Source organism: Pinus tabuliformis, chromosome 1_2 (genome assembly GCF_031772625.1).
Source record: "Pinus tabuliformis cultivar Carrire ecotype Pingquan chromosome 1_2, CPIR1, whole genome shotgun sequence".
Taxonomy (NCBI): domain Eukaryota; kingdom Viridiplantae; phylum Streptophyta; class Pinopsida; order Pinales; family Pinaceae; genus Pinus; species Pinus tabuliformis.
The window spans coordinates 802,375,098-802,447,186 of record NC_142298.1 but is presented as its reverse complement, the minus strand read 5'-3'; the positions used below and the strand labels follow the sequence as shown (position 1 = coordinate 802,447,186).

The 72,089-nt window shown below is 38.6% G+C and overlaps 1 protein-coding gene and 1 pseudogene across 1 annotated transcript; one reads left to right on the top strand and one right to left on the bottom strand.

Moving 5' to 3' along the window:
- Window positions 1–21,072: 21,072 nt before the first annotated feature.
- Window positions 21,073–22,240, bottom strand: LOC149208330 (nematode resistance protein-like HSPRO2 pseudogene; annotated as a pseudogene).
- Window positions 22,241–29,682: 7,442 nt separating this feature from the next.
- LOC149208329 (uncharacterized) lies at window positions 29,683–31,167 on the top strand. The gene is made up of 2 exons (XM_089398301.1): window positions 29,683–30,073; window positions 30,578–31,167. Exons 1-2 carry the CDS (start codon window positions 29,683–29,685, stop codon window positions 31,165–31,167), a joined length of 981 nt encoding a protein of 326 aa, XP_089254427.1.
- Window positions 31,168–72,089: the final 40,922 nt, after the last annotated feature.

Genomic DNA, 72,089 nt, shown 5'->3' with positions numbered 1-72,089 from the left:
AATTGCTCTACTAATATTGATTATTAAAACAATCCGAACTATATGGAAAAAAATGCAGAGGTGAAGGCAATTCACTAAAGTTTGCCAGTCACCCACTAAAGAAAAAATGATTGTTTTTGTTCTCTGTAAACCGTGGGGTTAGGCTCTGCACAAGCAAGCAAATCGTGTGTCAATCTGCAAGAAAATGATAAGTGTTAAGCCAAATTATAGATATTAGGAGAGAGAATGATTATAAGCAATATGCGTTATCAATGTTCTAAATTTAAACTTATATGATTAAAGAACAACGTATTTTATAAATGATATTATACTATAAATAATTTGACTAAAATTTACAATCTCACTAAAACAAATTAGTATTGAAGAACAAAATTTATTTATACATTCAAAAATATAATTTACCCAATAAAAAATTGCATTATAAAAATTTTGAATATAATTTAATAAAAAACCTACAATCTTATAAAAAAAAAATCATTAAATTTTAGGCAAAAAAATAAAATAAATTAATTATTATCTTCACCCACAATTATAACTATGTACATTAACCCTTATAGGCATATCTACTACCTTCCCTCCAATACCATGGTCATTAAACTCATTTTTGAGGACCCATTTTTAGGACAGTACTCCTTGTCAACAACTGCACCTATATTATAATTTAGTTGGGTTGGGATGAAAGTTGGGGCGCTTTACCTTTGGTCTCAACTATAATCGTGTACATTAACACTTACAACCATATTTGCAACTTTCTTTGAAACACCCTGCACATTAAACTGATTTACCGAGCAAGCATTCCTTTTCAGAAAATGGAAGTAATATTATATTTTCGTTGGGATGGGCGGCTCTTGGAAAATAAAAAAGAGGGATTATATATTATAGTTAATTTATAATTTAGATTAGTTGATGATGAGATATATGGTTAAGATATTGTTTATAATTTTTTTTTACTAAATTTGTGTTTCACTTAGACTTATATCAAACAGATATAAACACGCCCCCCAACACACACACACACATATATATATTTACATATATATACCAAGTGCTAAAAACAAGTGTGGCATTTACAACTAAAACAAACAAAAGAAATATGTCTTATGTTTGTTCGAATTCCATTGCTGGGACGTTCGGTATCCTCGTTTTAAAAGGTGCCATATAAAAGCAAAGGTATTTATTTAGAAGGATGACAAAATATTTTCCAATACCACTGTTGCATTTATGAAGTGGCATCCACAAATCTAGTTGAGCTACGTCAGTATATTCGCTGAAAGAACAGAGTTAGCAAAATAGGTGAATTCAGTAATATTCAAGCCACTTTGTTACCTTCCCTATCTACAGTCCAGTAAGCTTAATCTATCTCAAACTCTGTACGACAAACAATGCAATATAACTTTTTAATATTTTGATTTAATTTTAATAATCTAATTTATTATATAACTTGAGTTTTTAAAAGTATAAATAATTTTGGCGCATCTAGAAATTTACATTCATAAACTATAGCTATTAAATTTAAATTCAGATTTGATTACTAAAAAATTAGACTATCTAAAACCCAATAACAAAAACAATTGAAAGTGTACATCTTATAGATATTCAAATATATAAAAAATAAATAAAATTAACATCGTTTTAAATTAATGAACTGTATTCACACAGTTTGAAAAACACAATTTGTCTTACTCCAAAGAAGACACGGTAGAGATGCCTAATTATAATGTTCCTATCATTGCCGGAAAACAAGGCATTTTTTATGAAGTTAAAATATAACATTCTCTCGGATTTTCATAGAAAATTGAGAATATTTCGATGTTACATAATTTGAGAACTATTATTCAAGTGGCAATTTGGTAAACATAAACAAATTGCTATTTATTTGTTGATAAACAAATAAAACAAAATATTTAAAATAAAATAAAAAATTGCAATTACTTCGTTTAAGGACAACTTGATCTACTTCGGATTCCATTTGAAGCTATAGCTACAACTAAAAAGATTGGCAATAGCTTACCAACCAAATTCAATTTGTTAAACATAAACAAATTGTTATTTATTTGTCGATAAACAAATAAAACAAAATATTTAAAATAAAATAAAAAATAGCAATTACTTCATCTAAGGACAACTGGATCTACTTCGGATTCCATTTGAAGCTATAACTATAGCTAAAAAGATTGGCAATAACTTACCAACCAAATTCAATGTGGCTTAACAAAAGGTAAGGCAAGCATATATTAGTTTAGTATTTCAAGTGGCTGTGGGTTTAGTAGGCGGAGGTATTGAGACTTGAATTTTATGAAGCATATTAAATTTAAAGTTTAGGTAGCCTTAGATAATTGTAGGAAGGCTTGATATTGAAATTAACAGGTTTTTAATTAAGGTTAAAATTTCTCTGTATTTATCTCTAGAGTAGAAATTTATTTAACGATTACCAAAACAGTGTCAATTTTTTTTGTAATAGTCTATCAGAAATAAATCTCTCTTATTGAATTCCATAACATTATCATGATTTTGCATTATTTCTCAATCCTTGTAATTCCTATTATCTAACTTGATAATAGCTATCATGAAAATGCAGGAAATGCAATTTTTTTTTTACAATCATGGCCATATAAAACTTATAGTTCTTTTTTATAATTTTATTAATATAATTTATTTTTTTCTTACAATATTTTTATATAATGAATTATATAAATATCGTTAAACTCATCATAGAATTTAGGTAAAGAATTATAAAATTATAAAAAGAAACAACTCGTAAAATTTAATAATTTTAATAATTACCTTTTTAATTTTGGACAATCTTTTACAGTATTTAACAAAGGAGGAATTTCACAAACGACGTGCATATACAGAAGATATGCACATACAGGAAAGTTAGGGATATACGGAAGACATGCACATATCTTCCGTATACGCCCAATTTCCGTATGCGCATATCTTCCGTATATGCACAGTTTCCGTATATGCGCAATTTCTGTATATCGAATTTGCGCATCTGCGATGCAGATACATGAACGATGTGTATATACGGAAGATATGCAAATACAAGAAAGTTATGGATATACGGAAGACATATGCATATCTTCCGTATATGCACAATTTTCGTATATGCGCATATCTTCCGTATATGCATAGTTTCCATATATGCACAATTTATGTATATGGAATTTGCACATATACGATGCAGATACATGAATGACATGCATATACGGAAGATATGCACATACAAGAAAGTTAGGGATATATGGAAGACATGCGCATATCTTCCGTATATGCCCAATTTCCGTATATGCGCATATCTTTCTATATGCACAGTTTCTGTATATAGAATTTGTGCATATACAATACAGATACATAAATGACGTGCATATACGGAAGATATGCACATACAGGAAATTTAGGGATATACGGAAGACATCCGCATATCTTCCGTATATGTGCATATATTCCGTATATGCGCATATATTCCATATATGCACAGTTTCCGTATATGTGCAATTTCTGTATATAGAATTTGCGCATCTACAATGTAGATACATGAACGACGTGCATATATAGAAGATATGCACATACATGAAAGTTAGGGATATATGGAAGACATGCGCATATCTTCCGTATATGCTCAGTTTCCGTATATGCGCACATCTTCCATATATGCATAGTTTCTGTATATGTGCAATTTCTGTATATAGAATTTACGCATCTACGATGCAGATACATGAACGACGTGCATATACGGAAGATATGCACATACATGAAAGTTAGGGATATACGGAAGACATGCGCATATCTTCCATATATGCCCAGTTTCCGTATATGCGCACATCTTCCGTATATGCCCAATTTCTGTATATGCGCAATTTCTGTATATGGAATTTGCGCATCTGCGATGCAGATACATGAACGACGTGCATATACGGAAGATATGCACATACAAGAAAGTTAGGGATATACAGAAGATATTCGCATATCTTCCGTATATGCGCAATTTCCGTATATGCGCATATCCTCCGTATATGCACAGTTTCCGTATATGCGCAATTTCTGTTTATTGAATTTACGCGTATACGATGCAGATACATAAATGAAGTACATATACGAAAGATATGCACATACAGGAAAGTTAGGGATATACGAAAGACATGCGCATATCTTCCGTATATGCCCAATTTTCGTATATGTGCATATCTTTTGTATATGCACAGTTTCCGTATATGCGCAATTTCTGTATATAGAATTTTTGCATCTACGATGCAGATACATGAACGACGTGCATATACGGAAGATATGCACATACAAGAAAGTTAGGAATATACGGAAGACGTGCGCATATCATCCGTATATGCCCAGTTTCCGTATATGCGCACATCTTCCGTATATGCCCAATTTCTGTATATGGAATTTGCGCATCTACAATGCAGATACATGAACGACGTGCATAGATGGAAGATATGCAAATACAAGAAAGTTAGGGATATACGGAAGACATGCGCATATCTTCTGTATATGCCCAATTTCCGTATATGCACAATTTCTGTATATGTGCAATTTCTGTATATGGAATTTGCGCATCTGCGATGTAGATACATAAATAACATGCATATACGGAAGATATGCACATACAGGAAAGTTAGAGATATACGAAAGACATGCGCATATCTTCTGTATATGCGCATATCTTCCATATATGCATAGTTTCCATATATGCGCAATTTCTGTATATTGAATTTGCGCATATACGATGCAGATACATAAACGATGTGCATATACGGAAGATATGCACATACATGAAAGTTAGGGATATACGAGAGATATGCGCATATCTTCCGTATATCCCTAACTTTCCTGTATGTGCATATCTTCCGTATATGCACAATTTCCGTATATGCGCAATTTCTGTATATGGAATTTGTGCGTATACGATGCAGATACATGAACGACGTGCATATACGAAAGATATGCACATATAGGAAAGTTAGGGATATACGAAAGATATGCGCATATCTTTTGTATATGCCCAATTTCCGTATATGCGCATATCTTCCGTATATGTACAATTTCCGTATATGTGCAATTTCTGTATATAGAATTTGCGCATCTACGATACAGATACATAAACGAAGATATGTAAAAATTTCATATACGGAAATTGTGCATATACGGAAGATATGCGCATATACAGAAGATATGCGGATATCTTCCGTATATCCCTAACTTTCCTGAATGTGCACGTCGTTTATGTATTTGCATCGTAGATGCGCAAATTCCATATACAGAATGTGTGCATATACAGAAATTGTGCATATCTTCCGTATATGCATATGTGCATATCTTCTGTATATGCGTTTCGTTTTTGTAATTTTAAATTATTTTAAAAATTGGCATTTTCAAAACCAATATCACTACTTTGAAAATCCAAATTTACACTTCAAAACAGCTAATATTAACATTTAAAATTAAAACTCATAATGTTTTAGTTTAGATTTTACTTATTATTTCAAATTTAATAATATTAAAGTTTTAAAATTAATAAATATTTTTGAAATCAAAATTCACAACTTCATAATTAAATTTTTGAAATTAATAAATATTTTAAAATCAAAATTCACAACTTCATAATTACCATGGACACTTTTGGAAATGACAAATTTATTTTTGAAAGTGAAATTCACTATTTTTTAATTTAAAATAACAACTTTGAAATCAAAATTTATATTTTTGCAACAAAACATGACACTTAACGCTTTAGAAATCAAAATTCACAGTTTGGAGGTTTGAAATTAATGGAATTCACATTTTTTTATTCCAAATACATACTTCTATCCATTGATATTTCCACTCTTAAAAGTCAACATTTCACTTTGGAATATTAACCATTTCAAAATTTAAATTTACAACTTTTAACTTTATACTTCCTTACTATTTCAATTGTAATTTTATTTTGGTAATCTTAATATTCCCTCTTCTCCAATCACATCCTTAACACCATAAAACAAAAAAAAATCAATAAAGGTTAAAGAGGTTAAATAACAAGTACATGTTTATAAGCCCCAAGGGTTAGCTCAATCGGTCAAGTCGGGGCCTCGCCAATGGGAGGTCACAGGGTCGAAACCCGAAAGCTCTTGGGGTTAGGTCTGTGGTGACAGAGGGGTGGACCCCCTTCGGGTGGGGTCCACCCTGATTTCTCAAACCTGGAGTAGTGGATCAACTGACCAAGGTCCGTGAACCAGCTGGAAAAAAAAAAAAAAAAAAAAAAAAAAAAAAAAAAAGAAAGAAAGAAAAGTACATGTTTATTAATTGGGTTGATTCTCACATGTAAAATCTATGGAATATGAACATAAACTATAAACTATAATTCATATGTAAACAAATAAATGAATATTCTAGGGTCGAGGATGTGAAAATATATTTAAGCTTTCATATTTTTTTTCGATATATATTTTGTTTATACTTAAGAGTCGTTATTGTATGGTAGCTTATGATAAAAATATCTACGGTTACATATTTGTTAAGAGTCTTGGTAAGAATATTTTTAAAGTGATATTGGATTGTAATGTGTGGTTAGTGTTTTTTTATCTAGTATCAAGTTTGAAAGGCATATGTATTTTTACACAAATTAATCTTGAGGTGCGAGGTATAAGTCTTAAGATTACATTTTAAATATCAAATAAGATATAAATATAAAAGTAACTTAACTTATAAACTTGATAATTTGTAAATAATAAAAGCAAAATCCGTTACAACTATTTATCAAAAGTAATGTCACATTGATAGAATATAACATCGCATCCACATAAGGATTTAAAATTCAATGAAGATGTTGTCATAAACAAAAGTATAAATTTATGTATTTTTATTCAAAATAGGTCCAACTATACATGTTTCTTTTTTACAAAATAGAACTTCATTTCCAACATAAATAATGGAATATCATGCCCATAAATGACATAATGGAAAAACAACATCATGATCGATCTAAAGTATGGGTCTATAAGTCACCCTCGTCCCTCTTGGCACTCCCAGGTGGATTTCCAAATTGATATCTCTGCAAAAAATTACAATAATCAATTAGTTGTAAAAATTGAAAGGCATATAATCAATTTCATTAATTCATGATGATATTTTGATCAAATACTCATTCTCACCGTGAGGATTTGAGGAAATGGAGAAGACAGCCCTTCCTGGGTAGATGGCGGAGCACTTGGTGACGGATATAGGCATGGTTTAGGGGTGCTGGATAAAGGCATGGTGGATGTGAAATAGGGAAAAGGTAGTGGGTGGGGGCGACGATACACCCCCACTAGTTGTACGATAGTGGTAATCATTGTAGGCCGGGGGATTAACCTAGGGGGGGAAATTGGAATGTTAAGGGTGGACGATTAAAAAAATGAGAATGGTGGATGACTGAAGGGTAGGGGTGAGAATTGGGAAGGTATTACAGAGGTGGTTATAGGCATGGAAGAATTTATGGAGGAAAAAGGTGGTGGGTGTGGGCGATGATACATCCTAATTGGTTCAACAATAGGGGGGAGCACCCTTGGGTAGGATATTGGGGTGTTAATGGCTGAAGCAGTGTTCCCAATGCTAGATCTTTTTTCAATAGCATGTTCATCAAATAAACGAATTCGACAATTTGGAATGTTGTGAGATGTGGGTCCCTCAGTTGTAACAATAAAAATAGTTCATATAGTCATGCAAATGTGTTGAACATGCTAATATATCACATTTAACGTAAAACAACGCATAGCATGAAATTTCCATACCAATATTGGGTATAATAGAATCTTGCATTATCTCAGGTGCGTGGTCCACATTTCTTTGTTTTTGAGAATATGACTCCAATTGTTCATCCATTCTTTTTTTCCTTGCATGAACTCGCCCAACCCTTTCAAATTGTAGTTTATCTGTCCTTGATTTTGACTTGCGACCACATCGCCTCTTGTTATTTACTGGACTCAAGAAATTATGTTTTCTCTTGGTAGTGATCTTGGATGGAGTTATAGTATTGAAAAACATTTTGTTGTATTCTTGGCATGATTTGTCTACCAAGTTGTTCAATGCATATGCATGTTCCAAATTTGTAGGTATTATGGATCTCAATTTCTCAAGAGTTGATGAGTTAACACGTTTCATCTCATCAAGTTCAGAGAATGCACTATATTGTCGTACATTGGTCGATTCAACATTGTATGAGAAATTCTCTAAATTATCAATGCTTGTTTCATTATGATAATTCAGATTGGGAGGAGAATCAAAGCATGGCGAAAGCTCTGTTTGGATTTCTGGGCCCAATATAGGTGTTTCATTCAAATCAAATAAAATTCTAGGCCTTTCTGTCCTGGGATCAGTGACACCAGGTGCTACATTTTCACCCAAAATAGTGTTACTCACTAACATCTCATCTTTCAATACATGTTTACAGATATGTCCATTTAGGGCCCAATAGCAATTGCAGAAGTGTAGATTAGAACCCTTATATATGACATTGTACCAAATGTCACGAGTATCCTTATTTTGGCTATGAACCCAATAGTCATTACTCTTTTCATCAGGCACACAATCTTCATCTGGGATTTTCTTAGCTCTACACTTGGATGAATTCAATTGTTCTTGTATTTTTCTGGGTCGTACAAAACCAACTTCTTTTAAACGGTGCATATGATTGTAATATAATACAACCTTTGTCAACAAAACATAGATTAACCAATCAACCCTTTTATGGCATGCATTGTTCTTCTCACATAGGTACCTTTCCTTGATATACCGATGGTAAGATTCAATGGCATTGTTCGTATCTTGATTTGAATGTGGAAAATTTCTGTATGCTTTTGCCCACATATCTGTAGAAAGAAATTTATTAGTTATATATTAATAAGTATACATATTGACATGAAAAATATAGTCATTAAAACCACCAATAAGAAGCTTACATATTTTGTTGTTGGCTAACCAAGTATTTCTAAAATATTCCAAAAATATTTTTTGTTCATTGAATTCTTCAAATAATCTTGCAAATTTCTTTCTCACAGATTCATCATCTTTACACATGTGCATGATTTCTCCTAAACCACGAAAAATGCGTATTTGGTTTTCCCTCCCTTTGACCTTGTTTCCAACATTTTTCAACCATGCACGACGAACATGCCACACACATAATAATACTTTGCACTTGATTGAAGACCTGCAATAACATAATTTTTAGAGAGATTATACATTAACAATATTTTTTATGCCTCTTATAAAAATAATAAACACATCGCCTCAATGCTTCAATATCGGCAGTAGCATCATCTGTGATGAAGGCAAGAACATGCCAATCTGGTCGCTCTTTGTTTCCAATTGCAAGTAAGGCCAACATCCATTTAGAAAGATCAGCTATAGTATTGCGTGATGATATCACCCAAGCTATTGGAACCCCATTGTGATGTTCGTCGAAAACCATTAAGGTGTAAAGTTGATACTGCATTACAAAAAATGTGCATAATTATATTTATATAAGATACATGCATTAATATGAGGTTAAATAAATGAATCGGATTTAGGATAAATATGTACTCACCTCGTACTTATTTGTACTAAATGTTGAATCCATTGAGATAATATTATTTTGAGAGTATTTCAGCATCATTAAACACATCCACTTTGTTTGTATGCCTATGATAAAAGGGATATTTTCAACAAGATCTTGTTGTTGGTAGAAGAAAAAACTCTCTGGGTTTTCCTTATACCAGCACTCTACACTCTTTGGATCACTTTTATCTTTAGCATACTCTAGCCTTATGATATCATTGTAAATGTTACTTATATATTTTTTTGTCATGTATGTATCTCGATGTATCCCTGTGTATAACTCACCAGATTCATCCTTCACATCAGAGATGAACTTGTCCCATATCATTGTAACATTAAAACCTGTTTTAACGAAATGTTGGACACTAGATCGCATATCCCAACTTAAATGTGGTGCATAATTGAATCTCATGGACCTACCGATTGCATCTGTCCCATGACAAATAACATTGGATTTATCAATATGTCTACATGCAGTATATATTATTACAACATCATCTGGTCTCATTTGAAGTCGTCGCGCAAAGAAGTGACATTGGCAACCAACTTTAATACTTTCATGTCGATTGTGGTTTGTCTTTGGATCTGATGATGCACTCCTAATTCTCCTTGTTGACTGTGGACCATATGAACACCAATAACTGTACGTAAAAAAATTACTACAAATTAGATATAATATTTATGCATATTGAAAAAATTATACGTATCTTGAAAAAGCATATAGAGACTCACACACTGTACTCCAGGTATGTTGAGTAATTGGTGTGTGTGATATCCTCTATTCCTCTACTTCGATGTTTCTTAAGAAGAAATTGAGTGGGTGCACTTTCATTTGATTCCTCTCCACTTATGAAATCATCAAGTCGACAATATGGAATCACCGCAACTTGGTCCCCCTCAATCTCTGTCCATGTTAAGTCTTCTGCTGAAAATTGTATCATATCTTCTGGGTCTTCAACTTCCAACTCGTTAATCTTCCCCCACTTATTCATTCTTAAAATACCTATACAAATTGCATTGAAAATAATTTAGTTTGAGTAAATATTATGGTCTTGATCAATGCATAGCGTACTAAGCATGGAAGTCTCATTTTTAAGTAAATATTTTATACTTTTCACATAAACCACTTTGGGATTAAGTAATATTCAGGGGATCTTAGATGACATTGTACGATAAGTAAGTTCATAATAAATTGGGTCATTAATAAGCTTAAATATCTCTGACAAGTTTAGACTAACCATGTATGACATATGAATTCTTTTTGGAGGTGGGGCTACCATGTTATTATCGAGCGGCGACTTGTGATGAATTGCTGAGTTGGAATGGGTCAAAGGGAACTACCTAACACTGACACATAAGATGGTGTGCTAATGGGTCCCTTCAAATAGGGATGAAAGGGAGAGACATAAAACCTCTCCCCAACAAACCCCCCAATATCAAGAGTAAAACCACTAAAAAAATTTGTGAATTAAGACAAGAGGAAATCCCCTCTATTAAATATTCTTTGAGAAAAAAATACACGGTGGTGGTGACTTAGTAATGTTATAGAATAGGATAGGGACTCAACTAGGAAAGAATAGGATCAACTAGCTCAAAAAGACAAGACTCACCAAACCACACCTCATTTTGCAATCTAGTTCCTCTAGCTAAAAAGCCAAAGCCTATAACCATCATCCTTGAAGAATAAAGGGTGGCATTGATTTGCATATATATTGATCAAAGAGTTTTTGAAGGAGGACCTTACTTCTATGCAGCAACTAGACTCTACATGCAGCCATGGATGATGAATTTTGTTCTAGAACGTGAAACATTTACTTCAGTACCGCTCTGGGTAAGGCTCTATTCTCTACCTCTTGATTACTGGCAAAATGAATCGTTAGCTGCTATCGACAATAAATTAGGTCGTTTTGTTAAAGCTTCTGAAGCCACAAGAAAAGAAAAATATACTTCCTTTGCCAGAATATGTGGGGAAATGGATTTATCAAGAGCTCTACCGGATGAGGTGATCTTGGAAGTTTTTGATGAAGAATGGGTGCAAACAATAGATTATGAGCACATTCCGTTCAGATGTGGCAGATGTCATGAACATGGACACCTTTTCAGAGATTGTCCGCTCAGTAAAGTAGTAAGCAAGAGCAAAAATAACACAATGAAGGAAACATACAACTTTTAGAAAGTGGTGAATCTTGGAAAGGGCGGCAAAAGATGACCAAAACAACATCAAGATGAAGGTCAACAAATCAGTCAGAACAAATTCTAAGTGCTTGAGGAAGATGAAGAAATCTCAAAAGAAGATCAAGCAATGGAAGGAAGTCCTGCGGACAAGGAATCTGAAGAAAACTGGGAAAACACACAGGACATCAATTATTAGAAGGAAGCCATAATGAGTGATGCAGAACTGGAGATGGATCAGGAAATGACCCAAAATGAGATGGACCTCGAGGATCATGAACTACAAGAAGAACTCAATAAAATACAATAGTTGTTTCTATGGAAATCACAGGCTGGCCGCTAAAATACCTGAAGTTAGTGAGATGAACATCACTGTTCATTGGCGTGAGCACAGTGGATACCATAGTTCCTTAATTAATGGAGAGCCTCTCTTCTTTTCTGGGATCCAGGTTCAGGCAAGAAAGTTGAGCAGGCATGGAAGGAATCCTTGTTTTACCGGCAACCAGAATATTTACATTTTTGGGCCTCGTATAGTAAAACTGCTTCCTTGGCGGTTTTTGGATGTTCGCACCGCTCTTAAGTGGGAAACGATTTTAGCGATTTTGCAGCGATCCCATCCAACATCCTACACGTGGCAGAGAGAGTGTTTGGAAAACCACCCTCCATCGCACACTAACGTCTGGTTAGCTTGTTCGGTGCAATATTATGCTCTACCGTTGGATCTCTCTGTGTGGATCAACGGTCAAGACTGTTCGTATCAAATGGACTCTGTCGGGGACTAAATTGCGGGAGATCTCGCAGGCTACCGGGACGGGTGGCAATTTTGGGTTATTTTGAATTCGGGTCCGGATTCACTGTTATCTTCCGTGCATGTTGAGCCTTGAGGTTGGAATTGGTGGATTTCGGGAGATTCACATGCGCGAAGTTTATTCCACCATTCAGACTCGAAATCCGTTTAGTATGGTTTCTATTATTTCATCGGGTCTGTTTTTGGAATCCAAGAATATGCCTTTTTTGGCTCTGATTTGCATCTCATCCGTCAGATCTTTGCAAACAGATTGGCCGGTTTAGGCTTTTGTTTGTATTTTGAAGGTCTTGCAGTTAAATTTGTGGGCCCGTGGCCCGGATGTTAAGCTTTTGGCTTGGTACCCAAGCCCTAAGTGGATAGTTGACTCTATGTCCCTCAGGTCTCTTTGGGTAGTTGTATTATATGTAATTTGTTTCTAATGAATAGAAGGTACGAATCTTGCTTCAGCAAAAAAAAGAATTTAAGTTAGTCGTCCCCATAACATCATTACTCACCCTAGATTACATACTTAATATTAAACAATGAACCAACTTAACATAAGCTGATGCACCCCGCATCTTTGCTTTATTAGAAGCATAAGTTAGAGGCTTATTTAGCCTAATAACACCCCTCTTTTTTAATTAAGTAGATTATGGAGAGTCCTTTACCAGATCTCAAGGTATGTGGTTAAAGATGATAATGAGTCATTGAGAAAGGTAACTTTTAAGTGTAAAAGCATAAGTTGAGGCTTCTCGAGTCTAATAATACCCCTCGTTTTTTAAGTCCTTCAGAGAAGTCCTTCAGGAGGGATTTAAATATGGAGGCTTCCTGGACAGAAGGGTACCCGAAAAGCATGTTGTCATCAACGAATTGTTGGTCAGTAGTGGCTGGAGAATTGTGAACGGAACTTCCTTTGAGATGTTGGGATAGCAGGGCTTGCTTGATATGACGACCTAGCCCTTCCGCCATTAGCACGAAAAGGAACATTTTTGATCCTTCTGGCGCAGGGAAGTTGTTCCAATTGGATCTGATGAAGTCGTTAAAGGTGGGATGCGAGAGCCAAAAAGCTTCAAATCTGAATGGACATCTGGTCGAGTCTCCTGGCCGTTGCCATTGTAGAGAGATAGGCCAATGGTCGGATCCAGAGTATGGAAGTATAGATGCTGGGAGGTCGCCGCCTAGATGCACTGCATTGTCTGAGATGAGGAATCTATCAAGTTTTGAAGCAATTTGTTGCCGCCCCACCCGGTGATTGCTCCATGTGTGCATTCCATTGGAGGTTTGCATATCTATTAGCATATTGTTGTGGATAAAATCTTTGAAGTGGTCATTTTCCTGTTCCATCCTGGCTCGACCTCCCTTCTTTTCCTCTAACTTGGTGATCATATTGAAGTCTCCTCCAGTGATCCATAGAGGATGATCTCTATTGAAGTTAAGTGCTTCTATGGTGTCTAGAAGAGTGATTTTGTTGGCTGCTTCCTGTGGAAAATAAACATTTGTGATATGACCATGAATGTTGGTGCCAATTATATGGAACGTTGCTTGTATAATGTGATGGGAGGCATGGAAGTTTGAAAGCGTTATTGCTTGCGTATTCTAGGCAATTACCAAGCCTCCAGATGCACCTGACGCATCCACTGCAACCGAGTGACAACCTGGCCAAGCTTTTGAAAGGATGTTTCCCAGAGTGTTGTTGTTGCATTTTGTTTCCTGCAGAAAGAATATCTGGGGCTATTCCTGCTTTATCATATTTTTAATCATTCTGAGTTTCCCGGGGCTATTGAGCCCTCTTATGTTCCATGAAGTGAGCTTCATGATTCACTGTTAGTGGTGGGCTTGTAATACTTTGTCAATTTAGCGTATATGCCTGAGTCAACCAGGATTTTCCCTATGGCAATAGTTCGTTGGAGATCTGTCTTTCTTCCGCGTTTTTTGGAGTCTTTCGGAAGGAGGCAGTCATCCCATTGACTTCCCAGCTGTATTCCCAGTTGCTGTTGCTAATAGGCTCTGGATATTATAACTTCCAGAGTACTGAGCTGATGCGCCTGGATCTTATCATATTCCTTCTGTCTGCATACTTGTTCTAGCTCAAAAATGTCTAGACTGCCCAAATCTATGCTTTCCGGTTCTTCATCCATGTGTTGCGCTTGACTGCTTTCCTCTGTGATGAGAGCTAAGTGCATGGTTTGGCTATGGGGACCATCAACATCCATTTCATTGGACTTCCAATTAGGGTTTTTTGGAGAAACTTTGGGAGTCCCACTGAGGAATGTTGGAGACATGGGATTGGGAGAGGAGGCTGAAGGAGGGATCAGGGGGGAATGGAATGATCAACAGAGGGAATGACGCAGAGTTCAAGGGTGGGTCTTCTGAAGTTTTTGCAAGGACCTCGAAGCTGTTGCTCGTGGAAGGGATGGAGGCAGCATCCTGCTGGGGTTTTTTCCCAGAGGAAGGTTTTTTGTGCAATATTTTACGGCTTGCAACCTTAGTGAAGCCTTCATGGTCCATCTTGCCTGAGGGATCAGAGTCTTGGGGTTTCGCATTGAGAGGGAAGTCCCTAAATAGATGCCCAAGGGCATGGCACTTGCGACAGCGAAAGGGAACATGTTCAAAATCTAAGGGTTGAATCCATTCATAGTCATCATGGAAGAGACTTACCGATTCCAGAAGGGTTTGGTCCAAGCGCATGAAGACACAGATACGTGCGTAGGAGGTGTATCTACTCATGTTCATTTCTTTAGCAATTTTGACGAACTCTCCTATCCCCTTCCCTATGTCTCTGAGAGATTCTTCATCCCAGTATTCCGTTGGGAGTGAATACAGCCTGATCCATACTTGCCCCCAGCTGAGATCCTCCTTGTCGGGGTTGAATCTCTCTCTCCATGCTCTTAAATACAGACCAACAGAGTTGAAGAAGTAGGGACCTTCATCCATTACCCTATTTCGATCTTCGATGCAGATAAAAATCGCCGTGAAAAACCCTTTTGGGCCTAGCTGCAAGGTAACCTGTCCTTTGGGTTTCCATTTGGTTGAGATCCATCCTTGCAAGGCTTTTTCCATTGGCCAGAATCCAATGAATTTTCCAATGAGCACATGGTCCTTCATGTATTGGATCTGACCATTGATTCTGTGGCTGGGAAGTTCTATTTTGGGTCTTTCAGCAACTACGGGTCTACATGTCGATGAGGTAAATGTTGGCTTTTCTTGTTGCTTGGACTTTCCTTCTTGCTCTTCATTGTTTTTTTTCAGGCTACTCAGAGGAATCTTTTGTCGTTTCCTGCATCTGAGGGTCCCTGTTGTCCATTTTATCCAGTTCAGGCCCCGGAGGCTCGTTCGTATTCATCTCTTGAGTATCGCTTTCAGAAAAGGGGGCAGGCATTGAAACCCCCCTGGGGGAAGCCGTTGTGGTGCAGAGAATAGCAGCAGGCTGCTGTCACGGAGTGGTGTAAAGACGTTGAGAAGAGGCAGCGATAAGACCAGGTTGCGCTGTTGCAGAGGCGTTCCAGAACCCTAGTTGCAGAGCGCCGATTTTCGTCATCTATTCAGTTTAAGTTATTGTGAAACAATATATAAATTATTGTAGATATTCACCCGAAGTAATTTATTATAGCCTACATTGTCATTTTTGAATTTTTATTATTTAATTTATTTGTTGAATTTTAATTTTGTTTATTATTTTATTATTCAAATATTTGAAAATAATTAAAAAAAAAATAAGTAAATGGAAATATTAGTTATATGATTTAATAAAAGATGTAATTTAGAAAATATGATATCAGAGAAATATAATTAAAAATCAGACTTATATTCTATTATCTTTTATTTAATTATGAAACTTTACATACAAAAAAACGAGTATTTATTACAGAGTTTTTTTTGACATTGTATTCTAAATGGTTCTTATGTTATGCTCTTAAATCTAACTCTTAAATGCTCTACTCTACCACGAGACAATACAATGCTAAAAAGATGGAACCCCCTCTTTCTAGTGACCTGGTGTTTAACATAGCTTGATAATGATTTCAGATCAGGGTTTTAACATGTCTCAACACTTCGTTAGTGTTAAATACATATAAATATTGAAACCCATAAAAGAAAAAAATGTAAATGAATATAAAAATCATATAATTTAATACAAGATATAACTCAGGGGGTATCATAAAAGAGAAAACCTAATTAGAAGGTGAGGCTTATACTCTACTCTTTTTTATTTAATTATGGAAATACAAATACAAAGAAAGGGGTATTGACTATCGAGTTGCCTATGACATTGTTGTCTATATGGTTGTTGCAAATTATCTTTCTCCTTTGTTTTGATCTCAAATCCCACTCCTAGATGTTGTGCTCAACTATGTTTTAATACAATCCTAAAAAGATGGAACCCCTTCTCTTCCTAGTGACGTAGTGTTTAACATAGCTTGGAAACTATTTAAGGTTTAGGGTTTTCACATTTTTCAAGCCACTATTAGTGTTAAGGTTTTGGACCTTTTAGGATCTTCTTGAATGTCCACACGTGACTAACTCCACATATCTAAGTAATGGCGTTGATGCAGCATCCACTTGGTACCACCGTGTGAACAAGTTAGCTGAACTTGTGGGAGGCATAGCTTCTGCATATGAAATTTGATTAAGGTGATTTTCACATTGTTTGAAAGCTAGAATTGGTGTGTAAAATGACATCAAGAGGCAGAGAGCTATGCTCACAAAGTTTTCACTCATTTCATATCCCAAAATAACTTTAGAGGGCTTTAAATTCTAAATCTCAAAATTAAGACATATCATAAAATATGTCACAAAAGATAATTCCTCCAATTTTTCTACCCAAAAAATATCAAAATAAATAACAAATTATCCAATAATTCATTTTAAATCAGTTAAAAAAATGTTTCATTTCAATTTTTATTTGTAGAATTTATTTTAATGTATATTCAGGTGAAACAAGAATTGGAATGTTTTGTGTAGCATTGTCTTGTTATTCTTAATATGAAAAAGTAAAGTATTTATGTATTCTTAAAATGGAATGTGTGTCACTTTTGTGGTGAGGAGAGGAATGTGTATAAAAAGAAATTACATACATAAAGAAAAATGAAAAATAAAGTGTTACTTTCCCTTTAAGTTAAGCTATGTGATCAATCAAACAAGGAAAATATTTTAGTTTGTTTTGCGTATGATAAAATGTCCTATGAAGACCTATTCGTCCTTTCCACTCTATAAGTAACTGGGCCTTGTGGAGATATCTTTTGTGACGGGTACTGGGGCTACATCCCGAAAGAACTGGTGACGCTTCCAGTAGCCAAAAAATGACGGGTACTGGGGCTACGTCCCGAAAGAACTGGTGACGCTTCCAGTAGCCAAAAAATGACGAGTACTGGGGCTACGTCCCGAAAGAACTGGTGACGCTTCCAGCAATGAAAAGAATCAACCAAGGTATTGAATGAGGCTTCAGTGCTTCCCACACCTCCACCTATAGGGAAAGATGCCCTAAAATTTGGCCAATAGGATACCTTCGTCTCACGGAGGCAACCGAGTCTTTAGCTTCTTGGTAATCGGTTATCAGTACCGAGCACTATACAGGTTGGGTAGCCCCATATAGGACTGCACGCACTGAGCCTAAGCCGAACCCCCTCTGAATCGGGTCTCTGTGCTGCCTGGGTTGTCTTTTCCGTGGACTGATTGAAGGATTTCAAGCACCCTAAAAGACAACTTCTATGTTTCAAAATGTAGCATGACCACGGCGGCTTATTGGATGCCTACCCCCAACAGTCCTAACCTAAACTATAAATTATTTTGTGGCCCATGTGGGGAAATTTAGTTTGTTCAAGTTATGATTGCTTTTACGTGTCTTCCTTCACTTATGGTGTGAAAAATTAAGCTTAAATAAACTAAGTAAAAAAGGTTTTTACACTTGATTCCCTTTGGTCAAAGTTTAGAGTAGCTTAGTGTGTGTAGTGAAATGTGTGTGTAAGTGACAGAGTGAACATACAAAGTTTGTAGTCATGTGGATATTCGATGATCCTTTTCAAATTCGTCTACTTACACTAAATTATGTTTGTTCCTTACCTGCAAACAAAATAATGTGTGGTTGATGGGCCACTTACTTCCTTCCTATTACACTATGTGAGCCTAAAAAGGGAGATGAAAAACTGGGTGCTTTGAGAAAGATTTCAGATGCAAGCCCAGGATCGTCTAAAAGACGCAAGGGAAGCAGGGGCTACTCCCTTTCTTTAATAACACCAGTTCCTAGTCCCAATGCTAATGAAGTAAAAATGCTTTGGTTAGTAAAAAATATGAGTGAATTATGGGCCACTTACTCCTTTGCTAATTAAGCTATGTGACTTGGGTAAAATAGCAAAACAAATTGAAAAAATGTGTGGATTATGGCCACTTACTTTTCCTCTTAATTAAGCTATGTGTGAAATGTAAAAATTTTAAAGTAAAGGCTAAGTAATTGCCCTACTAATACTGATTATTAAAACAATCTAAACTATATGGAAAAAAATGCAAAGGTGAAGGCAATTCACTAAAGGTTTCCAGTCACCCACGAAAGAAAAATTACAATGATTGTTTTTGTTCTCTATAAACCATGGGGTTAGGCTCTGTACAAGCGAGCGAACCGTGTGTCAATCTGCAAGAAAATGATAAGTGTTAAGCCAAATTATAGATATTAAGAGTGAGAATGATTATAAGCAATATGCATTATCAATGTTCTAAATTTAAACTTATATGATTAAATAACAACGTATTTTATAAATGATACTATACTATAAATAATTTGACTAAAATTTACAATCTCACTAAAACAAATTAGAATTGAAGAACTAAAGGCAAAATTTATACCTTTATCATAAATTCAGTTAAATTAAATGACATCCTAAGCAATAACACAAGGCCATGTGCAAGAAAATTAAAGTAGAGTATAAAGAAGTATCAGAGTACTTTGTAAAATAAATGTAGAGATAAAAAAATTATACTAATTATATGTTATTAGTCAATCCAAAATGCATTATGTAATATTTTTTCTCAAAACTTTGGAAATGAGTGGATATTTATGGTAGGAATGTAGCTTGAATACAAAAGAGGAATAATCAAGAGACCAAGTCTACTAGAACCATTGTCCATACCAAGTGAGTGTTGGGAAGAGGCCATAATGGATTTTATTACAATTATACCAAAGTATGAAGGAACAAATTTCATTATGGTTTTGGTGTTTTGACTTACAAAGTATGTCCACTTTTATAGAAAAGAATCATCAAAATGGTTTCTGAAGAACAGTCTGCAAAGGAAGAAAATCATTGTCAAAGTAGAAACCCACCATCAAAAGCACTGCAGACATGATGAGCAAGAGACAACCTTTAGAATAGTCTCATTCACCCCTTACTGCTCACTCAAATTTATTATGACACAAACACGTAGCAGAGAAATGTCAAATGTAGGGAAAAAAGGAAAAAAACGTAACGGTATGATGTCAATATATCCAAAAAAATTGATATATATATATATATATATATATATATATATATATAAGATAACTATCTTCGTCAATAAGAGAAAATTGGATAAAGCCATAGTATAAGATGACTCATCAATAGTATAATGATATATCTTATATATCGTTAAATCAATAAATCAGAACAAGATCCAATAAGACCCTTGGATAGTTGGTTCACTCATATTAATTTTGAAGGAGAAAATATTCAAATAAAAGAATTATATTTTCTCAGGCCAAGTTTAAAGAGATAATTATTTAGTATGACCCCTAATGAAATTGTAATGTTCCATCATTTAAATTATATATTTAAATATGATATAGGTTTAATGCATTAAAAATTTTATGATATATTCCATTAAATAAATTCAATAATTTAAAATTATAATTATCTCAATTTCACATGCTGAATTAAAAAATCTTAAAAAACAAAAAATCTGATTAAATATACAAAAAAAATTAATGCATCAAAAAAATTATGATGCATTCCATTAAATAAACATGACAACTTAAAATTATAATTATCTTAGTTTCACACATTGAATTAAAATATCGTAAAAAAAAAAAAAAAAAAAAAAAAATAACAGCATTAAACTACATTTCATGTTAAAATTTAAAATGAATTATATAAATATCATTAAACTCATCATAGAATTTAGGTAAAGAATTAAAAAAAGAAACAACTCTTAAAATTTAATAATTTTGATAATTAGCATTTTAATTTTGGACAATATTTTACAGTATTTAACGAAGGAGGAATTGCACACTATGAATCCTTAGTATGTGTCCATGTTGGAGAGGGAAAAAAAGAAATTGTTCAAATTTCTAGCACTGTTCTATTGATTGCTCCTACTTATGGGGATGAACAAAAATGAGTCTAATCCTACATCCAATATAATTCTATGTATAGTATTCAAAACTGTTAATGTAAGAAGTGTATGTATGAATTTGGGGTAATACTTTCAAAAACTGAAGGCACTGTTCTTTGTCTTGTAAACTTCACTTGATTTGTGTGTAGATCTTCCAGTGTACCATCCACCATAGTTGTAGACTTTTAGTGCCAATAGTAACCCAAAAATGTCTTTGCACCATCCACACTAGGGAAATAAGGTGGTTCAAAATATATCTGACGTAGGGCATCACAAGCACCTAGATATGATGGACCCTTCATTTCAATGCTACCCATGGCTGTTACTACCAGCTGGTGATATGAGAAGAAAAACCTTTTCACCGCGGCTTCTATTGCCTGGAAGGCCAACAGAACATGTATTGTTGCAACATGATAAGCACCTGAAATGTTATGTGAGCGAAGTCCATGTGAATGAAACAAATGCATAAGTGCCTCCTGGAGCCTTGGTCCACCCTTTGGATCAGCCTCAACACCCATGACTTTGGGCACTAGATGCCTTAGTTCCTTGCATGCATTTGTAAGGTCTCTAAGGGGGGAAGACCGAAGGCAATATGAGCTTGCAAGCGTATCAGTGCTGCTAATTGCCAACTGGTGTTTAAGGCAAAGGAAATCATCTGGGTCCATCACTAGAAGCAAATTCACAATTTCTGTGAGCATGTTCCACATCCTTTCAACCATCCAACAGTCTATGGATGCTCCTACGAAATCCCCAGAGTCTATTCTTTGATATATTCTGTGCAACAATTCTTGGCCTACAAATACCCAGAAGTTTGGCATCTTTTGGATTATGGAATTATTTATGTTGTTTTAAAGAGTGCAAATATCTTGGCTTGCAGATTCTATCATATTCAAGAATAGGCTTACCTGACATATTTGGTTCCCCCAGACCTAAAGTGAAGGGAGTCCTCTGGATATGGCCTTCAATGGCAAGCGATATTCTAGAAACCATAGCTTCAGCGCTTTTCCATGTACCCAAACGAGGAAGTAAGCTCTCTTCACTTGTTCTGCTAACCACAGGTAAAGCACCAAGTCTCTGCCATACCTCATGGGAAACTTTCCTAGCAAGAACACCACTACTTACTGACAACTGAAGAGTGGGAACCTGCTTGTCATTTTCACAAATCATTGAAATCAACTCAATCTGGGAACTAGTTAAGGATTCAAGCCTTCTCTTCGATTCCTCTTTGTCAATGTAAGTCCTTGTGTCACAGAGTACAGACAAAACAAACCGAAAAGTAATCTCCAATGACTGTAAGGTAGCCTTTACCAACCTCTCTCTAGACCAACCAGGCCATTCCTTGAATTTCCACATGGCACTGAGCTCGGGGAGATGCACATACTACTCGTAACCCGCACACTCCATGGGGGAGGGCTCTATAGACTCTTCAACAAAGGCAAAATAGGATGCCATTTATTTATAGGACATATTTTTTCCCGAGAGTAAAGACACTAATGCTCTCCATATACCATAATCTAAAAAAGACAACATAATAATAGAATAAACACTAAAATCCATTTTAAACACTAAAATTTTAAAAACTGGAATAGAATAAAATGTTCTTAAATCCCTGATATATTTAAAAAGTTACATATAATATGTTACTCGACAGAAAACATATCTATTTGTTACAACTCAACTTTTTCTGTAGATGATAAAAACTCAACACACATAAACCTTCTTTACAGTCCAATAAATATTTTTTTAGAAGAAAATGTTGCCCTCCCTAATTGACTGCTATCCTTGTATTAAATGGAATTCTCCGCATCCAATATACCTGATGGATATTGGAAATTCTACTATCAGTAAGATTTGAAGTCAGGGCATAGCAGAAATCTTACAATAGTGAGGAGATATGGTAAAATTATATAGTCTTTCTTTTTATAAAGCTATTTTAAATATCGACTAACGCCTGGCCAGACATAAGTCATGGACTTCAATATCATAAATCACTACCATATTTCCCATTTACATTTACTTATTTGCTCTTGTACTTGATAATTTAGGGCAAAAACTACCCACTATGATCCTTTGTGCCGCTGGCCAAATCTCCTCTACTTCCTCGCGAAGCTCCATGGAATTAGATTTCTCATACTCCCATTTATAAACATTTTATAAAGGCTAATCGGTGCCATATGCTTAAGCACTTTAATATCAATCATACACTAAAATTTAAAAAACGAACCATTCCATGTTTCAAAGGAATGATATTTGTTGCTTTGCATAAAATATTTGCAGAACAATAGTTCATGTGCGTCTTTTTTGACTTATGCGGTCACCGCTTGCGCTTTCTCCATATGAACGTAGAAACAAACATTCCACTTATATAATATTCATCTGGAAAACGATAGTTATTCGGACACGAATAACTATATTCTCCGTTCCCTGAGAACGAGTATTTCATAATTAAGGTTGAGACTGAATATCCGGAATAAATGGCAGATCAATCACACCTTGGTGATTGGCATTTCAACATTTTTTTCCTTTTCTTCTTGTTTAAAATGTACTGCGTTTCTAATCATTTTTTGTTCTCTACATTTTGATAAAGGTTTTCTAATATTTTCTTCCCATTGTTGTGATTTTTATATTGATTGGCGAATGTTTTCTAAAAATGATATTGCAATTACAGAAAAAAGGCAAGCAGATTATAATTTATTTAAAAATATTTCACTTCATAGTTGAGTTTTTTTTAAATCCGAGAAGCGGTCAAGTTTCGACTGGTAAATTCGTTACTAAGGTACCCAGTTAGATCTACTCTTGAAAGCCTTTAGCTGTGAAAATATTGAGAAATTTTAGAAAATAGAAGAACTGTATCCTCAGTAAATATATTATTACATATACAAAGCACTGGTTGAAACTTTATACTGGTAGACGGTGGAAGTTATTTCCACCAAACTCAACAAACGCTATAGTTTGGCCTTGGGAGACCTCAAACTTTTCAAAGCACAATTTGGCCTTACGCGCAAGACAGAGGTCGATTGAAATACCTGTTTCGAAGCGGTGCAGGGGATCACCTTCTGTAACCTCTGTTCGCCGGAGCTCCACAGTGAATTTGTTCAATGGTTGGATTTTGAATTGCCGGGATTTGAGCAGATAATGTATCGAGGATGGTTGGTAAGGCGTTTATGAGCCTCCACCCAGGGTTGTTAAATATCATTAATACACCAAAGTGGAGGCGGGCAGCTTGGCGGGCAGGAACACGGCAGAGTCGCCGGAGCTGGGTAACCCGTATTCGCAGGAGGTTGGAGATCCATGGTCAGGCCAGAAATGCGAGATGCGATGACGTCAACCGGGGCTGTCAGGAAGGTATAAGGACATAGCATTTATAATGCTATAGGGTAGGAAATAAGAACGGCCGTATTTCACAGCAACCATCACCACAAATTTCTCTGGATTTGACTAGCGAAAAAGACGAAAATAATATAAGGATGAAATTCACCAATCTAAGAATTTTTGCTTTCCTCTTTCACGCCCATCGTATCACTCATGTAAATCCCTTTGAAAACGAGTAGCAACTTTTTTTCATTTCTTAATGCTCATATTTCACACGGCAAAAATTAAACCAGTAAAGTCAACAACTTTTAAGAATTTTTTCGTCGAAAACAAGTAGCGGTTTTTTCGTTTTCGTAATGCTCGTATTTCACACGGTAAAAATTAAAATAGTAAAGTCAACAATTTTAAGAATTTTTGGTTTGACAACGAGTTGTAATTTTTCGCTTTAGTGATGTAAAAATTTGATATTTTAATCCATGGGGTGTGGAAATATTTGATATTTTAATTGATGAGCTGTAATCTAGTGAGTTTGCTGGGGTTTAGTTGCATGTTTGCTGGGGTTTAGTTGCATGTTTGGGTTTAGAGGTTATGATTTTATTTTAATAAGAAGGTTGATGATGAAATTTATTTTGAGAGAATTAGGGGTAAAAAAAACTTGATTAAGTCTACTTAATTTTGATAAATAACATTTCATCATGAATAAATTAGTTTTTTTATTCAATAAAAAAAATTAACATTAATATATATTGAATTTAGTCAAAATATATATAATTAATATTAAAAAAAAAATATTATTATAAGAGATTCATTATAAAAAAGAATCATATAAAGAAAAACCCTATAAAATATTTTCTAATCCGTATTTCACACTCCCACGAAATCTCTTTGGAAAATGCGGAGCAAGTTTTCCCTTTAGTACTGATCTCAACAAAAAATTTGATGTAGTCAACAATTTCAAGATTTTTTCTTCCTTATCTCACACTCAGCATATCACGGTAAATGTATTTGGGCAATTTTTTCGTTTCGCATTCCACATGCCAAAAACAGAAATAGTGATAATGTCAACAATTCTAAATATTTTTTTCTTCAGTATCTGACATTCAACATATTACGGTAAATCTACAAAAGTAGTGATAATGTCAACCATTCTAAGAATTTTTTTCTTCAGGATCTGACATTCAACGAGTGGCATTTTTTAATTAAAGTAATGTTAATATTTGTCATGTCAAGAATAAAAATAGTAATAAATTTGTAATGTAAAAGTTTTTGATGTTGAATCTTCTGTAAGTAAATTATGTAAAATAGTTTCATGATTCAATGTTGGATAATAAAACATCTCTTTATAAAAATATTTTACATATAAAACATACGGATAAAGTGAACAACTACTGGAATTTTTTCTTACTTATTTCACGAAATATCTCTGAAAGTGAGTGACTATTTTTATCTTTCGTAATGTGCATATTTCAAACGGCAAGAGAAAAAAATAGCGATAAAATCAACAATTCCAAGAATTTTTTTTCGTTGTGATATCCTAAATTTTGTTAATATTTTATTTTTACTGCATAATAAACAGAGTATTTAATTTTATCTAGAAAAGTTACTATTTTGAGTATTTTTATTATACTGTAATAAAAATATACAGTGGTTGGTAAATATTTTTTTTACTTGAGAAACAATGATTTGTAGAAACTGATTTATAAAAATATTTATTCCAAGGATCAAGAGGGTTAGAGGAATCTCTATCTGGAGGAAGGAGGATCTCTCTTGAAGGGTCACCCAGTGTGGAAATGGTTAAGTTAGGCAGTGTGGAAATGGCTAAGTCTGGTTAGGACCATATAGTAGCACTAAGGATTGGAAGTTCTCATAGCAGAAGTTCTAGTAGCACTAAGGATTGGAAGTTCTCATAGCAGAAGTTCCTGAGTTTTACAAGAAATAGCTCAGGGGGAGACTATTGGATTCTCAAGGTTGGGAGGAAGAGTAAAAACTAGAAGTTAATTTTGGTATGGAATAATATCGAGAAAGATGGTCCAGATAAGTTAATGAAAACTGTTTCTATGCTAGATAGATTTTTTTTGAAATGGATAGATAATTCGATATATGATTGATGTAGGTACCAATCTCTGGCAAATAAGTTTATCAGAATGAGTACATAGATGTATTAATATGCTTATTTAATAGTCTTTCCACAAAATAGACTGTCTAGATCTATCTTAAAGAGTCAGGTATCAAACAGAGTGTTATAAATATTATAAGAACAGAGATAAGCAAATCTTTGCGTAACAAAATTATATAATAGTGCATTATTCTCTTCCTTCTGTAAGTACCAAAGGCCCAAAAGGAAAAGCTTAACCATCACAACATTATCTACCCTTTTTTTTGGTAGTCGATCTTGATTGCCTTCATAGCTCTGCAACCTAGGGTTCTGAAGCGCCTCTGCAACGGCGCATCCTGTTATCCTTTTCCTGGCTCCTCTCTCCGTTACGCACTCCATACCGTGACTACAGCTTGTTGTTACTCGTTGCGCTACAATGGCATTGCCCCAGGGGGGATTCCAATGGCCCCCCCCCACTTCTGATAATGGTCCTCAAGCGATGAATATGACTGAACCTCTGGGCACTGCTCAGCATGACAGAGAAGAACGGTACCCTCCGATGCAGGAAATGACAAAAGACTTCACTGTGCAGCCTGACAGAAACAATGAAGAACAAGAAGGAAAGTCCAAGCAACAGGAAACGCCAAAGTGTACCTCATCGACATGCAGACCTGTAGCTACTGAAAGACCCAAAATAGAACTTCCCAGCCACCGAATCAATGGTCGGATCCAATACATGAAGGACCATGCGCTCATTGGAAAATTTATTGGATTCTGGCCGACGGAAAAAGCCTTGCATGGATGGATCTCAGCCAAATGGAAACCCAAGGGACAGGTCACCTTGCAGCTAGGACCAAAAGGGTTTTTCACGGTGATTTTCTTCTGCATCGAAGACCGAAATAGGGTTATGGATGAAGGTCCTTATTTCTTCAACTCTGTTGGCCTGTATTTAAGAGCTTGGAGAGAGAGATTCAACCCTGACAAGGAGGATCTCAGTTGGGCGCCAGTATGGATTAGGCTATACTCGCTTCTCGTGGAATATTGGGACGAAGAATCAATCAGAGAGATAGGAAAGGGGCTGGGAGAGTTTGTCAAAATTGCTGAAGAAACGAAGCTGTGTAGATATACCTCATACGTCTGCATCTGGGTCTTCATGCGCTTGGACAAAGCCCTTCCGGAATCGGTAAGCCTCTTCCACGATGACTATGAATGGATTCAACCCTTAGATTTTGAACATGTTCCCTTTCGCTGCCGTAAATTCCATGCCCTTGGACATTTGTTCAGGGACTGCCCTCTAAATGCTCATCCACAAGCCTCTGAACTCTCAAGCAAGGCGGACCATGAGGGTTTCACCAAAGTTGCAAGTCGCAAGAGATCGCACAAAAAACCCTCCTCTGGGAAAAAACCCCATCAGGATGCTGCTTCCATCCCCTCCATGAGCAACAGCTTCGAGGTTCTGGCAAAAACTCCGGAAGACCCAACCCAGATCTCTGTGTCAATCCCTCAGCCGATTATCTCATCTCCCCTGATCCCCCCTTTGGCTTCCTCTCCCAAACCCCTGCCTCCAAAAATCTTAAGTGGGACTCTCAAAGTTGGCCCAAAAAACCCTGAAGGGAAATCCAAGGAGATGGATATGGACGATCCCCAAAACCAATCCTTGCACTTAGCGCTCATTTCAGAGGAAAGCAGTCAAGCGCAACACATGGATGAAGAATCGGAAAGCATAGATCTGAGCAGTCTAGACATTTTTGAACTGGAACAAGCTTGCAAAAAGAAGGAGTATGACAAAATCCAAGAGCATCAGCTGAGCACTCTGGAAGTCATCATATCCAGAGCATATCAACAACAGCAGCTGGGAATACAACTGGGAAGTCAATGGGATGGCTACCTCCTTCCAAAAGACTCCAAAAAATGTGGAAGAAAGACAGACCTCCAGCAAACTATAGCCATAGGGAAAATCCTGGTGGACTCAGCCAGATATGCTAAATTGAAAAAGTACTACAAGCCCACTACTAATAGTGAATCATAAAGCTCACTTCAGGGAATCTGAGAGGGCTCAATAGCCCTGGGAAACTTAGAATGATTGGAAGTATGATAAAGCAGGAACAACCACAGATATTCTTTCTACAGGAAACAAAATGCAACAGTAACACCCTGGGAAACATCCTTTCAAAAGCTTGGCCAGGCTGTCACTCGGTTGCTGTGGATGCGTCAGGGGCCTCTGGAGGTTTGGCAATTGCCTGGAATACGCAAGCAATAATGCTTTCAAATTTCCATGCATCCCATAACATTATTCAGGCTACGTTTCACATTATTGGCACTAACACTCATGGTCATCTTACCAATGTCTACTTTCCGCAGGAAGCAGCCAACAAAATTGCTCTTTTAGATACCATAGAAGCTCTCAACCACAATAGAGACCATCCTCTTTGGATCATTGGAGGAGACTTCAATATGATCACCAAGCTAGAGGAAAAGACGGGGGGTCGAGCCAGGCTGGAACAGGAAACAGACCACTTCAAAGATTTTATCCACAACAATCTGCTAATAGACATGCAAACCTCCAATGGAATGCACACCTGGAGCAATCGCAGGGCTGGGCGGCATCAAATTGCTTCAAAACTTGATAGATTCCTCATCTCGGATAATGCAGTGCATCTCGGAGGCGACCTAACAGCATCCATCCTTCCATACTCTGGATCTGACCACTGGCCTATCTCTCTCCAATGGCAATGGCCAGGCGACTCAACCAGACGTCCATTTAGATTTGAAGCATTTTGGTTATCCCATTCCGCTTTCAACGAATTCATCAGATTCACCTAGAACAACTTCTCTGCGCCAGAGGGATAAAAAATGTTCCAGTTTCAACAAAAGCTCAAATTCCTAAAAGCCCAAATCAAACGCTGGAACAAAGAGACTTTTGGCAACATCTTTCAGGCCCAACAAGACCTCAACAAGGAAATGAAAGATCTCTAGCAACAGATAATCACGGAGGGATACAAGGACGGGACTCTGGAACAGGAAAGGCACATACACAATCAATTGGAGGAGAGAAGAAAGCAGGAAGAAACTCTCTGGAAACAAAAATCCAGGATTAGATGGCTGAAAGAAGGTGAAAGAAACACTAAATTCTTCCACAGAACTACTATTCAAAGAAGAATGCACAACACTATCTCTTATATACGAAACAAAGGGGGGGGAAAGAGTGGAAAACCATGCAGAGATTGAATAGGAATTCATCAATCACTTCCAAGAGGTCCTACAAGAACCCTAGATTAATAGACGACATGCTATAGAAAAGATCACTCAAAATGTGCCAAAAGTTATCACAGAAGAACACAACCAACTCCTTCTACGACCTGTAGCACCCGAGGAGGTGGATTTGGCCATGAAGCAGCTTAAGGAGGGCAAAGCTCCGGGACCAGATGGCTTTTCCACAACTTTCTTCCACTCTTTCTGGGAACTTATAAAAGAGGAAGTGTGGCAAGTGGTGGAGGAATCACGCTCTCTTCACTGGCTATTTCCATCGCTCAATTCTACTTTTATCGCCCTCATTCCCAAAGAAGAAAGTACTATCACTCCGGACAAATTTTGCCCAATCGCTCTTTGCAATGTCATCTACAAGGTTATATCCAAAGTCATTGCCAACAGGTTGAAGCCGCTGCTGCCCTTGCTCATATCACTTGAACAATCTAGTTACATTGAAGGACGTCAAATTTTGGATGGCATAATCCTCACTGATGAAATCATCCATTCCCTCAAGATTTCCAAAGAGGCAGGTATGATTCTCAAGATTGAACTTTCCAAAGCTTTTGACAAATTAAGTTGGACTTACATTCAAAAAATGTTATTTGCCTTTGGTTTTTCACCAATGTGGGTTCGCTGGATTCAGAGCTTAATCTCCTTTACCTTCTTTTCAATCCTCATTAGTGGCATTCCCTCTCGACCATTCAGCTCCTCTAGAGCCATTAGGCAAGGGGACCCTCTATCCCTTTTCCTTTTTGTCTTAATGGCTGAAGGGCTAGGTAGACATATCAAGCACGCCCTTCTCTCCCAACATCTCAAAGGAATTTCAATTCACAATTCCCCTGCCACTACCCACCAAAAATTCGTTGATGACAACATGCTCTTCGGGTACCCATCGGTCCAGGAAGCCACCATTTTCAAATCCCTTCTGAAGGATTTCTCAGACGCCTCTAGCACAAGCATAAACAGAGCCAAATTGTAAATCTTCTTTTTTCACACGCCTCCTATCACTCAACAGGCTATTGCACGCATTCTAGGTTTTTCCATAGCATCCCTGCCTTCCAATTACTTGGGCGCTCCTCTCATAGACTCTGCTATCAAGCATGCCTCCTGGCGTAGGCTCCTAGAGAAGCTTGAATCTCGACTCTCTTTATGGACTCATAGAACTCTGAACACAGCTAGTAGATTAGTACTTATCAAAGTTGTGCTTCAGGCAATGCCCCTCTATCTCTTCTCAATCCTGGCAGCACCTAAATGGGTTCTTAAAAAAATCAGAAATCTTCAACGCAACTTCCTGTGGGGGGCACATGGAACAAATCGCAAATGGGCCCTCGTCAAATGGACTACAGCTTGCAAGCCAAAGGAAAAAGGGGGCATAGGTCTGCGAGATCCTAATCACAGTAATGAAATCATGGGTGCAAGAATATGGTGGCAATGGCTTTCTAAGCCCAATAAGCCTTGGACTGCCATCTGGACAGCCAAATACGCCAACCACAGACCAGCGGAGGAGCTTATCAGATTCACTCCTTCTGAGAAAGGCTCGCTAATTTGGAATGCGGCCAGTCAAAATTTCTTGCTGATCCAACAACATAGCTTTTGGGAGATTAGAAGCGGCAGCATAGATTGATTTCTGGACAGACGCATGGAATCAGCTTCCGAGGCTTGATCACATTCTCAACCTATAACCCAGCCATGATTGGGAGGAGAAACAAAAGGAAACAGTCAAGCAACAGTGGACTCAGGAGATAGACCAAGGATACAGACAATGGAAGCAATCTGACAGGCTCATCAGAAATGTTGACAACCGGACTAAATAAAGCTTGGAAAGAGAGCTCCAAAAACGTCGAATCAGATACTTCGAAGGCAAAGACATCTTGAGATGGGGATACACCCCAAGAGGATCCTTTACCACGAAAGAGGCCTACAAAATCAAATGCCAAGATTTTGTGCCTCAGGATCCTATCTGGGGAAGAATCTGGACTCCAGGCATTTGGCCCAAAGTTTCCTTATTTTTGTGGCTCACTGGGCATCGCAAAATCCTAACTTGGGACAATTTAAGGAAGAGGAATATTCACGGGCCCTCCATTTGCCCCAACTGTCAGTCTCAAGAGGAAACGTTACAACATCTCCTGGACTCCTGCTCTCTGGCCAACCTTCTGTGGGAGAAGACCAGTTTTCGCTGCCAAAGAAAATGCCGAGAGTCCGAGGACATCATCAACTCCATACGCCTCTGGCACCAAAGCCCTTATAAAAGCGCACTTCTCAACCATCTATGGAGAATCATTCCTGGCCTCCTCCTCTGGACTATATGGAAAGAAAGGAACAAGCGTATTTTCAAAGACCAAAGAACTCCTTTAGAAATCATCTGGGGCAACTTCTGTCATAACCTGAAAGAGACATTGGCACTCAAATCTTGGCTCCTGGATGACTTTCCCATGCAGGCAAATGAGATAGCCATATGGGAAAATTGGAACATTCAACTCCCTCAAGGAATTCCTGCTTGCAAATCTTTAGAAGGCTTGAACATCAGGAATCACTCCTGGTTCCCCCCCTCCAAGACATAGATTCAAACTCAATTTTGATGGAGCTTCTAAGGGTAACCCTAGCAAAGCAGGATTTGACGGCTTTTTCAGAGATCATAAAGACGCCCCTCTCTTGATCTACCTCGACAACATTGGATGGGACATGAATAACTCAGCTGAGCTGGAGGGGCTCTGGCAAGGATTACTCCTATACTAACACCATGGTTTCCAGCCTTTCGAGATTGAAGGAGACTCCCTCATCCTTATCAATCTGGCCAAACAGCTGCTCAATGGAGCTCATGCGAATAAAATCTCCAGTAGCTGGAGACTTGAAGCCCGGCTAGGCGCCATAGAAAAAAATCTCAACACCAATAGAGCAATCATATTCAACCATGTTAAACGGGAAAGCAACAAGGTCGTGGATCTATTGGCTAACCTGGGAGTGGAAAATAGGCATTCTCTTCTCACTGGAGCTCTAGACATAATTCAGAATCATGAACAAGAACAAGAATGCAACATTCTGGTCCAAAAGGACGCAGCTCCCCCAGATGCGGGTGCTTATACTACTGGTTAATGCGATGGGACAGGGGTGCGGTGAGGTTGGACGACACCTGCCGGCCCTGTACCACTTGGTTCATCGCCGGACGAAGTTTAAACAGAGGCATTGGATTTTATTTGGTCTCACGTCATGTGGCTCTGATATGCATAGCCTGTACACCGATTTCTCCATCGCTTCCGCATGCTCTGACCTGAGTTGGGCCTCGGCTCTCTTCAATGCTGGAGTTATGGCGGGTGCAATCCAAGGAAGGAAGGATGAGGCTAAATACAAGCTCAGCTCTGCGATTGCTTAGAAGCCTTCGATGCTCTGTAGGTCTGGTAAAGTGCCATTTTGGTATGCTGTTTGTTTATGCTTTGCCCAACTCTGTGATGTTGCCTCTGTCTACTCCAAATTTCCCTATCAATTCCCCCTCCGCTTACCCCAGCGCTTTCCTTGCTCTTCATTCCACCATGGTACGCCAACAATTGCTCAGCAGACGGGGCAGCTCTCAGGGTAGTAGCTCTCGGCCTCAGGCCAGGCGGCATAGCACCTCAGACTCTCTGTCTTCTTCAGTGGAAAACCCCCACTATCCTAACACAAGAAGTGGTCGTGGTCATGCAAGCCTTCGCTCTGCTCCCTTCCCTCTGCCCTCGCATCACACCCCCCATACCATGCAATTCCAGTTCATAAGCTCCCTCAATAAACCGATCATCATCGCCACTCTTTCCATCTCTTTTTCTGAGGAAGCAGAGCAGAGTATCCCGATGACCTTATCCATGGATGAGATGCACAGGGCTGGACCGAGTTGAAACAAAGACAAGGAAGAAGCGCACAGAGGTCATGGTGGTCAGACCAAGCAGAAAGGGAAGGCCGTTGTTGGCAACCTGCATGAGGAATTGGAACTGCAGAATGACACGCAAGTTATGGAACGGCGCAGGAGGGATGTGTCGAACCAGCAGCTGAATGTGTCGGACCTGCATCTGGACGCAAGCAGCAAAGAAGGCGAGCAGCAGGCTGTGGACCAAACTAAGCCGACAACCCAGATGATTGGGGTTGCCCGATAGTGGAGGAACCTGCCACGGAGGATTTCATTAATCGCATTACGAATGCCAGGTGGCACTTCATTTAACTCCTAGTTTTTTCTTCCTCTTTTTGTCCACGTAGGCGACTCAATGAAGATGTATTACTGGGTTTATGGGTGGTCGGATATTCTTGGGTAGATTAGCTAGGGTTACAATGCGGGTTTACTGACTCTCTTCAGAAAACTGTGGTTAATTTCCAGTGTTGTCTTCTTTTTTGCATCTCCTTCTCTATCAGACCGATTTCCCCTCTGTTGGGGCAGTCTCAGATCTAGTTACATGGCAACAAGCTGAGACAGGCTCTATTCCTTCACGGCCAGAACACCTTTGTAAATACCTTTTTATTTTCTTTTAATAGATTACTCTTACTTAGAAAAAAACATTATCTACCCTAGTATAATTAAGTAAATATATGAGAAGCAATAGAAGAAGGGCCAGTCAAGTCGAAAGCTGCCACATCAGATAAAATTCACAAGTATCATGTAATATGAAATATACAGGAATAAAATTGTAAAGAACTAAACAGAGTATTATTCTGCATTCTGAAAAGAAAGATTACAGTCGTAAACTACCAATATGGCTGAACGATTTTCTTTAAACAACGTTATAGAAAAAACTTTATAGTATTTAAACAACCACGAAGGGAAAGTTTTTACTAATCCATAGAATTTGGAAAAAAATGTCAAAACAATAGAACAAGACTCCCTTGCTTCCACTTTAACAATGTATGTATTATTATAACTCAGGCAGGGCTTGGAAGTTATGCACGATGGAATCCAAACATAGATGTACATACAAGAAAACCATGTAGAGGAGGTCATGTTTCCTCCTAGCCTTAAAAATAGATCTAAGAACCAGAATAACATAACAACAAGATAACTGCATTAATACTGAATGTTTTATAACAACTACCAAATAGAGTCTAGGGTTTGTGGGGCTCAAACCCTCCTTAAAACCCTTCCAAGAAAAACCCTCTTAACAAAGATAGTTACTTGATGGCCAGAGGCCATTAAAGTCCTTATAAATATAGACCAAGGGCCAAGGAGGCCAGAAAAATAAATTATAGACAGAAGCCGAGAGGGTTAAGAAAGAAAACTGGATCTATAAGCAAGTCTTTCGACTCCTCCAAAAATTTAAAAGCAAATACTGAATGAAACTCCCATACAATGAGCATGACCCTTAGGGCAGTATTACCTGGAGACCACCACATGATAGAACCAGAAGAGAGCCCCATTCAGACACCACCACCTATGACTCTTGAACTTGTCATATTAACTGCAGCTCGGAATGAGCATCCCTCAGCCGTACAACCAAAATAATGACACTTATATAAGAGGAACATGAGCAAATGATCGGTCCTTACTTGGTTAGGTCGACCTAAGGAAGCCTACTACTGGAATTGATGTCAAACCTAGAGGATAGACCTGTTAAAAAAATCAGTAAAACATTAGAGCATAGCTCCCTGTATACGAGGTAACAGTTTAAGTTCAAAATCGTAACCAAAGACTTGTAAGAGTTAGGTGAAAACCTGTACCAGTGTTCAACTTCACAACAAGACACCAGAGATCCCATTTGAACGGAGGAATAGAGGAGGAGACGAGCTCCCTCAACCAATTCAGTTACCCTGGCCATCAACAGAGAAATGAGTAACAGAAACCCTCTACCCAAAAGAAAATGGTTTGGTGGACTCATCTCCACTGTTTGACTTTGAATCTGCATAGAAATCGTTGATCTAGGAGAAAATCTCGATAAGGGAGTATTGCAGTACCAACATAAAAATAAATTGGGAGCGAGCACAGTCGCCCAGTTCAATGCAACCATAGTCATTAAGGCGACAAGGACACACAGGGGTAGCTCAACGTGACAATCGTGTAAGTAGTGAAAATATCAATGCATGAATCTCTTGTGGCAGGACAAGCGTCACTTATTTAATTCAACATGCAATGTATTATCCAAAGTAAGGATCTGTACAGTGAACCTCTTGAGTTAAAAAGAAATTAATGTTATAAAATATATATATATATTCGAACTTGTATCTAAATCTCTGTATGAATCATTAACAAATCAAGAACCATTTATATATAGTTAAGCGTATTAAATTGGTTAACCATGCTATAGTAAAGTTCGATAAAGTATTTTTTTTAATTATGGTATTTATCATTTAGAAGATGTGAGACATATGGTATCAGAGCGACTCAGGTTGCTAAACTGAGACCTTTGGAATTAAGTAATAACAATACTCTGTAATATGCACGTAGGAAGAAGGCAACTGAAAGTATGAGGAGAACTAGAAGTCTACCTCATAGGTCCGTAATAGGAACCAGACCCACAACATTTCAAAAGGGAAACCTTGAAGTGTTGGTGTAGCTGGGCGACCAACCCAGAAATACCAATCCAGATATTATAGTAACAGTACAAGAATTAAAGGATGAAATGGCTCGATTGCGTGGAGATAATGAGAGTTTGATGCCGCAACAGGAGAAAATCACGAAGAGCCTATCAAATAGACAGAACCATCAGCCATTAGTTCCCAGCCTTGAACGTGAGAATATGACAAGGGAGCAAGAATTTCAGACTGAAAATTTGGAAACAGAGGGGGGAGAAGGAAATCACGAAGAAGAATCAGATAATGTGTCCAATCACAATATACCAAAAAGATAGAAAGTGGAACTTCAAGGGGAGTTCCAGAAAGTTAAGCCTCCTCTCTTCGATGGGGAATAGGAAGAAGCGGCAGAAGCATGACTCATCAACATGAATAAATACTTCCAGTTGTATGAATACGACCATAATCTGAAGGCCTGCTTGGCCATCTTCCAGTTACAGGGGAAGGCTACATTGTGGTGGGAGGAAGTAAAGACAGTACGTGGAGTTAGCGAACAAAGTACCACCTGGGAAAAGTTTCAGAGATATTTTAAGGAAAAATATCTAACAGAGAGGTTTTACGACGAGAAGGAAAAGGAGTTCCACGATCTCCAATTAGGCCAAATGACCATGGATGAATTTATAACTAAATTCACATCATTACTTCGGTATGTTCCTTACATACGCAAGGAAAGAAGAAAAGGTGCAGCAGTTTATCGGTAGCCTTCCATCGTTCATGAAAGAACGGCTGGAGTTTGAAAATCTGAAAACCATGGATGAGGTCATTTGTAAAGCTTGCATTTGTTACCAGCAGAACAAACCAAAGGGGGACCCAAGAAAAAGGTGGACTGATAAAAAGGGGAGTAAATTTGTTTCCAATTACAAGGGAAATAAGGGTCTAGGCAACAAAGGAGTATTTAAAGGACAGGCCAACAGAAATGCAAATAAGAGTCAGCCTCAATTTAAAGTACCTGGTGAAACAAGAATGAATGAACAAGCTGGCAGAATTGAAGTAGAGACAACCAATAGACCATCGATACAATGTTGGGGATGTGGAGGCCCTCATTACGTCAAAAACTGCCCACAATGTAGGGGAGCCGATCAAATTTCACAGATACAAGAAGCATATATAGTGGGGGAGGTAGCAGGAAGCATTCCTAAGATTAATGCTGCCCTTGAAGACCATCAAGTAGAATTTCAGCCAACCATGGTTGAATTTGAAGGTAAAATTTTTGACCGCCCTGTTTCCATTTTAATTGATCCTAGGGCTACTTTAAGTTATATCAACCCCAAGATTGTGGAACAATGTAAATTACAAACTGTTAAATTTAAACATCCCTGGTTAGTACAACTAGCCACAGGGTCCAAAAGAAGAGTTTTGGCTAAAATAGATATTTTCCCTTTAATGATAGCTAGTCAGTTTATTATAGCAGATTTGAACATATTACCATTAGGGTCCTATGATATTCTTATAGGCATGGATTGGTTGGAAAAGCACTGGTCGCTTAATAACTGTAAAACTAAAACCATCAATTATCAGGATGAGAAAGGTGAAAGACAAGAAATGCAAGGTATTCAAAAACCTCTGCAGATAAGACCTATAACAACGTCCCAGTTAGAAAAATGCATCAGGAATGGGAGCCAGATTTATGCAATACAAGTAGGAATCATTGATTCCAAGGATAAGTCTGACTCCTTTGAAAACATACCAGTGGTACAAAATTTCCTAGATATATTTCCTGAGGAAATCTCGGGTCTACCCCTAAAAAGAGACATTGACTTTACCATTGAGTTGATCCCAGGAGCTGCTTCAGTCTCTCGAGCACCGTACCACATGAGAATTCTAGAGTTAATTGAATTAAAAATGCAGTTACAAGAGCTACTAGACAAAAAATATATTCGACCCAATGTATCCCCGTTGGGAGCCCTAGTTCTCTTTGTGAAGAAAAAGGATGGAATCCTGCGTATGTGCATGGATTAATATCAGTTAAACACACTAACCATTAAGAATAGGTACCCTCTGCCCCTTATTGATGAGTTGTTGGACCAAGTCAAGGGAGCAACTATTTTCTCAAAAATCGACCTTCGCTCCGGGTATCATCAAATCTGAATAAAAGAGAAGGATATAGCAAAGACATCTTTCATGACTCGTTATGGACATTATGAGTTCGTAGTTCTAACTTTTGGATTGACTAATGCCCCAGTGACATTCATGTGTCTCATGTACAATATTTTTCATCAATACTTATACAAGTTCGTATTAATCTTTATAGATGACATAATGATATACTCTAGGAGCATAGAAGAACATAAGGAGCACCTTCGTGTTGTTCTTCAAACCCTAAGAGAACACCAACTGTATGCCAAATACAGCAAGTGTGACTTCTTTAAGGAGCAAATCCAATACCTCGGACACGTCATCACCAAGGATGGAATCGCAGTAGACCCATAGAAAATAAGAACCATCATGGAATGGCCAGTACCAAAGGATGTAGCTAACATAAGATCCTTTATGGGTCTAGCCGGATATTATAGACGTTTTGTGGAAGGTTTTTCTAGAGTGGCGTATCCTATTACCTCTCTTCAGAAAAATGGGAAAACTTTTAGATGGACCCCCGACTGTCAGTAGAGCTTTGATCAGCTCAAACATTTACTGACCACTGCACCCATTTTGAGCATTGTTGATCCCAATAAAGAATACGTAGTTTGTACGGATGCTAGCAAGGAGGGTGTTGGCGGTGTACTAATGCAAGAAGGTTGGGTGGTGGCTTATGAATCAAGAAAGCTTAAAGAATATGAACAAAAATATTTGGCATATGATTTGGAACTGACAGTAGTAATTCACGCCTTAAAAATGTGGCGACATTATCTAATGGGTAAGAAATTCCTACTAATGACTAACCATCATAGTCTAACAAACTAGTTTAGGCAGCCCACCTTAAATGCAAGACAAGCTCAATGGGCAGAATTCCTAAGTGAATTCGATTTTGAAATAAAACATTTAAAGGGTAAGGAAAACCAGGTTGTGGACGCTTTGAGTCACAAAGTGCATTGTTTATATGAAATTTCTTTCAGTGAATCTCGAACAACCTTTCATGAGCAGATCCGTGAATGTGCTGTGCAAGATTTAGCATACAAGCAAATATGCCAGCAAGCAAGGACCCTGAACAACCGTGAACAACAAGTAGGATATGAGGTAAATTTTGAAGAATAGTTGGTATATAAGAAAAGGCTATATGTACCTAATCAAAAATAGCTTAAGGATTTAATCTTGGATGAATTTCATAAGAGTCCTTATGTAGGCCACCTAGGATACTAGAAAATGATTTCTGCTTTAAGAAAAGAATTTTTCTGGCCTGGTATGAAGAAGGAAGTAGCAGAATACTTATCCAGATGCTTGGAATGTCAGCAAATAAAAGTTGAGCACCAACACCCAGCAGGATTACTTCACCCTCTTTCGATTCTAGAATGGAAATGGGAAACCATATCCATCAGTTTCATTACTAGAATACCAAGGTCCAAGAAGAAAAATGACTCCATTATGGTGGTGGTAGACAAACTGAGCAAATCTGCCCATTTCATACCAGTTTAATCGACTTATAAAGCAGTGCAGATTGCTAATATTTTTATGCAAAATATTTTTAAATTGCATGGGATCCCAAAGATGATTATCTCTGATTGTGATGTCAAATTCACATCTTCCTTTTGGAAGGCTCCTTTTGAAGGATTGGGTACTCAGCTACACTTTAGCACCACCTACCACCCTCAAACAGATAGACAAATAGAGCGAGTGAATCAGGTAGTTGAAGATATGTTACGAACTTATGTAATGAACTATGTAAACTTTGAAACGAGAACTATAAACTCAAAACGGGAACTCTAGTCAAAAAACCCCGAAAAAACATCAAAAACAGTGCTAAAAATGAAAAGTGTGTATACTCGAACGATGATTTTATTTTTTAGGGGTCAATTTTGAACATGTTTTAAAAATGGCAGTGACTACGAAATTTTTGTAAAAAATATAGCTTCAAAACGAAAGTGATGATACTGGAACAATGATTTTTTTTTAGGGTCAGTTTTCAAACTTTTTAAAAAATACTAGTAAAACCAAATTTTTATGTGCCAAGCAAAGTTGTTTATGAGGAAAAAAACACATTAATGTTTTTGGTAGAATATCATTTTTCTTTCCTAAGTATAAATTCAACATGTTTTCAACCATAACATTCTAGATACAAAAGAAATTGAAATTTTTTCAACTATAAAATTAAAAAACCATGACATTATGAAAAAATTACATCACTAAAAATTACCATAATTAAGACATATAATCCAACAACATAAAAATTCCTCGCAACTTCTCATTTAACACCATATGGAAATCATCAATTTTATTTCAAGATACGATGCATACATCAGTTATATAAACTGTCTTAAACATTTATTCAAAATCACTCATATTTTCTTGCACACCATCAGAATTCACATCTTCAGATGAATCACTAGATGCTGACGAAGATGTTCCATATTCTTCTCTTTCATCAACTAGTGCCCCATCTGAGTCCACATGCATGCCCAAATTTTCAGGTTTCAAAATTCTTATAGATCTACGACTGGTTTCAGCAGACTCCCATCTCAACACTATTCCTTCTGGTAACAACTTTTTCAGAATCTCTATCGTCTTGAAGTCAAGAGTTCCTATCTTTGTTAAATTGAAGTCATAAACAAGTATGTCAACATCCTCCAATTTTAATATGTCTGTGCAACGGCGATTTATATTTTTACCCTTTTTTTCTCTTTCCACCATTTTTTTTGTCAACTACCATCTCTGGCTTATACACACCATTGAATGGGTGTGTATTTGTGGCATACCAATGTACTTCAACACTTGTAACATCCTCATTTTCTATAAAGACCTTTATAACCTTAGCAACCCAGAATGGATAGCCATTGGGATCTCCATCTGCTAGCACTGCAATCATGCAACCCTCCTTAATATCCTGTACTGAACCCCTGTAAAGGCCTTCTGTGGCTTCACGTTGTGCACAAGATCTTCTGGAACCAATATACATCTCTCTTTCCTCTGCCTGTGAAGAATTAATAATACCTTGAGATTGTTGTTGTTCAACAATGTTTATTTCCTCATGTTCATTCAACACCTTTTGTGGCCAAATAAATGGATTTTTCAAAGGTATATCTTCATTTTTTGTTGTTGAAATGATATCACTTTGATTATTGAAAAATGACTCCCACCAAACTGAATCAGCAATTTCAAAGTACTCATATGTATATCATACATTTTTTAATTTCTTCTAGGCAATCAGAATAATTTATATCTCTATTTTGTCTGTGTGCATTCTGAACTTCGCCAACTGATTGTAATAACAATATTTTTGATGCAAATATTGGATGATCTGGAATGAACTTAAAAAATTGCAAACCTAATGATGGTGCCCATTCTGCAGTAGTTGAATACTTCTTGCCCCATATTAGTGTTTTCCCATCAATTTTTTTGATACGAAATTGATGTTGGAAGCTAATGTCATTAAGTTGTTCAATGCATTTCCCCTCACCATATGATCCCAGAATAAACCTTCGCATATCAACAGTTTCTTCCAACACATCAAAAGTAGGCTCTGGCATGTATGATTTCTGAAGACATTCAATTAGTGATGGCAAGCTCCCAACTTGCTTCCTCCTCAATATGACTGAAAAACGACTGAACATCTAATCAATATGGTCATGAGTGTGCCCAACAAGAAGGAAACCAACCTTTACCTTTTGAAAAATTCTCAATTCAATAAGCATGTTTAGATATCCAAAAACAACCTAATTTTTGTTTTCACGGCAAGTGTTGTCCAATTGTAGATACAGAACTTCAGGAAGATTACCAGACCAATGAGAAATCACATCATGAATTATGGTTATGGTCAGATTTGCATCATTATGAATATTTGGAGCTGTGAAGTACACCCGTGGCAACATTTTACCATTGAAGACCATACAACTGACCAAGTGAAACTGAATGAAATTTTCCTTCTGTAAATTTTTGGGTGTGCGAACAAAGTGTGGTAAAAGTGTTTTCTTCTGGTCCATACCATCAATTATCAAACCCAAATATTTATTTGGATTATCATAACACTTCTTTCGATGCTTGTAAAACTTCTTCCTTTCGTTTGTTTGTTGTTCGCAATGCTCCTGAAGTTCTTTGACAATTAAATCTACACAACATAAAAAAAAAACATTAAGAAGTATGTTTTTATAGTTGATGACTTACAATTTTAAAAGTTAAAGTTATGAATTCTTACCTCTTTTTGACCCTTCAAATTTGTCCCTTTTTTATTTAAGAGAAGCACATGTACTACAAATCCCCATCCTTGTCTTCTTAGGAATACGGACATTGTTGAATTCTTTCTTCCATACTTTCACAAAATATTGATATGTAATAAACCTGCCATGTCCCTCAGCAGCTTCTGCATATTCTTTGTATAAATTGTAGATTTCTCATCTTGAAAAATTATCTGGAATATGTATTGTCTCTCTATTTGGCATACACTCTCCATGCTTTGAAAAGAAATCTTTCATCCATGACATTGCAGTATTTGATAATGGCTTAAACTGTCTTTTATGACATACTTCTAAATAAAACGTGGGATCCTTTTCCAAATTTGCTTGAATTATCGAGAGACGAAAATTCCCAATTGAATGAAACATTTTGAAATCTTTTCTACAGATAAATAAAGTCCTAATATGATAATCATAACCTGACAATGTAGATTGCATGCACCCAACTAAATATGAATTTTTCATTCTTTTATTCAATGACAAATATCTCTTCCTGCTTTCTAATGCAAATTTGAAATCCATATGTTTCAAGAAATCTTTTTGGCAACATTCACTTGAAATGAGAGCGCTGATAGAACTTCTTCTTGTCAGATATTTTGCTCTACCCCTTGTATAACTAGAACAACTTGCATTGATACGAAAAGGTCTGCTCCTTCTCCTCGATACAATATTTCTTGGCAACATCTCCATCATTGGATCATCATTTGTATAAGGATTTTCATCATCATTGAGAGGAATGTTATCCACACTATGATCAGCTCTTATTTTCAAATATTGACTTGGAGGATATTCTTCATCTTCCCCTTCTTCAGTGCCACTATCATAGTCCTTAGAATTCAGACTGAATGGAAAATTTGACTCGATGTTTAATGGATATTCTTCCTTATGTGCATTGTCATTGCTACTCTCATAGTCCATAGAATTAGGACTACGTCGAAAATGTGACTGTTTACTTATTGAAGATGCTACATCCTGTCCTTTGTCACTGCTACCTTTATACTCATTAGAATTAGGACTAAGTGCATCATCCTGTCCTTCATCACTGCTGCTGTCATAGTCCTTAGAATTAGGACTAAGAGGACACTATGACACTCCATTCTTTTGAAATTCATCATCATGCTCTTCATGACTGTTGCTCTCATAGTCCTTATAATTAGGACTAAATGGACACCATGACACTCCAATCTTTTGAAATCCATCCCGCTCTTCATCACTGCTGCTCTCATAGTCCTTAGAATTAGGACTAATTGGACATCGTGACACTCCATACTTTTTAAATTCATCATCATGCTCTTCATCACTACTGCTCTCATAGTCCTTAGAATTAGGACTAAGTGGACACTTTGACACTCCATTCTTTTAAAATTCACCATCATGCTCTTCAAAACTACTGCTCTCATAGTCCTCAGAATTAGGACTAAGTGGACACTGTGACACTCTGTTCTTTTGAACTTCACCATCATGCTCTTCAAAACCGCTGCTCTCATAGTCCTCAGAATTGGGACTAAGTGGACATCGTGACACTCCATTCTTTTGAACTTCACCATCATGCTCTTCATCATTGCTACTTTCATAGTCCTTGGAATTAGACTAAGTGGAATATGTGACTCTTTATTTATTTGAAATTCTCCATCCCTTCTTTCATCAGTGTTGCTCTCATAGTCCTTAGAATTAGGACTAAGTGGAAGAATTGACTTTCTATCCATAGTGGAAGAATTCCTGCTATATTCATCAATATGAATAGAGTTGTTACGCGATGAAGATGTTGATGGTGTATAAATTGAAACTTCACTATTAGAACAATCCATCCCTTTCAAATAGAAGATGTTGAATGATATAAATGGAGAGTCTCCTAAAGATATTATATAGCTTAAAGAATGAAATTTTCCCTCCAAAAAGTTTTGCGAAAATATTTCCCTCCAAAAAGTTTGTTAGGTTTATTTACTTTCATTATTTTATTCTACAATTTATTGAAAAATGTAAACTAATTTTTTTATGAATTAAATCATTAAAATTAAAATTGTAAACTACAACTTCTACATTAATTATTTTAATAGTTAAAGTTTATCATATTTACTAAACAATTGATTTTTTTTTTAATTTTTATAATATATTCTAAAATAAATTAATCCCACATTCAACCCGTTGTAAAACAGTTCTACAATATTCACTTTATATAATTTAAAAACAAATTATCCCACATTAACCGTACGATAAAACATCTCCGTAATTTCACTTATATATTAAATTTCATTATCACTATTACTCACATCACATCCACGTTTTCTAAAGTTCATTGAAAGACTCGTGAATTTGTGGAGCAGCTACATTGCTATCAACAACATATTCAACGAAAAATTCTCGCAATTGAAAGGTAAGTAAAATTTTTTCCTTGAAAACTTTCATATTAAATTACTTTAATGAAGAAGATTTTTTTTTTTTTTTAAATTAATAATTTTTCTGAGCCAAAGTAACAATTACATCCATCGTAAGAATGGTGGGCACTATCAAACTCAATCGCCCAATAACCGGGAGTGGGCCGTTGTGGTGTCGCAAGGTAGGAGGGGAGGTCGAGCGAGCGAGTGGGGTGTCAGGGCGGTAGGGGGTGTGGGGGCGACCCGATGGCTTGCCCGTCTGTCACGGGGGTTGGGCGATTCTGAGAATCGCCCAACCCCTACGCTGGGCTGGCAAGCTGCCAGGATGGGCACCGCAGCCCAACTCACCCCCTATCACCTTCCCCCCTTCCCGAAAACGTCACCCTCTTCACCCACATCCTGCCCCTCTAACCCACTCCCTTCCTCGTCACGCCTCACCACCCTCCCCTACCTTTCCTACCCCCCCCCACCTCACCTCTCCCCCTACCGACCCACCCCCCCTTCACTCCCCCAGCACCCTACCCGCTCCCTCTCGCCTCACCATCCCCCTCACTCCCCCTACCTGTCCTCTCACCACCCTACTCTCCCCTACGGCCTCACCCCCCCGGCCCCCCACTCACCTCACCCCCCCGCCTCCCCCCTACATCGCCCCCCCCCCCGACTTGACCGCACCCTACCGCACCCCCCTGCACCCCACCTCCCCCCACCCCTCACCTCACCTCACCCTCCCCTCACCACCTTACCCGCGCTCCCCCCACCACTCCCCTCCCTCACCCTCCTCACCTCACCTCACCTCACCTCAACCCCCCCCCCACCTCACCTCACCTCACTCTCCCCTCACCACCTTACCCGTGCTCCCCCCACCACTCCCCTCCTCTCCCCTCCCTCGCCCCCTCACCTCACCTCACCTCACCTCACCCTCCCCTCACCACCTTACCCGCGCTCCCCCACCACCCTCCTCTCCCCGCCACCCCTCACCCTTCCCCCTACCCGCCCCCTCACCCACTCCCCGTCCCCGCTGCCCCCTCGAACCGCCGCCACCCACGCCCACGGGCCTCACCTCCACATGGTGCGCCCGCCCACGGGCCTCCCCCACTCGGTGCCCGTGCCCGTGCCCCACACGGCTCCCAGTGCCCTCGCCTGCGCCCGACCTTGATTGGGTGCCCTCGCCGATGCCCGGCCTCGACCCGGCGCCCTCGCTCGCGCCCGCCCGAAGCCCTCGCTTGTGCCCGCCCCCCACTCGGTGCCCTCCCCCGCGCCCGCCCCCCCAAGAGCGAGCTCCCGTGCCCGGCCCCCATCCGGTGCCCTCGCCCGTGCCCACCCAGCGCCCTTGCCCTTGCCCATGCCCGCTCCCCACCCGGCACCCTCGCCCGCACCCGCTTGGCACCCGACGCCCACCCGGCGCCCGCCCCCCCCGGCACCCTCGCCCGCACCCGCCCGGCGCTCGGCACCCTCGCCCTCGCCTGCCCCCCTCCAGGCGCCCTCGCCTGGTGCCCTCGCCCGCGCCCGCCCCCCACCTGGCGCCCTTGCTCACGCCCCACCCTGTGCCTGGTGCCCTCGCCTGCGCCTACGCTCGCTCGGCGCCCAGTGCCCTCGCCCGCTCCCGCACCCGGTGCCCTCCCCTCCACTCCCCCCCGGCCCCCGCCCACAGGCCTCCCCCATTGCCCCTGCACACGGCTCTGCCCCACCGCCCGACGGGTGCATGAGCAAGGGCGCCGGGGAATCGCCCAGCACTAGTCGGGTGGGGAGGCAGAGCTGTGTGCGCCGGGTGGGTGGTGGGTGTGGGCGAGGGCACCAGGTGTTGGGTGGGGCGCGGGCGAGGGCGCCGGGTGGGGGGCAGGCGCGGGCGAGGGTGCCGGGTGGGGGGCAGGCGCGGGCGAGGGCACCAGGCACCGGGCGGGTGCGGGCGAGGGCGCCGTGTGGGTGCGAGCGAGGGCGCCGGGTGGGGGCAGTTGTGAGCGAGGGCGCCAGGTGGGGGGCGGGCGCGGGCGCGGGCGCTGGGCGCTAGGTGGGGGCACGGGCGAGGACGCCGGGCACTGGGTGGGGCATGGGCAAGGGCGTCGGGCACCGGGCGGGTTGGTCGAGGACGCCGGGCACCGGGTGGGGCATGGGCAAGGGTGCCGGGCACCGGGTGGGGCATGGGCGAGGGTGCCAGGCACCGGGCAGGTGTAGGTGAGGGCGCCGAGTGGGCGAGGGTGAGGGCATCGGGCGGGTGTGGGCGAGGGCACCGGGTAGGCACGGGCGAGGGCGCCAGGTGGGGGGCGGGCACGGGCGAGGGCGCCAGGTGGGGGGCGGGCACGGACGAGGGCGCCGGGCGCCGGGCGCTGGGCGGGCAAGGGTGTCGGGTGGGGCACGGGTGCGGGAAAGGGTTCCGGGCGGGTGCGGGCGAGGGTGTTGGGCGGGCGTGGGCGAGGGCGCCGGGTGGGGGCCGGACAAGGGCGCCGGGAGCCGAGCGGGCGCGGGCTAGGGCGCTCGGCGCAGGTGAGGGCGCCGAGTGGGGAGCGGGCGCGGGCGAGGGTGCCGTGCACCAGGTGGGGTGCGGGCGAGGGCGCCGAGCACCGGGCGGGTGCGGGCGAGGGCACCAGGTGGGGGGTGGGCACGGGTGAGGGTGCTGAGCGCCTTGCGGGCGAGGGCGTTGGGTGCTGGGTGGGCGAGGGTGCCAGGTGGGGGGCGGGCGAGGGTTATTGGGGTCAGGGGAGGGGAGGGTTAGGGGGAGGGGGGGATAGAGGGTTGGGGGGGGGAGGAGAGGGTTAAGTGGGGGCGGGATAGAGGGTTAGGAGGGGGGTGGGGAGGGTTAGTGGGGCTAGGGGAAGGCGAGGTGGGGAGGGGTGTTAGCGTAGGGCGAGGGTAGAGGGTTAGGGGGGTTAAGGGGAGGGGAGGGTTAGGGCAGGGAGAGGGTAGAGGGTTAGGGGGGTTAAGGGGGTTAAGGGGAGGGGAGGGTTAAGGGGGTTAGGGGAGGGCGAGGGTAGAGGGTTAGGGGGGTTAAGGGGAGGAGACGGTTAGGGGGGTTAGGGGAGGGCAGTTAGGGGGGTTAAGGGGAGGGGAGGGTTAAGGGCGTTAGGGGAGGGCGAGGGTAGAGAGTTAGGGGGGTTAAGGGAGGGTGAAGAGGGGGGGTTGTTAAGGGCAAGGTTAGGGGGGTTAAGGGGAGGGGAGAGTTATGGGAGGGTGAGGGTAGAGGGTTAGAGGGGTTAAGGGGAGGTGAGGGTTAAGGGGGTTAGGGGAGGGCGAGGGCGGTTAGGGTGAGGGGAGGCTAGAGGGTTAGGGGGGTTAGGGGGAGGGGAGGGAGGTTAAGCGGGGGGGGGGGGGGGGGTGCGGTAAGGGGAGGGCAGGGTTAGGGGGTTAGGGTGAGGGTGGGGGAGGTGTTAAGGGCAGGGTGAGGGGGGTAAGGGGAGGGGAGGGTTAGGGGGGTTAAGGGGAGGGGAGGGTTAGGGGGGTTAAGGGAAGGGGAGGGTTAGGGGGGTTAGGGGAGGGCAAGTGTAGAGGGTTAGAGGGGTTAAGGGGAGGGGAGGGTTAACGGGGTTAGGGGAGGGCGAGGGGGTTTAGGGTGAGGTGGGGTTAGAGGGTTAGGGGGGTTAGGGGGGGGGTGTTAGGGGGAGGGTGAGGGTAGAGGGTTAGGGGGAAGGGGGATTAGGGGAGGGCAAGGGTAGAGGGTTAGGGGAGTTAAGGGGAGGGGAGGGTTAGGGGGAGGGGGTGGTTAGGGTAGGGCGAGGGTAGAGGGGAGGGGGGAGTTGGGGTAGGGCGAGGGGAGAGTTATGGTAGGGGGGATTAGGGAGAGGGGTGGGCTAGAGTAGACGGTAGGGTTAGGGGCAAGGGTAAAGGGGAGAGGGGGGTTAGGGGGGCAGGAAGGGAGGTGGAGGGGGGTAGGAAGGGGGCGTGGGTGAGGGGAAGGTAGGGCGAGTAGGGAGAGGAAGGGGGTGGGAAGGGGAGAGGGGTTAGGGGGCATAGGTGAGGGGGGAGGGGAAGGGGATGGGGTTAGGGGGCGTAGGGGAGGGGGAGGGGGGTAGGAAGGGGGCGTGGGTGAGGGGAAGGTAGGGCGAGTAGGGAGAGGAAGGGGGCATGGGTGGGATAGGGACAGAAGAAGAGGGTGGGGAAGACGGTGTAGGAGAGGGGCAGGTGAGGGAGGGGAGTGTGGGTTAGGGGAAGCGGGAGGCTGAGGGGTTGAGGAAGGTGGAGAAGGGAATGGGGAAGGTGAGTGAGGGGGAGGGCTGGTTAGGAGGGAGTGAGGGTGTGAGTGAAGACGATCGGCGTGGGGGTGGAAGGAAGCCGATTGCCGGTGAGGATGGGGAGGTTGGGGGCCGACCGCCCCCCGCACGCTCGGCTCTACCCACCGCCTGCCCGCCCACACACGTGCACCCCTCGCCCACACCCACTCGGCCCGCCCGCCGACCCTGCTCACCTTCACCCAGCCGGCTGGCCACCCCACCCCACCGTCCCTCACCCGACCTCCCGTCCACCCACCGACCTGCCCACCCACCTGTTAGGGGTGGCTGGGCGATTCTGATTATACAAATAAGAAATTTATGATAGATTTTTGTTGTTAATTTATGTTAATATGTTTTTGTTATTTACTAATTTATGTGTTTCTATTTTTCAGGAAAATGGCATCAAAGAAAATTTTTGTGAATCTTTCTAGACCAAAGACTCTTAAAGGTGCATCCTCAAGAAACATTGGTGAACGAACTCCACCTGAGCTCATGAGTACAAATCTTTCAAGTGCCTCAAGTGATATGAAGATGATTTCAGACTGGAAGAATTCAAAAGAGGTGAAATTTCCATCAAGAATCTGGTATGTGAAAGAAAAAGAAAGCACAAATGCGAATATATATCTATATATTGATATACCGAATGATAAGGGAATTTTTGAGGTGATGGGAAGAGTCATAGATATGTGTTCGGTACTGGACACTAAAGTTGTTTACATACTTACAAAAGCTCCCAAGTCATATGAAAGGATTAAATACTGACTATCATATTCATTGTATGACACGAGAGAGGTATCTACAAAGTTGTGTAAACAGATCGTAAATGAGATGACACAAAACATTGTAAGTATTGTTATTTATATTTGTATTTTGCGTTCTTGAAAGTGTCTCACTATATTTTTTTAACTTTGTTTTTATTGACATATGATATTTTGTTTGGCAGAATTTTGTTGAAAGTTGTTCAATTAGGTTGGGAGGCATTCATTTCATAGAGAATGATATCATGAAAGTTGTCAGCAGTTTTTACTCAGTATCAGAAAAAGATATGAAAAACAAGCAAAATGTCGTAATTAATGATGCTACAAAACTACATCCAAAGAATAAGAAAAAAAGGCCTCTGGTGGATAAATCTAGCAAGGGTAAACAAGTTACTTTTGGGTACGATGAAGTTGAAATTGACAGTGAAGCATATGTTTCCATTACTGAAGATTACATTGGAACTGAGAAGAGTCGTAAAGGACCAAAAGTAAAAATGCCCAAGAATAAATATGTTGAGATTGTTATGACGAAGAAAAGTAAAGTTGAAGATTTTGATGTAGTCATTACCAGCAGTCAGGACCCTAGTGAAACTTCAAAAGAAAGTAGAGAAATCATTACACTAGGAGCTGATTTAGATGATGGAATTATAAAAACATAACAAAATGCCATTCGACAAAATTTGACAAAGATAAATCTAATTGATGGTGGTCGTACATTTCAGCTTAATGTCAGACAAACCTATAAGGCAAGTGACAGACAATGTCAATATCAAGTCAGAAAGCCACATCATCTGCATGTTCACAACTTGAAGACATTGATGAGGTACAATCCATATGCTCATGTGGTTAGTTATGTGCTTCTTGTTGATCCACTTCAAGTTCCCAAAAAAGAAGAATTTGATAAGTCAAAATGTTTTGAATACAATTATTATGTGCTTGGGGGGAACCATTCTGTAGAAGCTCAAAGACAATTGATGGAGGAATATCCTAATAACCCACGTTTTGAAACAATGAAATGTATCATTTATGCTGGTTTATCAGATACAGAAGCAAAGTTAGTGGGGATCATAATTCAGATAATTAATATAGGATGTCTATGACTTTCATCCAAAGGGTTAGATTTATTCATAGTGAATTTCAAGAAAAATGTGGTGGGGATAGGATAAATGTTACTGCAGATTTCCGAAAGGAATGTTGTATGGAAATAGGCTATCAAATTGAAGAGAAAACCAATTCAAAAGGTGGAAAAGGCAACAAAAATAGTGATTTATTCAGAGGTGTTGATAACATTTTCCAATTGGCATTTAGAACTGGAGATGTTTGGAAGTTGATTGATGAGATTTTTAGCATGTGGGAAGACATTGCCATTAAAAACCAGAGGGTCAAAAAGTCTAAGCCATTGATATGTAGCAACAATAAATCAGCTCCTAAAATGAAGCAACTTCCAGACGATATGACTATCACACCTTGGAGGGCAATGCAAGGAGTGAAAGATGAAAAATTTGTCAAAACAATATTATTTCGTGTGAAGTCAGGGGGATTATCATTGGAGGAAATGTCTGAAGAATTTCAAAATTAAGTTTGTTGAATTATTTTTATTTATTTCTAGATTATATTTATCTTTTAAATAAAACATGTTGTTCTTAGTAGTATTTGTTATACAAATCATTATATTAACTTTTTGTTACTTTATCTATGCAGTCATAAAGTTTATATGAAAATTCAAGAACAAATGGTTAGATTGTTGAATGAAGATATTTGGGATGATGTTGTACGCAACTATCCAGATTCAAGTTCTACACCAACATTAAAAGCTTTTTATCTTGCATTTAAAAAGGTATCTTGATTTATACATTCATTTTTATTCATATGTGTACTATTTTTAATTTATAACTTACACATATATTTGTTTATTTTATAAAAGATGAGGAAGGATGATAATGGAGTGCCAGATAGTTTCAAAACCTTTATTGAAAAAATAAATATCGAACGACTGAGGAAGCAACATATTAAGAATGTTGAACTTGATCCAACTCTTAATCATTTCATTTGGAATGGGCTAGACACCATTCAATATCAAGTAATACAAGGCGACTGTGAAGACATTGCTAAACTCATACCTAAAAGGGATTATGCCCTAGTCATTGCAGATATTCCCCATGGTTTCAATATTCCAAACATTGACTATGATAGTGACCCTTATACTTATCAAGCTCTTAGTAAAGTGGTTGTGGGATTTGTAGAAGTCACGTCATCACCATTATGGAGATTTGTGACATTTCATTCAGACACACAATTGGCAATGATATTGTCAAGCTTCAAGGGGAAAATAAATTCAAGGATGCAACTTACATGGTAAGATGTTTAAAATGTATATTTGATTAATGTTGAAAAATTCATTTATGTACAAGTTAATTGAACTTTTACTGTTTCATGTTACAGGCAAAAGTCAAATCTTCTTAACAACGAAGATCAACAATTCATAAATGATTGTGAGTTCATTCATATTGATAGTTGGGCAAAAGATGATAACCATATGTCTATGATTTTTAATCAGGTAGACGGAAAGAGTCATAGCCAAATACTGACTTATGATGCTGTTGTGAGAAAACTAACATATGAAGACAAAGAAGCAAAAGGAGAGATAGTTAACATTTATAAAAAACCACAATTATTGATTAACTATCTTATAGACATATGTTCAAATGAAGGAGATTGGGTTCTGGATTTATTTTCTGGCTCAGGTAAGTTTTATTATATGGAATTGAATTTCAATATGTTATTTTTCAATTAATATGTCATTGTACTAATTTAGTTCATTATTTCTTTTGTGCTTGATAATTAGGTACAACACTAGCATGTTGCCTTCAAAAAGGAAGAAATTGCATTGCAATTGAAAAAGATCCAATACAGTGAAATTTCATTCAACAAAGAATTAATGCTCTTCAATTTCTTCCAGATGCAATGCAAGAAATTGGCTTGAAGAAAGGGGACTTTAGTGAATCACGTGTGGCAAAAAAAGCAAAGGAACCCCAACCACCATTACATGGAATGTTTGGAAAGACATACATTGGGAGATTCATAGACATCAAAGATCCATTAGAAGAGGAAGATGAGCAAAAGGAAGCAGAAAATATTGTGGAAGAAGACAATGATGAAACTCTAGAGGACGAAGAGTTTGGATTACGTGACATTGTTGATTAAATTTAAGCTATGCTTGGAAATCAAGCTTTGCAATGTTTTGACTTTGACATTTTATGGGAAGAATAAACACTCAATTAGGGTTGTTATGTGTTCAATATTTGTAATATGTGATTTTCGCATTGATTTTTAAGTTAATCATTATTTTTTGAAAAAAAAAGTGATTATTATTATTTTTTTGACATGAAATTCATAAAAAAAACTATTATTTAACCATTTTTAGTTAAAATTTTCCTATAAAAATTGTGATTTTGACATGTCAATTCTAGCAAAAAGTTATCAAAATGTGTAGTCCTTTTGTTATATTTATGTTAAAAATGGTTATTTTTATATCCATTGTTAAAAAATATTGTTTTTTAGAAACAATTATTTCATGTGGATTGAAAAATTAATTAAGGATGTATAAATATGTAGAATATTGAAAATTCAAAATATCGACCTTCTAATTTAAAAATACAAAACAATAAAAACCTCACTACAAAAAAAATAAAATAAAATAAAAAACAAGAAAATATGAAAAAAATGACCACTTCAAAAATTATCAAATTTACAAAATAATTATTTACATTTTATACATTATAAAATCTAAAGCCAAAAAACAGGCCTTTTAAAACAAGGGTCTGATGCAGAATACCCACTTTTTCAAATCAGCATGAAAATAACTACCATTCTAAAATGTAATGTACATAAAAAAAGTTAAAGTGTAAAAAACTATGCTCTAAAAAAAACATGTGTGTTCTGCATCACCCCTTTCCAAAATCAGGTCACTTTTTTGCTATCTCTACGAAACGGGTAACAGTATCAGTTCTCGTTTCAAAGTTTACATTGATAATGCAACAACCATCAAAATGGGAGGAATACCTACACTTGGTAGAATTTTCCTATACCAAAGGGTACCATACATTTTTAAAGATGAGTCCTTTTGAAGTGTTGTATGGCTGAAAATGGAGGACACCCCTAAGTTGGAGCGGATCGAAAGACAAGTTGATGCTAGGACCTGATATGTTGGAGGAAATGGAGGGAATGGTGAAAGAGGTCAGAGCTAATCTGAAAGCCACTCAAGAATGGAAAAAAAACTTTGTAGATCAGAATTGAAGCTTTCAAGAATTCCAAGTGGGAGACCCTATTTATATTAGAGTTCCAGCAAAGAAGAGCACTTTGCAATGGACCAGATGTGCTAAATTAGCACCCTGTTTTTGTAGGCCCTTCCAAATTTTAGCTCGAATCAGACCAGTAGCTTATCAGCTGGCCTTACCTAGCTATATTCATGTGCACAATGACTTTCATGTTTCTTTACGTAAGAAATACATTTATGACCCTAAACACGTTATCAATTGGAAAGACATTCAGGTAAGATTTTTGTGGAAGTTTCTCTTATTATGAGTTTATTAAAAACAAAATTAAATAATAACTGGTATTGTTGTTATTATGTGTAGGTTGAACCAAAAGGCAAGTTCCTAGTTGAACCTCAAGGTATACTCGATCGGAGAGAAGTAATGCTGTGGAAATGAGCCATTGCCCAGGTTAAAGTGAAATGGTAGCACTTTGGCTCCGACGAGGCCACCTGGGAGGATGAGTAGGTTATGAAGGAAACCTTTTCGGGATTGTTTTATAAGGATAACATCAGGACGATGTTACATCTTAAGGGGGGGAGATTTGATATCCCCAAATCTTGTTCATTTTTACTGCAGAACAAACAAACTATTTAATTTTATCTAGAAAAGTTACTATTTTGAGTATTTTTATTATGATGTCATAAAAACATACAGTTGTTGGTAAATATCTTTTTTTTACTTGAGAATCAGTTGAGAAACAGTTACCTGTAGAAACTGATTTCCAAAAATATTTATTCCAAGGATCAAGAGGGTTAGAGGAATCTGAGATCCGGAGGAACGAGGAACTGTGTTGAAGGGTCAGGCAGTGTGGAAATGGCTAAGTCTGGTTAGGACCAGATAACACAGAGGATTAGAGGTTCTCGTAGCCGAAGTTCCTGAGTTTTACAGGAAACAGCTCAGGGGGAGACTGTTGGATTAATAGTCTCAATGTTGGGAGGAAGAGTAAAAACCAAAAGTTAATTCTAGTATGTAATAATCTAGAGAAAGACGGTCCAGATAAGTAAATGAAAAATATTTATGTGCTAGATTGTTTTTTTTTTAAATCGATAGATAATTCAATATATGATTGATGTAGGTACCAATATCTAGCAAATAAGTTTCTTTATTTTATCAGAATCAGTACATAGATGTATTAATATGCTTATTTAATAGTCTTTCCGCAAAATAGACTGTCTAGATCTATCTTAAAGAGTCAGGTATCAAAGAGAGTGTTATAAATATTAGAAGAACAGAGATAAGCAAATATTTGCGTAACAGAATTATATAATAGTGCATTATTCTCTTCCTTCTGTAAGTACTAAGGGCTTGAAATGAAAATCTTGACCATTACAACATTATCTACCCTAGTATAATTAAGTAAATAGATGAGAAGCAATAGAAGAAGGGCCAGTCAAGTCGAAAACTGCCACATTAGGTAAAATTCACAAGTGTCATGTAATATGAAATATACATGAGTAAAACTGTAAAGAACTAAACAGATAATTATTTTGCATTCTAAAATGAAAGATTACAGTGGTAAACTACCAATACAATCGAATGATTTTCTTTAAACAATGTTATAGAAACAACTTTAAACTATTTAAACAAGCACGAAGGGAAAGCTTTTAGTAATCCATAGAATTTAGAAAAAAATGTTGAAACAGTAGAACAAGACTCCCTTGCTTCCACTTTAACAACGTATGTATTATTATAACTCAAGCAGGGCTTGGAAGTTACTCACGACGGAATCCAAACATAGATATACATACAAGAAAACAGTGTAGAGGAGGTCATGTTTCTTCCTAGCCTTAAAAATAGATCTAAGAACCAGAATAATAGAACAACAAGATAACTGCATTAATACTGAATGTTTTATAACAACTGTCAAACAGAGTCTAGGGTTTGTAGGGCTCAAACCCTCCTTTAAACCCTTTTGAGAAAAACCCTCTTAACAAATATTGTTACCCAATGGCCAGAGGCCATTAAAGTACTTATAAATATAGACCAATGGCTAAGGAGGCCAGCAAAATAAATTACAAACAAAAACCGAGAGGGCTAAGAAAGAAAACTGGATCTATAGGCAAGTCTTTCGACTACTCCAAAAATTAAAAAGAAAAGATAGAATGAAACTCCCATACAATGAGCATGACCCTTAGGGTAGTATTACCTAGAGACCACCACAAGATAGAACCAGGAAAGAGCCCCATCCGGCCACCACCACCTATGCCTCTTGAACCTCTCATATTAACTGTGGCCCGGAATGAGCATGCCCTCAGCCATACAACCAAAATAACGACGCTTATATGAGAGGAACACGAGAAAACGATAGGTCCTTACCTAGTTAGGCCAACCTAAGGAAGCCTACTATTGGAATTGATGGCAGACTTGGAGGACAGATCTTTTAAAAAAAACAGTAAAGCGTTAGAGCATAGCTCCTTGTATATGAGGTAACATATTAAGTTCAAAATCGTAACCAAAGACTTGTAAGAGTGTTAGAACCCTATAACACTAGTGATTACCCCATTACTATTGTATTTGTATCCCTTATTAATATTTTTGTGCCCCTATTGTCCCAATATTGTTATTATTTTGCCCCATAGAATCCCTCTATTGTTATTTTTGTGCCTTTATATTATTATTGTTAGGTTGGCTGGGTTATATTGTGACTCCTTAGACTCCTATATATAGAAAGGAGGTTTTGACATTTGAAACATCAAAGAATCATTCATTTGTGTAATGTAAAGGAGGTTGCCCCCTCGAAGAGGCTGAATTCTAAGGCGTTGATCTATCTTTTCTATCTTTTTGTGAGCTAGTTCATAACATTTGGTATCAGAGCTTTGGATTCTAGGGTTTCGCTGCTCCAAATACATCATCATGGAATTTTCGCTATAACTTTTTTTTTGCGATGTTTCAGAACCGAAAAAGAAAACCCATTTAAGATGAAATCACACTAAACCTTGGATCCAAATTTCAGAGCTTTTCGCGCTATATTTGCGGAGATATGATATGAGGAAGTTGGTCTTTTTGTAGACTCCTGAATTACATTCCAAATAGGTAACCTGGGGAAAATCGTCATAACTTTCTCTCTAAGCATCGGATTGAAGTTTCGTAAGAAGGTACAAAAAGAGGATGGATTTTAGCTTTATGTATATATTTTGTAGAGCCAAAGGTTGAAACAACGACATGTGGCATGTCATACAAGTTCGCTCTACTGAACCGGTCTATAATCAGGTCACTGTGGGAGATTTGGCATAACTCTTCCTTGGAGAATCCAATTTGGATAAGACTGGTGGCATTGGAAAGAGGACATAAAGGGATACTGTAGGTCACAATTTCAAAATTGGATGATCCGAAATTACAGAGATACATCAGAGGCAATATCGAGCTCATACAAAGTGAAAAAAGGTGTGTAGATTTTTTAAATTTTTGCTTAAGCTTGGTTTGAAAAATTATTTTGAAGGAATTCAACGGGCATAGTAGAGCATTATTATCGGTAACTGATGCCCCGAGGAAAGAAAATTCAAACACCTAGTAAGAAACCTGAAAGCTCTAGCATGACTCATGAAGAAGAGGAAGAAATGATACATGATATATCAAAATTATAAGACCAAGTGCAACAAATGTCACTCTCACAAAAGCTAATAGAAGCTAAGATAAATGGTGTGGAATCTAAGATAAGGGGCGTGGAAGCTAAGATGAATGGCATGGAAGCTAATATTGATGATTTGAATATAGATTTGAAGACATATTTGAAGAGAGACATGGCAGATTTGAAGACAGACATTGCAGATTTGAAGACAGATTTGACAAATTTTCTACAAGAAATACTTACTGATGGTGAAAGGGTAGTAAAGTAAATTCATGATGCGAACAAAAGAAATGTTAATCATGATTTCATAGACTCTAATGTGGGATCAAAGACCCACCATATTCCAAAAATCAATATGAGGAAGTTTGATGGCAAGGATGCCGCAACATGGATATTATAGATGGAGCAATTTTTCGATCTCAATAATGTGCAAAACACATAAAAGGTACGTATTGCAACTTTATATTTGGAACCAAATCAGTTTGTATGGTAACAAATTATCACTTGGGAAATTTTTACGGAAGAATTGACAACACATTATGTGGATACAAAAAGCAACACTTTTTTTAGCCAATTTATAAGTCTCAAACAAAATGGTTCAATAATGGAGCACATTGAGGAGTTCCAAAAATTGAACATAAGGGTAAAAAATATTCCAGAGGAGCATAGGATTGATGTGTTCATATGGACTTTAAAGGATAATATCCAACATGATGTTTGCCTTTGGGAACCTGATTCATTAGAGAAGGCATTCAGGTTAGCAAGAAAAATGGAAAGCAAAATTATGGCAACCAGGAAGCATACCACTCGCAACTATAAAGATGGAAGTGTTGTTGCCCCTAGTCTTCCACGACCTATAAGATTGACACCACAAAAATTGGAAGAAAAAAGAGAAAAAGGGCCTTGTTACAGTTGTGATAGCAAATACACTAAAGGTCATAAGTGTGCTGAGAAGAAATCATTCTACATAGATTATGAAGAGGAAGAAGAAAAGGAGCAAGAAAGGTCAAAAGAAGAGGATATATTCCAGGAACAAAGCCTAGATGAAGAACAAATAAATCCGACCATATCTTGTAATGCATTGGCAGGAATTACCACTCCTCAAACCATCAATATAGAAGGACAAATCAAGAAGAAAAAGGTAATAGTGTTGATTGATTCAGGAAGTACTCACAATTTTATTCATTGTAAGGTAGCAAAATAATTGAATTGCTTCCTATATCCAGCACCAGAGTGTCAAGTGATGGTTGCAAATGGAGGAACAATAAATTGCTCTAGAAAGTGCCATAATATCAAGCTATCCATGGGAGAATATGTATTGACTAGCCCAATGCTTTCCATTCCAATGGGAGGTGCTGATGTTGTACTAGGAGTCCAATGGCTATAATCCTTGGGTACAATAGCTTTTAATTTTCAAGAACTTTTCATGAAATTTTTTGCGGAAGGAAAGGAAGTTGAATCAAGGGGTAGGAAATCGGGAAAGATAATCAGCTCTAACTGTATGACAAAGCTTCTAAAAAAGGAACAAAGAGGTGTAGTTGCACAATTATGTTTGCTAGATGTTTCCACATTGAAATCATCTATTTCTCTAGATCTCCAAAAAGTCTTGGACAATCATTCCAAGGTATTTGAGACTCCCGAAGGTCTCCCACCTATTCGTGATCATGATCATGCTATTCATCTTATTCCAAGAAGTGTTCCTCCAAACATCAAGCCATACAGATATCCCTATTCCCAAAAGAGTGAAATTGAACGTATGGTTGTAGAAATGCTAGAGGCTGGTATAATTCAACCTAGTCAAAGTTCTTTCTCTGCTTTAGTAGTATTGGTGCACAAGAAGGATGGATCATGGCGCATGTGTCCAGATTATAGGGAGCTCAACAAGCTCACTATTAAAGATAAGTTTCCCATTTCTGTCATTTATGAATTACTGGATGAATTGCATGGATCAATTTACTTCACCAAGTTGGATCTTCGTTCAAGATATCATCAAATTAGAATGAAGACTGAAGACATTCAGAAAACAACATTTAGAACTCATGAGGGTCATTATGAATTTTTTATCATGCCTTTTGGCCTTACCAATGCACCTTCTACATTTCAAGGTTTGATGAATTCCATTTCCAAACCCTTCCTTAGAAAATTTGTGTTAGTATTTTTTGATGATATACTAATCTACAGCAAGTCTTGGAAGGATCATGTTGAACATGTTGACAGGGTGCTACAACTATTGGAGGAGAAACAATTATATGCAAAAAGATCCAAATATTTCTTTGGAGTACAAGAGGTGGAATATCTAGGTCATATTGTATCTCATGGAGGAGTTAAGGTAGACCCTAGCAAAATTAAAGCCATTAAGGAATGGAAAATCCCCACATCCATAAAGCATCTGCGAGGATTTCTTGGGTTGACAGGGTATTATCGCAAGTTTGTTAAAAATTATGGGAGAATAGCAGCACCTCTAACAACATTATTGAAGAAAGATGCATTTTCATGGACTCCAGAAGCAACAAAGGCCTTCGAACATCTTAAAGAGGCAATGTGCCAAGCACCGGTCTTAGCTACACCGGACTTCACAAAAACCTTTATTGTGGAATGTGATGCTTCAGGAAATGGAATTGGTGATGTGTTAATGCAAGATGAAAGACCCATTGCTTTTGAAAGTCATCCAATCAGGGGAAGGTTTTTACAGAAAGCTATTTATGAGAAGGAAATGTTGGCAATACTACATGCACTTAAGAAATGGTGACCCTACCTAATGGGAAGACACTTCAAGGTAAAAGCGGATCATGATAGCCTTAAATACTTTTTAGAACAAAGATTATCCTCTGAAGAGCAACAAAAGTGGGTCACAAAGATGTTGGGTTATGACTTTGAAATCATCTACAAAAAAGGGAAGCAAAATGTGGTGGAAGATGCACTCTCAATAAGGGATGAGGATGTGGAAGCATTGTTGTGCGCCATTTTTGTTATCCAACCAGATTGGATAAATGAAGAAAGGGAGGAATGGAAGAATGATGAAGAAGTGTGGGAACTTATTCAAAAGTTACAACAAGATTCTAGTACATCTGATACATTTAGCTAGCAAAATGATTCGTTATGGTACAAAGATTGCTTATACCTCTGTAAGAATTCCAAACTCAAACAAAAGATTCTTATGGAATTGCACACTTCTCCCTTAGGAGGGCACTCATGATTTTTTAAAACTTACCACAGGGTTAAGAAGGAATTTTTTTGGGATGGCCTTAAATCGGATATTCAAAAGTTTGTGGTAGAATGTTTGGTTCGCTAACAAAATAAAGTTGAAACAATTAAGACCCCGAGTCTATTACAACCTTTATCCATTCCAAGCCAACATTGGGAGGAGGTTTCAATGGATTTTATCACAGGTTTACCCAAGTCTGAGGGAAAGAGTGTCATCATGGTGGTAGTTGACAGACTTACCAAGTATGCACACTTTTGTGCATTATCACATCTATTTAAAGCTAGTACAATTTCTATTGCATTTATGGAAACAATTCAAAAGCTACATGGAAACCCAAAGATTATTGTAAGTGACAGAGATCCCATTTTCACTGGAAATTTTTGGATAGAATTATTTTCTTGTTTTGGTACTCAGTTAGCTCATAGCTCATCTTATCATCCTCAATCTGATCGGAAAACTGAGATAGTAAACAAATGTTTGGAAGGATATCTTCATTGCTTTGTATCTAATAAAAAAACACAATGGGTCAAATGGTTGCCTCTGGCTGAATGGTGGTATAACACTTCCTTCCATACAACAATAAAAATGACCCCATTTATGGAACTTTATGGATATCAGCCACCATCCATCACATCATATTTAAGAGAAAATTCTAAGGTTCACGCATTGGAACATCACATCGAGCATCAACAACAAGTCCTCCAACTCTTAAAGGATAACCTCGTGTTGGCACAGAATAGAATGAAACAACAGGTAGATCAACATCGTAGCAAAAGAAGTTTTGATGTAGGTGATTGGGTATTCCTACGGCTACAACCATATAAACAAATGTCCCTCAAGCGAGCTAAGAAGGATAATAAATTATCACCAAAGTATTATGGTCCGTACAAGGTGTTGCAAAAGATTGTTACTATGGCATACAAATTGGAGCTTCCTGCAGCTTCTCGAGTGCACCCAATTTTCCATGTTTCATGTTTAAAGAAGGTTATAGGCGACAAGCTCCCAGTTCAAACAATATTGCCAAAACTTGACGAGGAACGAAAAATTATATTGGAACTGAAAGCAGCCACAGAAACAAGAACTTGACAACTACAAAATCGATCAATTTCGGAGTATCTCATCAAGTGGAAGAACTTATCCGCTGAAGATTCCACATGGGAGGATGAGAATTTCATACAGAAGCATCAAAAACTACTCAAGCATTGAGGACATTACTTTTTTGAAGGAGAGGGGCATGTTAGGTCCCTATAATACTAGTGATTACCCCATTACTATTGTATTTGTATCCCTTATTAATATTTTTGTGCCCCTATTTTCCCCATATTGTTATTACTGTGCCCCATGGAATCTCTCTATTGTTATTTTTGTGCCTTTATATTATTATTGTTAGGTCGGCTGGGTTATACTGTGACTCCTTAGACTCCTATATATAGAAAGGAGGTTTTTTCATTTGAATCATCAAAGGATCATTCATTTGTGTAATGTAAAGGAGGTTTTCCCCTCGAAGAGGCTTAATTCTAAGGTGTTGATCTATCTTTTCTATCTTTTTTTGCGTTGGTTACATAACAAAGAGTTGGGTGAAAACCTGTACTAGCATTCAACTTCGCAACAAGACACTAGAGATCCCATTTGAATGGAGGAACAGAGGAGGAGATGAGCTCCCTCAACCAACGCATTACCCCAGCCATCAACGGAGAAATGAGTAACAAAAACCCTCTACCCAAAAGGAAATGGATTGGTGGACTCATCTTCATTGTTTGATTTCGAATCTGCATAGAAACCATTGATTTAGGAGAAAATCCCGATAAGGGAGTATTGCAGTACCGCCATAAAAACAAATCATGAGTGAGCACAGTCGTCCAGTTCAATGCAACCATAGTCATTAAGGCAATAAGGACTCACAGGGGTAGCTCGACGTGACAATCGTGTAAGTAGTGAAAAGATCAATGCATGAATCTCTTGTGGCAGGACAAGTGTCACTTATTTAATTCAACATGCAATGTATTATCCAAAGTAAGGATCTGTACAGTGACCCTCTCGGGTTAAAAAGAAATTAATGTTATGAAATATATATATTTGAACTTGTACGTAAATCTTTGTATGAATCATTAACGAATCAAGAACCATATATATATAGTTAAACGTATTAAATTGGTTAACCATGTTATAGTAAAGTTCGATAAAGTAAGTTTTTTTATTATGGTCTTTAACATTTAGAAGATGTGTTTCATTCATATTTCGCACGAAATATCTCTGAAAACCAATGACAATTTTTTTGTTGTTGTTGTAATGCTCCTATTTCACATGGGAAAACAAAAATTGCAATAAAGTCAACAATTCTGAGAATTTTTTCTTCTGTATCTCACACTCACCCTATCACGACAAATCTGTTTGGAAATTAATAGCAAATTTTTTCTTTCGTAATGCTCATATTTCACACACGGAAAATCAGTTTCTTCTTTATTCGATAAAAACAAATAATTTCTTGTTTTTGAATATAGGTTTGCTGATTTTTTTTTTTTTAATACAACTTGAATGGGCCTAATAGTTAAGAACTTGTATTTCCTCCTAAGACGTCACAGGTTCAAAATCAAAGGGGGTAGAGTATGTATGCCTTCGTAGACTTAACAGTCAAATGGCGCAAATACAAACAAGCACAAACAAACAAGGGGATCTCATACACCAATTTGGTGTCTAGCTTGGCCATGACCTTAAAATTGGATAATAATGATAATAATAAATTCATAACAAATAAAATAGTAAATATAATTCATTTATTATTTGAATTAGGTTTTCTATTTGGAATGGAAGTAAAATAATTATATACAATATAAATAAATAATTCCAAATAGATGTACTATAAAATTACCACCAGCCTAGATCCATCTTAACACTGGATCTATCAAGCATCAAGAGGGATCAAATCTCTCAAGGTGCAAACCTATTTTTTGAGTGAAAAACTTGAGGAAAGGTTTGCACCTCGAGATATTTGATCCCTCTCGGCACTTGATATATCCGGTGTTAATATGGATCTAGGCCGATTTTAGTCGTGTGCGGTCATACAAAATTTGTTGAACATCTAATTATTTTGATCATTTTAAATATGTTGAATATGCCTAAGATTAAATTGGTCAATTTAATTTAAAATTTGTTTAGTTTCCTCAGTTTGTTGAGATGAGAGAGATTGTTAGTAACTTGAATGATGAAATACAAATTTTGGGTGCAAAGTGTCAATGTAACAATTTTGATAGATAGAAAATGTGAATACTATGAATATAGTCAATTACAAACAATCTTCATTGCAATCAATCTGAAAGTTCCTATTGTCACGCCTGCTAGATTTTCCATTTTCTCATATGGATCATATGAAAAGTGTAGTTGGAATCATATACAATTCAAATATTTAACTCGAGCTACGGTAGTAAGCAACATACCTTTTCTATGTTCCTCTCCAATATTAATAGTACTTTTCTCAAAATTCAATCATTGTGACTTATAGAGTGTTAAACCCCAAATAATTTTTGGTAGTTATTTTCTATTATTGCATTTGAACACAAAGTAATTAACAATGTTGAATGATGGAATGATGGAAAATGGGAATAATAAGAATGTACCCAATTATAAATAGTTTATAGTTTCAAGAAGCAAACAGTTGGGGTAAGGAAACATTTTATTTAGGATGAAAATTCAAGTATTGTATTTATGGTTGAATAATTTTTATGTGATTAAACTAGAAATCAATATCTACACTAAAACCGATGCATCTTGTGCAAGCAATCAAATAGGGGTAGAAATCAACATCGACACTGAAATCAATGCATCTAGTGTAAGGTATTAAATAGAATTATAAATCGACATCTACACTGAAATCAATGCATATAGTTCATGTGATAAAATAGGATTAGAAATCAACAACCACATTGAAAATCTTAAATATTCATGACTTTCTAGATCTAACTTCTATGTTTGTATTCGTCTCTGTGAGATTCTTTCTACTTCACTCTCTCTCCACCTTCCACTATGTGTCTACCTCCCTCCCCCTCTCCTTCTCTCTCTTTTCCTCCCTCTCCCCCATCTCATTCTATCCGCCTCTCCCTAAATTTCTCTATATCTCTCTTCTTTCCTTATTTGTCTCTCTATCTCAACCCCCTAAACATATGTCATGCTCTCTCTCTCTCCCCCCATATCTATCTCTCCCTCTTCCTTTCACTCTCTATCTCTTCCCCTTCTCTCTCTCTCTCTCTCTCTCTCTCTCTCTCTCTACCACCTCCATCTCCCATCTATCCCTCTTCCTCCCTCCCTCTCTTTGCCTCTCTCTGCTACCCCCTCCCCCGCCCCATCTATACCTTTATCTCCCCTTGTCTCTCCTTCTCACCGACAAAACATACACACACTCTCTGCATATCTATCTATCTCTCTCTTCCTCCCTCTTCCTCTCCCTCTCTATTTATGCCTTCTCTCTCTCTCTCTCTCTCTCTCTCTCTCTCTCTCTCTCTCTCTCCACCATTCTCTCTCTATATCCTTCTTCCTTCCAACTCCATCTCTCTCTCCCCCTCTCTCTGCTCTCTCTCAAGTCCTCTCTTTTTCCTTCCTCTCTCTCCCATTCAAATGAAGATGGGAAATATCATTGCAATGAAGCAAGAAGTAGATTTTAGATATGGTATTAATATTATGTACTCATCAAATGAAGATGGGGAAATATCATTGCAATGAAGCAAGAAGTAGATTTCAGATATGGTATTAAAATTACGTACTCATAAAATGAAGATTATATTCTTTCTAGACTTAAAAAATACCATATGAAATCAACTAAGAAAAAGAGAATAATAATGGAGGATGAGGGAGTAGAATAAGCTACAGGCATATTACATTAGTTCCCATGGTACTTCTAGAAGGAAATCTTATCTCTCTCAATAGAATAAATAAGAAGGTAGAGAAGTCTAGCCTAGAAAGCAAATGGCTATTCAAGGGGCCCTTGGAATAGAAACATGTTAAGCCATAAACAAGCCCAATGTTAACCATAAAATGCCTTATTAAGCCCTAGATATTGATTTGTTAAATTTCTATTATTATACTATTATGTAGGATAGAACCTTTCATTTCCTCTTCATTGTATTTTTACCCTTTCTCTCTTATATCTATATATACGAAGGAGATGTAGTCCTAGGATCATCATATTTTTTTATTTTAGTCTATTCATTTTAAAAGGACGTTCCACCCTTTGAGTGTAGTTTTCACTTCTTATCCTGTTTAAGGTGCTTAGCTCATAATATTTGGTATGAGAGCTATGATCCTAGGGTTTTTTTCTACTTCAATCAAGATTTATTTTTTCCCTTATAAAATGTTCTTTGACAAGCTTCAAACAACAAAATCTTGAGAAGATTGAGGAGGGATAGTGAAGCACATATAGCCAAAATTTTAAGTTTTTATTTTTTATACTTTCAAAGATGAACCTTATGGAATAAGGGCTTGTGAATGCTTTTGAAATTGATTTCAAACAAGCCATCTTGGAATTTTCACTAGAAATTTTTTTATGGGAACATTCAGATTACAAAATATTTTGGATATATAGTAGAGATACCCTATATTTTGGATATACGGTGTAGACAATAAGAATTTTGATACTCTATTTTGTTATACTTTTAGAGATATACCCTATCAAAATTAAGGCATATTGATATGAATTGGATAATTATATTGTTTTTCATCCATATTGATGCATTTGGAGTGGAAAAAGCATAGGAATAAGCTCATAATACCATTTTTAATTGCGGGACCCAGTTTGGCAAAACATGGTCTGAAACCTTCCATGAGTGTTTTGAGGCATCAAACGACGTTTTTTGGTGGTAAAACTTTTCCACTTTAGTGTTTCACCTTTTCATGCTATTCTGCACACAGAGACCTTTCCAACAACACAAGAATTAATCAGATTCAGTATGCAAAATTTATGCCACATAAAAGTTGACCTTCCTGTTTTCACAACTATAGTTCGAGAGGATGTCACGTCAACCCCCATTATTCATGTAAAATGGGATAGCCATGTGTTTGTGATGTAAAATACTCTAGAAGAGTCTATTTTGTAACTCTAGTTAAGAATTGATGTAGTCAAAATTAACCACTAGTCGGCTATCAGGTTATGTTATAATTGGGTGTTATAGCTCCAAATCTCACTCTTATGGTTTGTGATGCTGCACTCATGGCCTAGGGCAACCCCTCCTTCCAGACCTGGTCCAAAAATTTAAAAAATAGTGTTTTTCCCTTATACGCGACATTGCCCTTAGTTAAACACGTGTATACGCGGGTAGGCATATACCCAACTCTCGTATATGTATTAAAACACTTAAAAAAATATAAAACTCCTTAATTTCAGGTGGAGATCACGGGTTTTACCTGTTAATCACCTGTTAGTGCCCGTGGCCCAACTGTTCCCAACCAACTCCCAACTAAAAAAATACTTTGGGAGAAGTATAAAAAGGCTTCAATGGGAAGGCCTAAGGGAGGAGAGAAGAGAGAGAAAGGTTATTATGCTGAGATTTCCTTGACCAGGTCTGAAGATCCTTGTGCCTCCTGCACTTCCCCCATTTTTACAGGAAACCCTTGTTTCCTTGTGTGTTGATGTCCATCCACTACTTGTGATATCATGGAGTAAGTCATGGAAGGAGTTTGTTAAAGGCTTGAGGTTGGACGAATCCGGAGGAAGGCTTTGCTTGGAGCCTACGAAAGGACGACTCAGGTGAAATTATTCCTTTTTGTACTTTATTTGTCTATAATAAAAGAAACACATGTCTTTGTTCCTGATATAAATCTTCTTCATGTTTGTGATATTCATGTTAGAATTCATATGTGAATGGTTGTTTAAATTTCATAACTAACTACCTTTCTTTATAATATGAAGATGGTTTCTTTATAAGGTTTAGTCCATATACTGTTGTACCTTTTTGAATTGGTTGTTTTGCAGGTCAAAGGAGCAAAAAGGAACTCCAAGAAGGGTTTGGACCCTAGAAGGACCTTCTCAAATGTAGGACCTCAGGTACTCCCCTTATCATAGAATTTGCTTATGCTAGCATAATGGTTGTGTGGAATGTGTGTTTCTCTGTATAGACAACTTTCAGTCTGCTAGGGTTTCAACCCAAAAGCCCTAGGGGAACATTTCCCTTAACAGAATTGGCGACTCCACTGGGGACAACATCATTGTTGTTCCTAGTTTGGGTGTTTTCAAGCCAATCAGGGCTCAGCTGCCTGTTTGCTTGCTGTTCTTGTGTGGTTTGTTCTTGAATTGTAAGTTTTGCCAGTTTCTTCAGACTGTTTTTTATTTTTCTGGAAATATTTTATATACGCTATTTTTCTTGCTTACAGAGGCGTATATACGCATGTTTCTTTAAGTGAACCCACGTATACACAGGTTTCCTTAGAAACAATCGCATATACACGCAATCTGTATATCAGTACAGTCGCGTATATCTTGCAATTTTCAAGATTTTTTAAATCTTTATGTCTCTGAAGGTCTATCTGCTGGTTTGATTAAGTCTTAAACAGTCACTTTCCAGTGTTAGTTGTTAGTTTTACAGCAAGCATCTGATTCCAAATTCTCTCTGATTGTAAGAAGTGTTGGTCTTGTTTTTGTTTTTGCAAGCATCATCGTTTTTTGCTTAAGCACGCAAGATTTCTTGCTAGGAATCTTGGCTGCTCTGTTCCATCAGGGCAGGAAGATTGGTCTCAATCTTTGTGTTAAATCTTGTTTTTGGTGACTTTTTGTTTGCTTGACAAAACCGCTTTTTGTGACCATCCACTTTTTGTTTCATGAAAGTTGTTGATTGACATTTTCTTGAAATTTGTCTTTTTGATCTTTTGGTCTTTGTTGCCAAAGCTTTCATTGCTGCTTTTGATTGTTAAGAGCATCTTTAAACACATTTCTTTTTGTTGAGTTTCCATCCATTGTGTGGTGTCAACTTGCAAAAGTGTTTGTTGCCTATTATTCAATCACAAAGTTTCAGTTTTGTTGAGAGAAGTTTTGAAAAGACTTTTTTGTTGTTGCTTTTGAAGAAAACTTTTTGAAAAACTTAGTTTTGCTTTCTTAAACTTTGTTTTGATTTGGTTTCCTTTTAGTGAATGAAAGTGCTTTTTGTTTGTCTTGAAACTTGCTTTTAGTGTTTAGACGAAATGAATGGTAGTAACTCATATTCCATCTAGACATTTTAAGTGGCAAAATAAAAATTGATAAGCAAGCAACTTTCATTTCTTGATTTTAGAGTAGTTTTGAATCTTGCATCAGCATATACTTGTTGCATTAGGATAGATTTGCACATATTTTTAGGCATCCATATCTTTGTTAACTTTTTGTGAGTGTGAAGCTTGAATTAACAGAAAAGAAAAGAAAAAATTGTTTTATTTGAAGTTCCTCTGAAACCTGTAGAAATTTTTTTTCATCGAAAAATGAAAACAAGTGAATTTGCATGTATTTTGGTTTTTATTAATTTCTTTTGCGTCAAAACACCACTAGTTTCACTTCCGCTTATCCCGTGAGTTAAAGAACAGCCTATCTTAAAATCAAGCGCTAATTAAAATTCACTAAAACTTTTTATTATCAAGTTAGATAAACCAACAAGTTTTAGGATTTTAGGGCCTTGGATTAGGCGAGTGGAGAGTTAACTCTCCATGGCCATTTAAACTGTCAAACATAGGAGTCTCAGTAGTGAGTGAAAATCCAATAGTGTTAGGAAGACCAGGAAAGCTCCAGATCTGGGAGTTAATCACGAGGGTCTGTGAAGACAGGGAAGAGAGATACCCCCTCTCCTACTTGTCCGAACTTACCTCACGACTGTTCCGCTTGGCTTCTGTGACGAGTTGGTATCCATAGTTGTGACTCCTAGGGATCTACACAGGTGGCTGCGGAGGGGAATCCCGTGGCACGAGAGGTCGACGTTGCATCACTCTCAACGGTACTACTGGAGGGCACCCTTGTGAAGCTTGGGGGCTTGCACCGGCGTAGGCTGTTGTTAGGAGGTCAGCGTAACTTCCTATGTTACCTTCGCTGATAGGACTGGGCCCTCATCATCCCACACTATCTTTGGAAGGCCCCTTAATTCACTTTCTTGTATTTTGGTGTCCGGTCCTAATCACTCGGAGCGGAAATACTTGGAAGTTGTTTGACTGGCTGATATCTTTAGAGACTTTATAGTGTGTGCTCTGTGCTCTTAGTTGGCCTAGATTTCAATTTTTTGAATCTTTAGTTAGATCTTAACAAAAAATTCAAAGTGGCTGACCGATCACCTAGACGGTCTCGAAGACTTCGTGGTCTTTCACCACCAAGTTTAGAGCCTTCTCCTAGAAGGTGCAGAGGTAATACTGCTGGTGGGTTTCGTTCCACGGCAACTAACGCATCGGGGATTGATCCTCCTCTCGGGGGCATTAGTTTTCAAGCAAGGCCTTGCACTTCCATAGAACAAGAGAGGAACACTCCAGTTCTTTCTTGAGTTCTCTTTCAAACAGAGAATAACATAGAGGTATAAGAACTCTCAGAGTCATTAGCGGCTCCGAATTCTCCCCTACCATCTAGCCATCCGGAAGTATTACAATACATTGGGACTCCGACGCATAGACCGTCAAGTCCAAGTCACATTATGTGCTTACTGTCGATGACCACTACTGGAAGCATGGCTTCTACTACAAGTGATACAACTATGCAGACTCCAACATCGGTACAAGGGGGAGGAACGATTTCCATCTCCTCTGCTTCTTTGTTTGGATCTTTTGCTAGCACATCTTTAGTTGGGTCCACCTCCATTCCGTCCACGAGTGGATATTCCCAAACCAATGCTTTTAGTTCTGGATTCTTCCCATTTGGCACCCATTCACAGGGTATTCCGTCAGTTCCGTTTAGTGCCGCCACATCCATGTTGGGTGGAACGGCTTCATTCCAGGGTTTTCCTTTCGGAAGTGGTCATATACCACATTCCAACCCAATGGTAGGATCCATGCCTTTTTCTATAGGACAAAGCAACAATCCTTTCCAAGGTTGGACTAACCCTGGGGTTAGTGGCACAGGAACTGGGAATCCATTTTTCGGCCAACAAGGGAATAGGCTGTACTCCACAGTTAGTTCATTTCAAAGTATTCCTCCCTTAGCTTCAGCTTGGAATCCGTATCAGGGGTTATCAACTCCTTATAATCCTTTAGGAGGAAACTTTGCTGGTTATGGAGGCTTTGCGGCCGGAGTTGGTCAAACTCCGAATTTTGCTAGATCACAAGGCTTGCCTTTTGGTTCAGCCGGTTCTGCTAGTTACTTCGGGCAACCTGGTGCCTTCCAAAATCTAGGCCAATCTTTTCAGAACTTTGGGAGCTCCGCCCAGTCTGGGTGGAATCCCCAAGGTCCTCCTAGGCTTCCGTTTCTGGCAACGTTGAACTTGCCAGATCTCACTAAGTTAACAAACGATCCAATCAAATACAATCCGGCCTGGCCTCCGGTCCCAACCAAACTCCCTTTGGACATTCCAAAATTCGAAGGGAAGAGCGGTGAAGACCCAGGCGACCATGTAACCACATTCCATTTGTGGTGCTCATCGAACTCCCTTATTGATGACTCAATTAGGTTGAGACTTTTTCAACACACCTTGACTAGTAATGCGGCCAAATCGTATATAGAGTTGCCAAGGGGCAGCTTTACATCTTTCACTGACTTAACTAATATTTTCTTAAATCATTTCCAGTTGCCTGTTCGTTATGATACTGGAACTGAACTTCTGGCCACTTTTCGTCAGGATAAGGCAACTCACATTTCTGACCATATTCAAGAATGGAGATGGAGAAAGAGGCTCATTAAAGCTGAGATCCCTTCGAAGTACTGTCTCGAATGGTTTTTGAAATCTTTACAACCCGAGATCTCTAAGGATGTCTCCATGTCTGGAGTCTATTCTGAGGAGCAAGCCATTTTTAGGGACCAACAATTAGAATTGATCTACTTTCAGTTTGGGATCCTACGAAAATACTTGCCAGATGCTCTTGGGTCTAAGGTTGATAAAGCCAAGTCGAAGCCAGGTCCCCATGTGGATGGTATTGTTGGGTCGGTAGACACAAATGCGGTGAACTTGTTGAGCCAATTGCAGCAGTTGTCTTTGCAAACTGCTCCTAACAACCAAGTCACATCGTCTAACCCTCCGGCTTCCCAAACCTCTTCGATAAATGCCATCCAATCTGATAACCCCAAAGGAAATCAAAATTCCAATGGGAAAAAGAAAGGACGAGGTAAGAAAAAGAACCAGGAAGGGAAGGCTGATGCAAATAAAT

What these genes read in the sequence shown, in the direction of transcription:
- LOC149208329 (XM_089398301.1), top strand. Translation starts at nt 29,683, where the DNA reads ATGAAGCAGCTTAAGGAGGGCAAAGCTCCGGGACCAGATGGCTTTTCC. An exon ending in CAAGATTTCCAAAGAGGCAG is followed by an intron (nt 30,074 to 30,577) that starts GTATGATTCTCA and finishes CACGCATTCTAG; the next exon opens with GTTTTTCCATAGCATCCCTG.